The 55,905-nt window shown below is 56.5% G+C and overlaps 1 protein-coding gene across 1 annotated transcript; it reads left to right on the forward strand.

Annotated features, from left to right (window-relative positions):
• The first annotated feature begins 25,622 nt into the window (after positions 1–25,622).
• On the forward strand, positions 25,623–53,904 carry CYTH4 (cytohesin 4). Its single transcript, XM_043562501.1, has 13 exons — positions 25,623–25,767; positions 33,162–33,244; positions 35,566–35,630; positions 36,730–36,796; positions 38,326–38,444; positions 39,354–39,434; positions 40,883–40,995; positions 42,600–42,748; positions 48,493–48,604; positions 49,773–49,849; positions 50,253–50,324; positions 50,880–51,034; positions 52,256–53,904. The coding sequence occupies exons 1-13, from the start codon at positions 25,749–25,751 to the stop codon at positions 52,326–52,328; spliced, it is 1,185 nt and encodes a 394-aa protein (XP_043418436.1). The 5' UTR covers positions 25,623–25,748; the 3' UTR covers positions 52,329–53,904.
• Positions 53,905–55,905: the final 2,001 nt, after the last annotated feature.

A 55,905-nucleotide genomic window follows, 5' to 3' on the forward strand; every position in this document is an offset into this window, starting at 1 on the left:
ATGAGCTGAAAGTGTGTGCCCTGCACGGTATTCAGGTGCCGGTGAGTCCAGGGTGCAAAAGGTATAGCCCGTCCCTGGGGAAGATAAGACCTCGCACGTGTGTCTATAAAACAAGGCAGGAAGTGATGGGGCCAAGAGGGATCTCCAGGGAGGGGACCTCGGGGCTACACGAAGGGAGAACCGGGGCCGGGGAGGTGACATGTGAGCCAGCACTTGAAAGGCGGTGCCGGAGGGAGGACACTCCAGGCCGGGGGATTGCATGGGCGATACACAAGGCTCCCCCAAGCACGGGGATCCCAGACCAGACTGCGGAAGGAGGGGAGGGGCGCGGGGGGTGGGCAGGAAGGGAGGTGGGGGGCCGCTGATGGAGAAGGAGAAATAAAAAGGAAGTTACGGGCAGTGCTCCACACGAGCCAGTCCTGTGCTCGAGGCCACCCTGGGGGACCAGGCACCCTGAAACAAGGATCCGTGACCCGTTGTAACGAGGGGGAAAGGGAGGGTCTGAGAAGGCAGCGGACTCGCTAGGACCGCCCAGCCTGAAATCATACCCAGCGCCAGGCAACTCCAAGTTCACCTGGCTCTAACTGTTCATGGCCACTGCCCCCCCCCCCCCACACACCCGGGGGAAGAAAGAGGCAGAGCCGGCAGTCACCCACCCTGGACTGTCACTTAGGACGAACGAGGAGACCCCGGGACAGTGGCCTGCTCCAAAACTTGGCCCGTCGGGGATTCAAACCAGCCAACAAACTTTGATCCTTTCCTCTGTCCTTGGCATTAGCTGAGCTGAGACGGTGGAAAATACTTCGCGGGGCTCAGACGGGAGTCAGGAAGGCCCCCCGTGACCCACCCTGGGCTTCCTGCCTCACAAACCACCTAAGGCCTTTATTCTACATGCTCCCCCTGGACCCAGGTTCTTTTCCCATCCACCGCTAGCCCCTAGGGCAACCTCTGTGAATCTAAACAACAGACAAAAACCTAAATGCACTGCGGGGTCCTGGATTGGATCCTAGAACCGAAAACATAACGTTAGTGGGAAACGTAGTAAAATCCAAATCAAGTCTGAAACTGAGCGGACGGTATTGTGCCGACGTTAGTTTCTTAGTTTTGACAAGCGTGCCCTGGTTATGATGTTCACGTAAGGCGAAACCGGGTGACGGGTATAGGTGAATTCTCTGACTATGTTTGGAACTTTTCTGTAAAGCTAAACTCGTTCCAGAATAAAAATGTTTATTTAAAAAAAAAAAAAAAAGAAAAGGAAAAGGAAGAATGTACTTCTTTGGGAAGACACAGCCAATGAGTGAGGCCACATGACTTGGAAAGGGTTATATGTACTGGATTTTATCTCCCATTTGCCCCTCTAGGGAGGAGCTTCCTTACACAGTGAACAGCCTGCCCAACCATACATGGCCCGCACGGCCCTCAGATGGCCCCTGCCCTCCATCCTGAGAAAGCCACTTCTCCAAGACAATCCAAGCAAAAGTCACCCTGACTTAGGGCCACCCAACTCCCTCCTTCGTGCTGCATGCATTCGATTACACACCCCCTGAATACCCAGCACTGGGCTCAGCTCTGCAAGGAATACAAAACACAGATTAGAACATTGGCCGCAAGGGGCACCTGGGTGGCTCAGTCAGTTAAGCGTCCGACTCTTGACTTCGGCTCAGGTCACGATCTCACAGTTGGTGAGTTCGAGCCCCGCGTCCGGCTCCCACGCTGACCGTGCAGAGCCTGCTTTGGGATTCTCTCTCTCTCCCTCTATCTCTGCCCCTCCCGCTCTCCCTCCCTCTCTCTCAAAACAAATAAATAAACTTCTAAAAAAAGAAAGAGAGGAAGCTGGCCCTGAATGACTTGTGATCTGTACTGAGAGGGACCCGGGGATCCTGAAACCCCTCTCTTGGGTTGTCCTGATCTGCAGGTGGCCCTGAGGCTATGCGGGCAGGCCAGGGTTGGGAGAGAAACAAGATGGGAGGGGAGCAGCCCGGTGGACGCAGGGCTGGGAGGACAGTGGGAAGGGCTGTGTGCTTCCAGCGTGAGTTCACTGCTCTGACGCACGACTAGTGGGGCCTCTCCTGCTCCCCCACTTTACAGATGAGAAAACCAAGGCACAGAGAGGCTCGCTGGCTTGCCAGAGATAATACACGTGTAGCCGCTACACTGGAAGCGAATTTAGGTTCTCCTTATAGGTTCTCCCTCCTTCCCTCTGTGAAGACACAGAGTCCGAAGCCGGCTCCAGGCTCCCAGCTGTCAGCACAGAGCCCGACGCGGGGCTCGAACTCACAGACCGCGAGATCATGACCTGAGCTGAAGTCGGACGCTTGACGGACTGAGCCACCCGGGCGCCCCTAAGAGGATCCACTTAAAGTGCGCCGTTCCGTTCATTTTGACAGATATATACAAGCAAAAGTCATGAGACCTTCCCCCAGATCAAGATATGGAACATTCCAGAACGCTCCCATCACTGCGGGACGTTCCTGCCTTCCCCCCACCACACGCAGAAGCTCCGATCTGCTTTCCGTCTTCCTAGATTACTTTGCCTTTCCTAGAATTCCACATAAATGGAATCACACAGTACGTGACCTTTTGCAAAAGGCTTCTCTCACTCGGCGTGTTTCGGAGAGACATCCGGGTCGCTGCGTGTGCTGTGGTCCGTCCCCCCTCATTAGCAAGCAGGTCCCTCACGGGGATGTGTCACCGTCTGGTTACTCATTCAGTCCTGTACTCTTTTAACCACACTTCGCAGACTCACTGAATCACAGATACGCGGGGCCTCTGGGCATGCGTAGAGGGATCGCCCCTGCTCACATACCTCCGATGACGGGGAACTCAGCCCCTGCTCACATACCTCCAATGACGGGGAACTCATTTCATTAGGGGACCGTCTCTTCCACCCTCGGGCAACTGGGCCTGTTACAAAAGCCTTCCTCATTTCAGCCCAATCCACCTCCCTAGATTGTCCCCACAGAGGTCCTAACTCTTATTCTGAGGCCACTCAGATCAGTTCCCAGCCTCCTTCTCACCACAAGCCTGAGGATTTGGGAATCGCAGCCTCCACCCAGCAATGTACTGGTAAATGGTTGACTTCTTCCTCTAGTTCAGTTATTTTTGCTGGTATGCAATCTTCCATGATATGAATGTCTCAAAATGTATTTCTCCAATCTCCTGTTAGTGGATATATATGAGTTTGCAAAGCCTGCTTTACAAACAGCTCTGCTATGATCATGTGCGGACTCCTGGAGCTGGCGTGTGAGATTTCTCTAGAAGTGGGGCCGCAGAACTGGAGGCCATGCCCATATTTTCCCTCAATCGAAAGAGAAGTCATGCTTCGGGGGCACCCATGGTCCACACCCTCGCCTACACTTGCCCTTGTGGCCTTTATACTTTGGTCAACCTTGTGGATGTGAACTGACATCTCATTGCGGTTTTAATTTATATTAACTTACTTCTGGTGCCGTTGAGCATCTTTGCAAGCATTGATCGGGCATTCGTGTTTTGTGTTCCCTAAATTGCCTCTTCATATTTTTTTTGTCCATTCCTCTATTCTTCTGTATTTATTTGGAGAAGTTCTTTGTATAATCTGATTTCCAAACTTAAATTGCCTATCTTTTTTCAGACCTTTGGGTTTGGGTTGTCTTTTAATCGGTTGTGACTTTGAATGACCAGGTTTTATCTGAATGTAGTCTCCTGCAAACTTCTTCCCTGATGGCGTTGCTTTTGGAGTGAGTTTTAAGAAATCCTTCCCAAAGGAAGAAAGAAGGAAAGAAAGAAAAGCAAGAAAGCAAGAAAGCAAGAAAGAAAGAAAGAAAGAGAAAGAAAGGGAGAAAGAAAGAAAGAAAGAAAGAAAGAAAGAAAGAAAGAAAGAAAGAAAAAAAGAAGGAAGGAAGGAAGGAAGGAAGGAAGAGAAAGAAAGAAAAGAAAGAGAAGGAGGGAAGGGAAGGGAAGGGAAGGGAAGGGAAGGGAAGGAAGACACTCAGGGGCACCCAGGTGGCTCAGTCGGTTGAATGTCCCACCCTTGATTTTGACTCCGGTTATGATCCCACAGTCATGGGATCCACGCTGAACGTAGAGCCGGCTTGGGATTCTCTCTCCTTCTGCCCCTTCCCCCCACTCCCTCTCTTTTTCTCTAAAGTAATTTTTTTTAAAAAAAAGAAGAAAAAGAAAAAAGAAATCCTTTCCTATGCCCCATTTCATAAACGATGTTCTCCTACGTTTTCTTCTAAAGCTTTTAAGGTGTTGCTTTTATATTCAGGCCTTTATACAGCTGGGACGGGTTTTAGGGCATGATGACATATGGGTTTAATTTCATCGTTTCCATGACCAACTTCTCCGGCACAATTTGCTGAGGCGCCCTGCCTGCCTTTACCCCAGTGAGCTGCAGCCCAGCGTCTCCCGGCAGGTGTCTGTACTGCGCGAGTCTTCCCAGCCCCTCTGGCTGTTGGTCTGTCTGTCACCCCCCCACCCGAAACCAGCACAGCGCTGCCTTAATTGCCAAAACCCCATGCCAGCTTTTTATAGCCGGCAGGACGAATTCCCCCCTCTTGAATTTTTTCAAAATGGTTAGCACTGACCTCGTATCAATTTGAGAATAAGCTTGTCAAGTTCCGAGAAAAACTATGTCAGGATTCTAATTAGAATTCGGTTCAATTTATGGAAGAATTTGGGGGAGAATGGACATCTTGGTAATATTCAGTCTTCTTACCCATTAACCTGTTATATTTCTCCTTTATAGCTTTCAATAAAGTTTTATAATTTCCCCCCAGAAAGGTCATGCATGTTTTTCCATCAGATTTGTTCCTTGATACGTTATTACTTTTAGTGCCCTCGGAACTAACACCTTTTAAAATTGCATTTTCTGTTTGTCGCCTATATGCAGGGAAAATGTCAGATTTTGCATATTGGACATATATACATATTATACTTATATATATGGCCATATGGATGGAAATTCTTATTATAATTTATCGAGAGATTTTGCTACTAACAAGCCTAAGACTGTCTTTGTAGACAGCCTTCATTGGTGGCAAATGACAATTTTACTTCCCCTTTCCCAATTTTTATAATATTAATTTCTTGGATAGTCTGGAGCGCTTCCTGCCGTATCAAACAGAATCGGTGATGGTGGGCACCTTTGTTTTATCTCCGATTTTATTTTTTTGAATGTCTATTTATTTTTGAGAGGGAGAAAGACAGAGCACAAGCAGAGAGGCAGACACGGAATCCGAAGCAGGCTCCAGGCCCCAAGCTGTCAGCACGGAGCCCGACGCGGGGCTCGAACTCACAAACAGCGAGATCACGACCTGAGCCCAAGTCAGACGCTTAATGGACTGAGCCATCTGGGTGCCCCTTACTTCTGAATTTTAAAAGGGTTCTTCTAGGGTTTCACCATTAAAGATGATGCAGGCTCTTGGCAGATACTCTTATCAGTTAAAGAAGTTTCCCTGTTATTGTTAGTAACGGCCCGTCTTGTTCTGTTTTTATCATGTTTAATTTAATTGAATGCTTTTTTTCCCCCTGTGGCTGTGGAGACGTGAATAACACTAATATAGTTCCTAGTGCTCAGTCACCCATGCATTCCTGCATTAACCTAACCTAGTCACTCTGGGGAACGCAGCTGACGGTCCCTCAGTGGCCACTGTCCCCTTCTTCTTTTTGGTAACAAGCCTCCAGGACTTACAGCCAGCCACATGCTCGCCCCCGCTCAAGATCAAACTTCTCAGTGTCCCCTGCAGCGAGGTGTGGCCTTGTGATTAAGTGGAGGGATAGGTTGGGGGTTGGGGAGGAAGGGGGTGCGTGGAATTCATGTGTGCAACTTATGAGTCATCATCTCCTTGAAGGCTTAAACCATTTGTCCTGTCCATCATTTTTTGCTCCTCTCCCCACCGCCTAGAAAATGGAAATGCTGGCACAATCCTGGACATGCAGGGGTTGGTAAATCAGGATGAGTCACCCCGGAGGGACGTGAGAGAGAAATACACTGTGTCTTCTTTAAGGCACTGTGCTTTGTGGGGTTTCTGTTGTCACAACTTAAACTATACCCTATGGAATGTGGTCGCAATGATTGTCTTGTGTATATAGCGGGCGTCAAATGTCAATATCAGGGGGGCGGTCCCTCGTTCACCAGTGCAATTGGCCAGTCGTGTTCCTTTCTCATGTTGCCTTTTGGGGGGGGGCAGGGTGGGTAACCAAGGTTATGCTAATTTCACTAGCTGAGTGAGTGACATTATCTCTTTTTCTATTTTTAGAGACGTTTGGATTATAGGAAATTCTCTCTACCTTGAATACTCTGTAACATTTACAAAGCCATCTGGGCCTGGTTTTGGAATTCATGTGAGAGAAAAAAGTGATAGCTCTTCAATGACTAATTCAGTTTATTTAGTGGATGGATATGGGACTCCTTGGAATTTCTACTACTCCTGGAACCACCTTTTCTATATGTTTCTAGAAACAGTTTAGATAGTTTTCTATTTTGTTTGGGTTCTCAAAGTTATTGATAGAAAGCTATTCATAACATCATTTTATAAACGTTCAATGTCTGCTTTTCAATCTGCTACATCCCTTCTTCTCATTCTATATTATTTCGCTTCCATCCGTTCTGAATTGCTCCCCAAATTAGTTTTATTATGCTTTCCAAAGAACCAACTTTTGGCCTTTTTAATCCTTTCTATTATGCCATTTTTTTTTTCCACCTAACTAATATCTGGTCTTTCCTTTATTTTTTCCTTTATTTTTTCTTTGGGTTTATTGCATTATTCTTTTTTTACTTCTCAGTTTTGAATGCTTCGTTCATGAATTTTCAGCCTTGTTTTGTTCAGAAGAGAAGCTTTAAGGGCTATAAATTTTCCTCAAATACTACATTAGCTGCAACCTACAATTCTTTCTTAATCGCGGTAAAATACACATAAAACTTGTCACAACCTATGACTTTGGTATATAATAAACTTTCTTATGTTTTAGTTCTACATATCTGAAGATTTTCATTATGATTTTCTTTTTTGATCAATGAGATATCTGACACTGTTAATTTTCAGATGCTAGGGGAAAGGATCGTTCTTTTGGCTACTGTGTTCTTAGTGGTCTTGTGGTCAAAGAACATGGACTGCATCACACTGGTTCTTTTAAATTAGTTGAGGCTTGCTTTATGTATGAGCTAATATGAGGCTCATTTTTCCAGAAATGTGCAGATAGTCAGCGTTCTATATGTGTCTAATAAAACACATATTTATTTTATTTTTTTTTATTTTTTTTTAACGTTTATTTATTTTTGAGACAGAGAGAGACAGAGCATGAACGGGGAGGGTCAGAGAGAGAGGGAGACACAGAATGGGAAGCAGGCTCCAGGCTCCGAGCCATCAGCCCAGAGCCCGACCGTGGGGCTCGAACTCACGGACCGTGAGATCGTGACCTGAGCCGAAGTCGGACGCTTAACCGACGGAGCCACCCAGGCGCCCCAACACATATTTATATTATTTATATTATTTATATTATTTATATTATTTATATTATTACATTATTTAATTATTGTTACATTACATAATTATTTATATTACTTACAAATGATTATAGAAATAAAAGCCTCGGGGCGCCTGGGTGGCGCAGTCGGTTGAGCGTCCGACTTCAGCCAGGTCACGATCTCGCGGTCCGGGAGTTCGAGCCCCGCGTCGGGCTCTGGGATGATGGCTCGGAGCCTGGAGCCTGTTTCCGATTCTGTGTCTCCCTCTCTCTCTGCCCCTCCCCCGTTCATGCTCTGTCTCTCTCTGTCCCAAAAATAAATAAACGTTGAAAAAAATTTTTTTTTAAAAAAGAAATAAAAGCCTCATTTGGGGCACCTGCGTGGCTCAGTCTGTTGGGCATCCAGCTACGGCTCAGGTCACGGTCTCGCGGTCCGTGGGTTCAAGCCCCGCGTGGGGCTCTGTGCTGACAGCTCGGAGCCTGTTGCCCGCTTCAGATTCTGTGTCTCCCTCTCTCTCTCTCTGCCCCTCCCCTGCTCGTTCTCTCTGTCTCTCTCTCTCAAAAATAAGTAACACATTCAAACAACACATAAATAAATAAATAAATAAATAAATAAATAAATAAATAAAAGCTTTAAAAAAACGAGGAAATTCCTGAGGGGTGGGGGTGCCCTGAGTGTCCCTGGCACGCCCCCTGGAGGGGTGCTGGGAGCCCATTTGGATGGAGGTCTGCTCTGCCTTGGATCAGCTGCATGTTCAGTGTCACAACCAAAAGAGGTGGCAGAAGAGGGGGGGCCAGTTCTAACAGCCCCCAGTGGCTGGAGTCTGGTCCCCAGCCTGGCAGGGTCCTCCCAGAGTCCCTGCGCTCTGGGATCAAATTACTAGAAGGTGGATTCAGACAGAAGCAGATGATCGTTTCCCACCCCCTCTTTCCCTCCATGCCCACCCCCAACCCAGCTTCCCGGACTGACCACCTCGGGCCACTCCCCATTTCCGGTCATCTCTCTCCTCCCTGGTAGAGGAGCCATATTTGGGCCCAAGGGCTCCGTGGGACAAATTTGGGGTCTGAGAAGGGGATTTTCTCCTCGGAGATCCTCACCAAGCCCTAGATGCAGGGTGCAGACCCCTCTCTTCCTCAGGGGCTTTCCTTCTGCCCCCAGTTCAGGTTCTGTGCCCCGGACACACCCAGAGACAGCCAGGCTCCCACGGCCCCCTGCCCCAGACCTCAGGGAGCACCCCTAGGCCACCCTCCTGCAACTTCTAGGTAGACAGTGCAGCTCCTTCTGGTGCCTTGCAGGTCCCTTCTGGTCTACTTCGTACACCTGCGCCTAGGACGCTGTCTTGGCCTTTCTCTTCACACCTTCGGGGGCATCCCAGACCCTCCATGGCTCCCATCGCCATCCCGGAGACCTGCTGGAGACGCCCTCACCCGACCTCGGAAGCCCACTGACCCCTCCAACTCCACGTCTCCCCCCAGTCCCCCTCCCAGGACAACACAACCATCCCACTCTCCTAACCTGGGACCTGGACACAAACATTTGTTTAAGTTGGTTTTTTTTGTTGTGGTGGTGGTTGTTGTCACGTTTTAGTGTTTTCACATTACCTTTGAATGAGTAATACATTCACACGGCCCCAAATTCAAAAGATATGAAAGATCGGACTATGAGAAGTCAGCCTTCTGGCCCACCACCCGGCCACCCCGTCCCTCCTAGGGAGCCACCTCCGTTGCCAGTTTCTTGCGTGTCCTTCCGGGGATCTTCCAGGGGAAACAAGCATCTTCCCCCCCCAAAAAGGACCCCACGATTGCTGGCGGGTTGCCCCTTGCTGGTTTGCATTCATATTTCCCTTGAAGCTTGTTCTGTATTCGTGGAGAAAGGGCTGCCTCCTTCATTTTTGCAGATGAACAGAATTCCGTTGTGCAGGCGTCCCAGAACTCATCTGATCAGTTCTCATTAAAGGACCGTTCGGTCCCCCCCCCCCCCCCCCCCCCCCGCCCCGGCCACGTACAACAGTGCGCATGCGCAGCTACGCCAGGGGCCAGTATCCGAAGGACCCTCTGGGGGGGGGGGGGGGGGTGGTCGCTGTAGGATCAGCGGGTTGTTTGTGTCAAATCCCGTCCCCGGGGGCTGTGCCCAGTCACCCTCCCAACAGCAGTGCACGGGGGGGGGGGGGGGGGGGAGCTCATCCCCCACAGTCTCCCCCCCAGCAGACTTGCAGACTCTCTTATCTCTGACCCTCCAGGAGGCAAAAAATGATACTGCTGGGGAACGTTCATTTGCATTTCTTTTCCATTTGCATTTCTCTCCGCGTGAATGAGCCATGAGCCTCGGAGGGTTAAAAGCCTTCCCACTTCCCTTTTCTGCGAACTGTGTTTCCAGAACCCTTTGCCCAGGTTCTTAGCCGGTGCTGGTGTCTTTCATCGATTTCCATAGTAGGGAAATGAGCTGTTGGTCACACAAGGGACCACGTTTTCCCAGTTTGTCGCCGGCTTTCCCAACGGTGGCTTGATCCCCGAAGTGTTTTTGTTTTTTTGTTTTTGTTTTTGTTTTTTTTCAGATTTATCCCGTTCGGCCCATCAGCCTTTCCTCTTACGGCTCCCCCGTTCTTTGTGAGTCTTAGAAAGGCCCCGGCCACTCTGAAATCACATTTTTTTTCATTGTTTAATTTTTTTTTTTAAGTTGTTTTAATGGTTATTTATTTTGAGAGAGAGAGAGAGCACGAGCAGGGGAGGGGCAGAGAGAGGGAGAGAGAGACTCTGAAGCAGGCTCCCCAGCTGTCGGCGCAGAGCCCGATGTGGGGCCCGATGAGCCGGACCCACCCAGGCACCTCCGAAACCCCATTTTTCGAACATTCTTCTATGGCTTCTGCTTGGAGTGTTATGGTTTAGCTTCTTACATGTGGTTTTTGGCTGCATCTCACATGGCGGATGCTACTTTATTTTTTTTTTTCCACGTTCCCGGTGCCTTCCCTCCGCTGGGTCCCAGCACGGGCCCCTTCAGGGCACTGGGCTTCCTGCCTTGGATTCTTTTTCCACTTGGGCTCCGTCTCTCACTTTCCGCCTGGCAGCTTTAGTCAAGAACGCAGATAGGTGAGGAGCGCCTGGGTGGCTCCGTCGGTTAACCCTCCAACTCTCTTATTTTAATTTTTTTTTTTTTTTTTTTGAGAGAGAGAGAGAGAGAGTGGGGGGAGGGGCAGAAGGAGTGGGAGACCCAGAATCTGAAGCAGGCTCCAGGCTCTGAGCTGTCAGCACAGAGCCCAACGTGAGGCTTGAACTCACGAACCGGGAGATCATGACCTGAGCCAAAGTCGGACCCTTCACCGACCGAGCCACCCAGGCGCCCCAAGCCTCCAACTCTTGATTTCGGCTCGGGTCATGATCTCCTGGCTTGTGGGTTCGAGCCCCGCATCGTGCTCTTCATTGACGGTGCGGAGCCTGCTTGGGGTTGATTTCGGCTCGGGTCATGATGGCACCATTCATGAGTTCGAGTCCCCCATGGGGCTCTGTGCTGGCGGCACAGGGCTGCTGGGGATTCTCTCTCTCCCTCTTGCTCCCTGTCTCTGCCCCGCCCCTGCTCACATTTTCTCTCTCTCTCTCAAAATAAAGTTAAAAAAAATGCAGATAGGTGAGTGTAGGCGCTGCGGGCCAGGAGACCTCCCAACTGTTAATGGGATCCTGTTTGCCCTCAGTGAGGCTCGCTGTCATTCAGGGAGGGAGGGTCCCATGCTTGTCCCCACCCCCACTCTTGTCCCTCTCCCACGCCCAAGCCTGACCCCTGGGAGGTCTCCATAGCCACACTCAGGGTGGCCCTGCCCCCGCCATCCCCCCCTTCCCACCCCAAATCCCCGCCCTCCCTCTTCTGCCCGGCCAGGTCCCATCTCTTCTCCAAGACTGGGTCCCCTAGCGCCCTCTGCTCCCCTCCCCACTCCTTAGCCTTCTCAGGGAAGGGAAGTAGCAGGGACCCCACCTCCACCCCGCCTGGCAGCCTTCAGGCAAGCACAAGCCGAGGTCTGTCCACACCTCTGCTCTGACCAGACAGAGACAAGGGGTCTTGGGGCAACCTCACTCCATGCGATGCCTCCTCTGCATCTTGTCCAATGGGCGCGTCTTGGGTTTTGACCCTCAAAGTCCCCTTCCTCCTCCATGGACCCCCAGGCCGTTTAACCCCTTCACCCCTGCCTTTCTCCTTGTGTCCTGGCCTTGGGACGCCAGCCCTCTGGGTCCACTGGCTCCACTGTTGGGGGGGAGGGGGGAGAACCAGGGGATTCTGATGCTGAGCAGGGAGGGGAGACACCTTCAACCCCAGGGTGGGTGGGAAGGACAGCCACCTGCCTGCACGTCCCCTGGGGCCAGTGTTAGGTTGACTCACATCATGCTCATCATGCAACACCTATTTAACAAGCTCATCCTGGGCAGTGGGCAAAGCAAACGTCCCTGCCCCCCCCCCCCCGGGGGTTCACATGCTAGTAGGGACATAGTGTAATGATAATAAAGGTGGCAAAAAGTGTCACAAAGAGAAGAGAAAGACAGAGAGGGGAAGAAGACAGCTTCATTAGAAGCCAGACTGAGCTGGGCAAAGATGGTGGGGAGGGCCCTGCGGGCAGGAGGGCCAGCCAAGGGCAAAAGTGGGAAGAAGCGCGGAACATTCCAGAAGGCCAGAAGGCCGGTGGGGCTCAGTGACGCCTACGAGCACAGTGAGCACAGCGGGGCGGGAGGCCAGGCCCTCCAGACCGCTTTGCCTTCCGTCCACGAGCAGGGAAACCCCATCTGCATCGAGAAGACGCCCCCTGGCGGCCGTGTGAGGAAGAGACCCAAGGGGGACCAAGTTCAGAGGCTGGGACACCCCGCCCTCACTGAAGTGTCCAGGCCAGACGACAGACGCTGGGACCAGGGAGATGATGGTGGAGGACGGGAGAAGGGGCTGGACCCAGGACCTATGCTGCGGGGTCCACAGGATTTGCTGACGCAGTCAAGGATGGGACCAGCTTCGTTCTTAGCGATCTTGCAGACCGAAGTGCCATTTAACCAGGAGGGGGTGACCTGGAGGGGAGGGTTTGCCGGGTCAGGAATCCAGGCTTCCTTTCTGAACCTTTCGGTCGAGAAGCCTGTCGGACAGGGGCATGCCAAGTGTGCGGTTGCACGATGAGTCTGGAACGAGGGGAAAGATCCAGGGCAGACGCAGTGAGCAGGCCCTGTTCTCCCTGTATCTCTGGCCTGGTGGCTCCTGGTCCCCTTTTAAGTACTTTTCAAACCCTCAGCCTTCATTGCCTTGGGTTCCTTTTCCTGGCTCTGCGTCTCAGGGGACCCTCTCCATTGCGGGCGACGGCAAGATGTCAGGAAGAGGCAGCCCAGGCCTGGAGCCGCACCCCTGCGGCCTCCGGGCTCCGGGCAGTGGCGGATCCAGAAGCTCAAAGCGTATCATCCAGACTTCACCTCTTGAAGCGGGTTTCGTTCTCCCGGTTGTCCCGGCAAAAATCCCAGGGCTGAACCCCGTTGGCCCTACTTTGGTCACAGGCTCACTCTTGAACCTGTCACCGCGGCCAGGAGACGGAATGTCGTGAGCCGGTCGTCGGTCTTGCCTTCTCCACGCCCTTCCCGGAACTGGGGGTGACGTCGGCCTCGTAAATCACACGGTGGGTGTATCCCCAGAAGCTGGAAGAGCCGTTTTCCACGGCCGCCCCACCATTTTCACCTTCCCCCCAACAGTGCCCGTGGGTTCCGATCGCTCCACGTCCTCGCCAACGTTTATTTTTTGGTTCTGTGTGTGTGTGAGAAAAGTTATCCTGACGGGTGGGAGGTGCTATCTCACTGCAGTTCGGACTGGCCTCTCCCCAGTGGCGAGGGAGGCTGAGCGTCCCCGCGTGTGCCCATCGGCCTTTAGTACGTCTTCCCTGGAGAGGTGTCTGTTCAAGTCCTTTGCCCGTTTTTGAATCAGGTTGTTTGCTTTTTTTTTTTTTTTTTGATGTCTGTTTATTTATTTGTCTGTTTATTTATTTATTTAGAGAACACGAGCAGGGGAGGGGCAGAGAGAGGGAGAGACAGAATCCCAAGCGGCTCTGGGCTGTCAGCGCAGACCTTGAACTCACGAACCGTGAGCTCATGACCTGAGCCGAAATCAAGAGTCAGACCCTCAGCCGGCTGAGCCATGCGGGCCCCCCTGCTTTTTTATTGAGGCCGTTCGGGGAGTTCTCTGTAGGTTCTGGGCGTTCATTCCTTATCAGATATAAAGACTTAAAATAAATATTTCCTCCCATTCTGTGGGGTTTTTACTGTGTTGATGGTGGGGTTTGACTCACAACATTTTTAATTGTCATGGTTCACCCAGGATGGGCGGCGAGGAGGCGAACTCGGACCATCTAAACGCAAATGCTGGTTCTTAGCTACAGACAGCCGGACAGATGGACAGGTGATGAAGGGATGGACGGAAAGTGGATGGCGGGAGGTGGAGGGAGGCCGAGCGGGGGGACAAATGAACAGTCGGGGGGGGGCGGATTCCGTGGGAGGGCAGCCCAGCCCCTCCCCACCTGTCCCCCCAACAGGGCCGGGCTAGGGGGAGGCACGTAGGGCATCACCTCGGGCACAGAATCTGACGGAACCCAAAAATTCACCAATCAGCGTAAATACTACTTTGTGCTCTCTTCATAAATCAAAATCCGGGCAATAAATCATGGTGAACAAAACATCAACAACTCACATAAAGATAGGACCTGGGCCAGCCCTTGTACGACCCCAGCCCCCTCACCTTGGTCCAGGCCCTACCCACCTGTCCTCCTGGCACCTCCTGGCACCTCCCTGTCCCCCTCCGCCACCTGAGGCCAGCAATGGAGGGTCAGGAGCGACAGAGCCGAGAGGGAACGGGAGGACAGAGTTTCCAAGTTTCCAGGCCCGGCTCAGCCTGCAGTCAATGCCCAAGACCCCTGGGAAGCCCCAGGCTGTGGCTTCTCTGAGTGGCATCCCTGCGGCCACCACAGGGCGGAGCCCGCGGGCCGGCTTTGGTCTCCGGGGAAACCCAGGAAGAGGGAACCAAGGGGCCAGACCCTCCGGTGCCCCCCTGTCTGGTTCCTCCTCGCAACCCAGGCTCCCAGGAGCTGATGACCCCGGCCGGGCCCTCTCACTGCCCCAAGGCCGCAGTGCCCAGCGCTAGCTGCCTTTTGTGGCCCCTTCCAGGCAAACCCCCACACCTTCCTTCATGGGAGGTGCTGTCATTATCCCTGCTTTTATGGAAAAGGAAACCGAGGCCCAGAGAGGGAGAATATATGCCTTCTGGGCATGTCTAAGGGTGAAGTGAGCACACAGTCCCATCTTGTGGAGTTGGAGACCAAGGCTGAGCACGGCTGAGTGACTCAGCTCCCGTCGCACGGCCAGGAGGGACAGAGCCAGCAGGCGAAGCCCGGGTTGGCCTCGGTGCGGGCCCCGTGCTGTTTCTGTGCCCTTCTGTACCCTCGTGCCACCCCGTGTGACCCCCACCTGTCAGGGGTCCCGGCCTGCAGACTCGGGTCCAGATAGAAAGTTCTAGAAGGTGGGAGTCAGGAGCCCTTTGTCCCTCCCACCCTGGTGCTGACTTTGGCCAAGACGCATCCCCCGTCTGTGCCAGGGTTGTCTCAGGACCCCGTGGATCCAAGGCCACGTGGAGAATCCAGACGCGGCCTCCTCCCCGGCACACTCCCCGGTGTGGGCTGAGCCACAGAGCCTGGGCGGCAGCTGAGGGAACAGAAAAGACAGTAGGAAAAGAGAATGGAAACGAGACCCAGGGCGCTTGGGCCCCCGCCTCCCGCCCCTGCCACGGCCGTTCTCTTCCTTAAGGGGAGAGACCCCAGACAGCCCCGAGGATCCTTCCAGCAGAAGCTTCAGGGATCGCACGTTCACTGCAGTCACGGGCCGGTCACCTGGGGCAGGCGAGAACACGGACCGCTCAAGACAAAGAAGGATCGCCCTTCGTGCTGTAGCCTAGGGCAGAGGCAAGAGTGACAGGCGGTGGCCAGCTTCCAGAGGGTCTCCTGGGTCATGCTATGGAGTCTCCAAGCCACCTGGAGGGCCAGCCCCTGATGGTTTTTAAGGGAAGAATGATGTGACCAATTGGCTTTCAAAGCAGGAGGTCATGGCCGTGGGGTGGGGGTGATTCTGTCAACCCACAAGGAGCAGCTGGGTAGCCCCGGCCTTCCCCCCCTCCGGCCACCCCTGCCGCTGCGCCCAGGAACCCGAGAGCTGAAGAGAAGAGACCAAAACGGCAGAAAGGAGACCCGTGAGGCCATGTGTACACAGATCATTCCGTTAAAGTCTATAAATTACACTTTGGCGCAAAAACGAAAACAAAAAGGCAGAGACCCCAGGACAGACTGCACCTGATACAAGTTTAAGGCCTCCGGTATCAGGTTTCAAGCTTTTGAAGAACCGACAAAAACTCTAGAGGAGTGGCCTCCAACATAACTACAACTGATGTCCCAGAAATATGACTCAGTCTCAACCACAAGATCACAAAAGTCAGAACCAAACTCTGGGCCGGAAGCCCTGCATATTGGCAACGGCACGCGCTGAGCCTCTGGTTCCTGGTCTGTAAAGCCGCGGGGGCAGACGGGACGCGCCTGGGCCAGGGGAATCCTCTGGCCTTTCCCCCTCCAGCTGCCTTCCCCTCTGGGCCCTCCTCCCCTCCCGGCGTGTGGTGGTGGGGGGGGGGGTTTGGGGGGGGTATGGGTCCCTTCCTGCCACAAATGCCCGTGTCTCTGGTGGCCTGACTCAGGTAGAGTCGCTCCTTCTTAAAAACACCCTGCCCACCCCCACCCCAGCCCCGGGGGGGGGACCCCACCTCTTGATCTGTTCTGGGCACCCCACCTCACTGCCTCCACTTCCTCGGCTCCCCCTGCCTGAGGCCCCCCTGACCCCGCCTCACCACCTCCCACCCCGAGCCGCTAACCCACTGGGCGCTCAGAGACCTTCACTTCCCCAACACCCACCAGAGACACAGCTGAGCACTTCTTCAAAGGCCCTCATCTCAGGGTCTCTGACTATGCCTGGATTTCCTCCTGGTCTCACCTGCTCCCTCCTCCCCACCCCCATCGCTGTAGTAGCATCCTCCCCCCCCCCCACCCCTGCAGAGCCCCCCCAGGCTAACACCTTGGCTCCCACCTGCAGCCCCCTCCCACCCCCATCCCACCCGCAAGCTGCAAATGCCTGGTGCTCTTTCCCAGGATCCAGTGTGAGCACGGGCCCCGCCTGGGCCAAAAGGGGTGAGCAGAGCCCTGGCGCGTGTGGTCATACAGGTACAGGCACCTGAGACGGCCGAGGCCGTCTAGCGACCACCGCAGGGAGACACGGCCTCTGGCTTCCGCCAGACCTCAGCCCCAGCCCACCCCACAACACAGCCACCCAGGCTCCCTGGAGGCTTCTGCTCCTTCCAGGCCCCACTCGGGTGAGCTTTCCAGAAGGGACAGAGCCCCCTGCGTGCACACGACCTGCCTGCATATGCTTGATGGGCAAATGTGTGTTCCTGTCCCCAGCAGAAGCTGCTGTCCCCAAACTCCTACCACCTGTGTCAGAAAACAGAAGTGGAAGTCCGGGAGCAGCTGAGTGGAGGGTGGAGGCCTGGGAGGAGGCGTGGGGGGAGGGAGAGACCTGAGACAGAACTAACCCCACCCTCCGCCCCATCACAGCCTCTGAGCTTTCGTTCGCGCTGTTCCGCGAACCTGGAACAGCTCCACCACCACCTTCTCTGAAGCACAAACTCCTGCCTGACCTTCCGTAGCGTTCTCTCCTTTCTCGTACAAACAGCCAAGGCTCTGGCCGGGCGTCCCTGCCCTGGGAAGCCCCCACTGAGTGGGCTAAGAGCCCCCCCAGCCCCAGGCTTATCACTGAGCATTGGTGGTGGCTTTCGGGTTTGCACTCAGGAGCTCCCGGCCACCCACTCGGTGTGGAATGACAACCCTCACCTCGCGTCTCCCCTCCCCTCGACATTCCACCTTGCGAGTCCTAGGCTCAGATCAAAACACTTGGGGACCCTGGAAACACACACATCTCCAGCACCGAAGGGCCACGTTCTCGGACGTCTGAGCCGGGCGGCACCCTTAGGTACCGGCTGCATGCACCATATACACCTGTGTCCTCAATACTGAACGACGACCGGGGCGCCTGGGTGGCTCAGTCGGGCAAGTGGCCGACTTCAGCTCAGGTCATGATCTCGTGTTTGTGAGTTTGAGCCCCGCGTCAGGCTCTGTGCTGGCAGCTCAGAGCCTGGAGCCTGCTTCCGACTCTGTATCTCCCTCTGTCTCTGCCCCTTCCCTGCTTGCTCTCTGGCTCTCGCTCTCTCAAAAATAATAAACGTTAAAAAAATTCTTTTTTTTTTTTTAAATACTGAACCACGACCTTTGCGTGTTTTGCTTTGGCGATCTCCTCCTCCCCCCAGGAGCGAAGGAGGCTTTCTTATCTGCCCTTTGGCAACAAGGAAACCGACTCACAGGGTCGAGTCACGCGCCCCAGGCCACATGGGTAGAGATGGGATATGAGCCCAAGGCTCAGACTAACATAGAAAATGCAAAGGAGGCTGCCTGGGTGGCTCAGTCGGGTAAGCATCCAACTCTCGGTTTCGGCTCAGGTCATGATCTTGTGAGACTGAGTCCCACATCGGGCTCCGTGCTGACGGCGTGGAGCCTGCTTGGGATTCTCTCTCTCCCTCTCTCTCTCTGCCCCTCCCCTGCTCGTGCTCGCTTGTTGTCTCTCTCTCTTTCTCTCTCTCTCTCTCTCAAAATAAACATTTTAAAAAATGCAGAGAGGGGCACCTGGGTGGCTCTGTCATTAAGCCTCTGACTTTGGCTCAGGTCACGATCTCACAGTTCGTGAGTTCGAGTCCCACATCGGGTGAGCATGAGCCCTGCTTCGAGTAAAACACAAGCTCTGGGTGAGCCCCGTTTCTCTCTCTCTCTCTCTCCCTCTCCCACTCTCTCTGCCCCTCACTCACTTGTGCCTCCCCCCGCTTCAAATAAATAAATAAATAAATAAATATTTTAAAAAATAAAAATAAAAATAAATTTGGGGCACCTGGGTGGCTCAGTCGGTTAAGTGTCCAACTTTTGGCTCAGGTTTGTGGGTTCGAGTCCCGCGTCAGGCTCTGTGCGGACAGCTCAGAGCCCGGAACCTGCTTCAGATTCTGTGTCTCCCTCTCTCTCCGCCCCTCCCCTACTCCCGCTCTGTCTCTCCCTCTCTCTCAAAGATAAACAAACTTTAAAAAAACTTTTTTAACAAAAATAAATTTTAAAATACAAAGAACGTTCAAATGACCTTAAATCCCACAAGCCAGAGACAATATCTGTTAACATTTTGCCGAACATCCTTCCAACGTGTGTTTCCCTCCGAGGCTTCAAATGGATGAGCCGTGAGCCGGATCCACCCGTTTCTGTTGGCTTTCGTGTTGTTCTCCAGCCCACCATTTTGCAGGTTTTGAAAAAGCGAATTGCTCGTTAATATCACACACAAATTTATAAATCCAGCAATCCCTGAAAAACAGAGATCTGGCCTTCCTGGGCTCTTGTCATTTCGAGGCAATCGTCGGCTGGAGCTGAGGACCGCCTCGCACGGGACAGACCCCTCTATTTTGCCACAGTCCCCACCTTTCCCTATCGTGCCCCCAAGCAGGTCCACTGGCCTCACTCACTTACCTCCCTGACCCCCGTCAGGCTGACAACCTCTGCTCTAGGCATCTACGAGAGCCAACATCTGTCGAAAAGCTACAGCACACAACCACCACTCAAACGTGCTGGACGTGGGTTAACTTCTTTCATTCTCAAAGTAGTGATGTGGAATAAGCACTATTGTTAGGCCCATTTTACAGATGGGGAAACTGGGGCTCACGGAGGCTATATCAGCTGCCCAAGACCACAGTCAGAAAGCGACAGAGTCGGCCTTGGAACCCCGGGCAGTCTGGCTCCAGAGTCTGTCTCCTTCCTGTATGCAAAGATGCACCCCACACTCAGCTCCGGATTGAGGGTAATGTTCCGTACCAATCAATATAGTCTAGGATCATCTAAATAATAAAAATAAAAACAAGAGAAACTAAAACAAAACAAAACAAAACAAAACACAAAGAGTAGACATTTGTTGCTTTTATCCACCCAGTGTTCCTTCCTTTAAGGAACAGCCCTTCTCCTGGCCGTTCTGGTGTGGCTGTCCCCCAGCCCCTCTCCCCACCTCCTCCTTGACCAGGAGGCTGGACATGTGACCCGGTCCTGACCAATCATGGCATTCCTCCCGCGATGTTGCAGGGGATTGGTCCAGAGGTGGGCACATGACCCAGGCCTGGCCAATCAGAGTCTTTCCCTGAGAATTTTTTTTGGTAGGCTGTCTTTCCAAGGTCAAAGGTGATCTGATGTGAGCCTGTCCCTGTCTGTGTGGCCAGGCTGGCTGTGCTATGGAGAAACCCAACTAAGCCAGAGAAAGAAACAGCTCAGACAGACTGAGAAAATGAGAAAGAGAGAGAGGGAGGGAGACTTTGAGCCTCTGATATCCATGTCCCCAAGGCCAACCACATCTCTGACTCTCCAGGAACTGAGCCAGTAAATTCCAGCTTGAGCTAGACTGAGTTATATTTACTTAAAACCAAAAGATGCTTGAATTCAACACCCTCATTATTCTTTTTAATGACTCACACTGGCCCATCGCATGGGCTCAGCATAATTTATTAACCATTCAGTCCCCGATGAGCATTCGACTGCCACCAAGTTCCCAAATTCCCCCGCCACCAACGACGTGGAGAAGATCCTTTGTGTACCCATCCTTTTCCACATGTGTGCAATTATCTCATTAGGGGCAATTTCTAGACATGAACTTTAACGTCAAAGGGTGCTCTGCTGCCCTTGACCCCCATCCCTGCCTTTGGCTTACTAAGTCATGGACCATCCCCCAGGCCCAGCTTCCTCCTGTCCCTCTGTGCTATAGGCTCCCAGTAAGTGGCCAAACCTGGACAAGGAATGACAGGTGTGAGGGATACTGGGCACATTGGGAAGACTCACTTGCAGCAGGGGTCTCACAGGCCAGAGCCTCAGCAGTCCCAAGATTCAGGGGTGGCCCATCTGCCAGACAGAGCCTGCCTCCAGTTCCAAGCCATGAGAAATCAGAGAAAATTATGAAAGGGAGGGGCCTCAGAGAGGACTAATCCCAGACACACACCCTACCCACCACCTGCCATGTCCCACTTGGCCCAGTGGACTCAACCACGTGCCCTGCATGGACCAGGATTTTTGTCTGCCTTGTGCCAATGCCAAGAAGAGTGCGTGGCACATAGTAGGCCTTCAGTAAACATCTACTGAATGGATGCGAATGGATGGATGGATGGATGGATGGGTGGATGGACGGATGGATGGATGGACGGACAGATGGATGGATGGGTGAATGGACAGACAGATGGACAGATGGATGGACGGACATGTGGATGGATGGATGGATGGATGGATGGATGGATGGACATATGGATGGGTGGATGGATGGATGGATGGATGGACAGACAGACATACAGGCGGATGGATGGATGGACGGACAGATGTACAGGAGGATGGATGGATGGATGGATGGATGGATGGATGTACAGGCAGATGGATGGATGGATGGATAGATGGGTGGATGGATGAATAGATGGATGGATGGATGGACAGACAGATGTACAGACAGATGGATGAATGGATAGATGGGTGGATGGATGAGTGGATAGATGGATGGATGGATGGATGGATGGATGGATGGATGGGCAGATGTACAGACAGATGGATGGATGGATAGATGGATGGATGGATGGATGAGTGGATGGATGGATGGATGGACGGACAGACAGACAGACGGATGGATGGATGGATGGATGGATGGACAGATGGATGGATGGGTGAATGGACAGATGGACAGGCGGATGGATGGATGGATGGATGGATGGATGGACAGACATACAGACAGATGGATGGATGGATAGATGGGTGGATGGATGAGTAGATGGATGGATGGATGGATGGACATATGGATGGGTGGATGGATGGATGGATGGATGGATGGATGGACAGACATACAGGCAGATGGATGGATGGATGGATGGACATATGGATGGGTGGATGGATGGATGGATGGATGGATGGATGGACAGGCGGATGGATGGATGGATGGATGGACATATGGATGGGTGGATGGATGGGTGGATGGATGAATAGATGGATGGATGGATGGATGGATGGACAGACAGACGTACAGACAGATGGATGGATGGATAGATGGGTGGATGGGTGAATGGACAGACAGATGGACAGACAGACGGATGGATGGATGGATGGATGGACATATGGATGGATGGATGGATGGATGGATGGATGGATGTACAGGTGGATGGATGGTTGGATGGATGGATGGATGGATGGACAGACATACAGACAGATGGATGGATGGATAGATGGGTGGATGGATGGATGGATGGATGGATGGATGGATGGAGGGACAGACATACAGACAGATGGATGGATGGATGGATAGATGGGTGGATGGATGAGTGGATGGATGGATGGATGGATGGACATATGGATGGGTGGATGGATGGATGGACGGACGGACAGATATACAGGCAGATGGATGGATGGATGGATGGATGGATGGATGGATTACTCTAACTGTGCAGCCCAAATGGGCTCAAGGGCAAGTTCTGCCCCTTACTCACTCATTAGCCCTGCCTCCTCCAGGTCTCAGTGACCCCACATGTAAATGAGGTCATTGAATTAAACCATCTCTAGGCTCCTTCCAGCTCTCTCACCTTCAAACCAGCTGTGCCCAACAGGTGAGGAATTCTGAGCTTTGGGGCCACAGAAAGCGTCACCTACATGGTTTTGCTACAATTGGATTCAAGGGCTGGACCTTTCCTATCTCTCCCCCGAGGGGAGGACAGACCACTAAACTTCTTTCTAAATGTTCGAAGGGACGCTTGGGTAAGTTCAGAGTGGGAATGAGGTCAGCACAGGGCTTGAATCCGAGCTTGCCTCTTCCTGGCTGTGTGACCTTGAGCAAGTAACTTAACTCAGTTTTCACCCCTATAAAACAGGGATAGTAATACGCTTTGTTGGGTTGTGGAAAAGCTTAAATGGGAGGATATACAAGCACTTGGCACAGTTCCTGGCTTGAGGTGAGCACTCCATAAATGGTAGTGGTGGCCATCTGAAGACTTCCCAAACTCCGTGTTTGGAGACTGCTGTGAGGTGTCCCATCACCAACTAGGGACCAGGTATGGATGGCCACATCGTTCACATGGAGGAAGCAGAACCCCGTTTTGGGAAAAAGCGCTGACCTCAGGCCACACAGAACCTCAGGAACAGGCCTCTAAGGGGAGCCCTTCCCATCGGCGTTCTTCTCCCTACCTGAAATTCAGGCACAATGGCTGGAGATCAGGCAGCCATTTGGGGCCATGAGACCTTCGGGGTAGAAGCAAGTTACCAGGCTTCTCTGAGAACAGTCCTACATTACCTCCTTCAGGCTTCTTTCTCATAAGGGAGGAATATGGCTCTAATTTCTTTAAACCATTGTTATTTGGGTTTTCTGTTTCATATAAACAGACCCAATTTTATCTGTCCCCATTTTGCAGATGACAAAAAGCAAAGCTTGGTTAGGAGAAGGTGACACAGCTGGCAAGTGTTGAGTCGGACTGACTCGAGGTCTCTACGGTTTACCTACTATGGATTGTACCAAACGCGTTGCCGCCCACAATGAGAGGGTCCCTCCCTCCCAGGCCACCTGCCTCTATGCGATTAGACGTGACCAGGGCTGTCGGGACGGAGGGAAGGAAGGCGTAATCACGAGAAGGCTTCACAGAGAAAGTGGTGTTTGAGCTGAATCTTCAGAGAATGAGAGAGTATCAATCACGCGAGGTGCTGTTAACCAGGAATGCGCAGGAAAAGACTCTGCTCAGGGCTTTTACTGGGGGCTGGTCACGTAGGCAGCCCCTGCCCAGCATACATCAAACTTCTAGACCCCCGGAAGGAAAGCAGGTGGTCAGCATAACCCACGTTGTTTGCACGGTTTAGGCTCGGCGAGCCACTCTTATCAGGGAACGGCAGGAACCCACCGGAAGCCCAAGTTGGCAGAAGCCAGCCCAAAGCCAGACTTGCAAGCATGCTTTGTAAAGGATGGCAGTCCCGGACCTGCCGTGTTCATTTCTCTACGCAGGGTATGATGCCTTCCTCCGCATTTCTGGTTTTGAGGTGACCCAGGAAATGGTGTTTTGTGCCTCAGACCAAGATTTGCAGAGAAAAAAAGGCTAGTTTACTACGCAGATCACTTCGACGAGTCTTCCCAGAGAATCACGTTGCGTCGCCGAAGAGCCAGAGGCTGGAAGGGGGCCGCTTCCAGGAGTCCTGAGAGCACAAGGCTGGCAGGGGGTGGGCCTGGCCCCCGGCCCTGAGCTGGCCACTGACTCGAGTTCCAACTCCGTCAAGCATGTCCCAGAGATGAGCCTCATGCAAGTGTTCACTTCCATGAAATGAAGGCGTTGGATTGCACCTGTATCAGTGAGCTTTCACTGCATAACAAGCCCCCCACACACACACACACCGAAACACACAGACATTTGTCACATCTCACAGTGCCGTGGGACAGCCATGTGGGTTGGGCTCCGCTTAGGGGTCCCTCTTCCGGTGTCGCCCGGGCTCACTCAGGAGGCTGCAACCGGGTGGCGGTCAGGACAGCCGGGCCTTTCTCCGCATGGACTCCCGTCCTCCAGCAGGCGAGCCCGCAGGCTGGTTCTCATGGCAGGTGGCCAGATTCGAGGGGAAGTGACAGACTCTCCCTCCAGATGGGAAGAGAGGCAGCGTAGCCGTGCAGAGGGGTGTGCACACGGGGAAGGGTGGAAGGTGCAGCCAACTTTGGCAGCAACCAAGATATCCCCCCCATGTTCTTTTCATTCATTCACTCATTCATTCATTCATTCATTCATTGCTTTTATCAGACACAGAGACACAGAGGTGACCCTGTCCTCATGGAGCCTCCAGACTAGTGAGGAAACAGATGAATAAATCGAGGTGGGCTGCAAAGTTTCACCGAGGAAGCATTTCTATTTATTTTTATAGATTTTTTTTAACTTTCTTTATTTATTTTGAGAGAGAGAGCGCAAGCGGAGGAGGGGCAGAGAGAGAGGCAGAGAGAGAATTCTGAACAGGCTTCACGCTGTCAGCACAGAGCCCGACGCGGGGCTCGAACTCACAAACCATGAGATCATAAGCTGAGCCTAAATCAAGCATGGGGCGCTTAACCCACGGAGCCACCCGGGCGGCCCTAGAAATTTCTTCACACGATACTTTTTTCCCCACGAAGACGTTGGCTCGATCGGCCAGAAAAGGCAGAAGCAATGAAATTGGGAATTTTAACCAGGAAGAAAATTAAAAACAAAAGGGGAAAGACGGTAGGGTTTATTGAGTACCCACTATGTCCCAAGCATCTTACGGACACTCTCCCCCCTCGTCTTTTCTATAACCGGAGGTGAGTAGTATTATCCCCCTTTTATAGGTAAGCACACTGAGGCTCCTTGCAGAGAAGCGGCTTCTCCAACCTCTCACGGGTCCCGAGTGGCAGAGCTGAGCGTGCCACGGCCGCATCTGGCCCCCAAGTCGATATGCGACAATAGAACAGCTGCAAAGGAGCTTCACATTTGACTAGGAGCTTCCTAGCAGCCTGAGGGAAAAGGGACACTAAACATATGGCCGAGTGGTCACTAGACAGGAAACAGCCAGACATGTCACGGAGGGGAAGCAAAGCCTTTCCTGGCACTGAATGCATTTTCCTTTTCCCCAAGTAGATGAAAAGATAGCTTGTGGGTAGGGTGGACTCTTTGGGGCCCCGCTGACCAAAGGTTTTATCTGGGGAGGTTGCTAAGTAAATGGCCCATCATCCCACATTATCCCCTAGGGAAGACCGTACCCTCCAGCAGCCATCATCCTCTGTGTGTGCACGGGTGCGGGTGTGTGTGTGTGTGCACGCGCACGTACATGTTTCTCGCTCTCACTTTCTCTTTTTACCCCCAACCCCTCCCTCTGTTTGTCTCTTTTGCCTCTAAATCTCCCCAGCCCACACCCAAAAATGCAAAGAGCCCCCGCCACACGAAACTCTGCTGGTTTTAGGAAGTGTTGCTGCTTCAAGAGCCTGCACACCGGGTCCCGGCAGACAGGACTTCCTCCCCACGCGGGGCTGGGAGGGGCCACCCGGAAGGGGCCTGGTGTAGCCTCGGTGACACATCTCTGCCTGGTCAGCTTGAGCAGCAGCTGGGTCAGCAGGCGACGGGAGCGGAGGCCACCCTTCCCCGGGGCTTCAGGATGGACTTGTGCCACCCAGGTAAGCACCCGGGGCCGACCTCTCTGGGCCTCAGTTTCCTCCTCTATAAAATGGGGACAATAGTGCCTACCTCCCAGGATCCTGGACGGAAGCCATATGTAAATAGATGTAAGACAGGGTGGAAATGCAGAAGCATGCAACAAATGTTTACGAGCTCAGGCTAAGTGCCAAGCTGTGCCCCAGGTGCTGGGAGAACAGGGAACAAAGCACGCCCTGTCCCTGCCCTCCTGAGCTCACGCTCTACAGGGGGAGACAGACATAAAGGTATTAATGTGATGTGTCAGGGGGTGACAGGCAGGACGAAGGACAGTCAAGTAGGATAAGGGACATGGGAGGGGGTGGTCGAGGAGACCTCAGAAAGAGACACCATTTGGGCAGAGACCTGAAGGAAGGAGGGAGGGATCCCTGTCGGCTTCTGGGGAAGGAATATTCGGGGGCGGTGGGGGGGGGTGCAGGGGAAGGAATGACCAGTGCAAGGAAGGTTGCTTGAGTTGAAGATGATGATGTTGGTGATAATGGCCGTCTGGGTGGCACAGGGGCCCTGAAGCTCCTGTTTGGACTCTAAGGGTGGGGGGATGAGGGTGGCCTTTGGGGAGGCTGAGGACACCCCCTAGAGTGCCAGTGGAGGGGGCCAGAGAGGAGCAGCAGAGAACCGTGGCTGAGCCCCTCCCCAGTGAGCAGGACCGCGTGTCTGGGGGAAAGAGGAGAGACATGTGTACGGTTGGTAGGGAAGAGAACTGCATTTCTGCAAGGCAGAGGGAAGAAGAGGGACAAAGTCTCTGTGCCCTGCAATCGGAATGTCCCAGCATCAGGGCGCCTGGGTGGCTTAGTCGGTTAAGCGTCCAACTTCTGCTCAGGTCCTGAGCTCACAGTTTGTGGGTTCGAGCTCCGCATCGGGCTCTGTGCGGACAGCTCGGAGCCCTGGAGCCTGCTTCGGATTCTGTGTCTCCCCCACCGCCCCCTCTCTGCCCCTCCTACACTCGCACTCTGTCTCTCTCTAACAAACAAATAAACATTAAAAAAAAAAAAAAAAAAAGAATGTCCCAGCATTGCCTGGAAATCCAGAAGACGAGGGCTTCCAGGAGCTGTCCAGTTCCCCAAGCTCAGATGACGTCAAGCCCGTTGGCAACAGAACCCTTTCTTCAAACGAAACCTAACACCGAGCAGTCTGACCCCGCCCACCGCGCCTCCCCTGACCCCACGGGGCTCGGGGGGAACATGGTTAGAGAACCACCCTTCCCTTTCAACAGCTTCTGGGCTTTGGACGGCAGGTGGCTCCCAGACCATACAGGCTCCGGGAATAGGTCTTAGGTGGGGACTAGATGACAAGGCGGGGACCCAGCGGGGAACAGCACCCGGCTTAAGATTACCCGGCAGATACGAAGTGATGGGTCCTTAAGAAGAGGGATGGTTGTCCCCATCACGAGGACACTGAGGCTCACGGAGGTGAACTGAGGGAGAGGACTGACTTACTTGAAGTCAGGGGGCCAGTAAGTGGCAGGGCAGGGTCTGTCTGTGCTGGGCAGTGCTGGGTACAGCAGGCCCAGCCCTGGGGGAGGCTGCTGGTCCAGGACATGGGGGAGTGGGAGACAGACCCTCAGATCCTGCAGGACGATGACCCAGAGCAAACGAGGAAGCGACTCTTTCCACGTGGGAGAGGGGGAGATCTCGGAAAACTTCCTGGAGGAGTCGGGTCCCCCAGGGCGGCCTCCCCACCTGCCTCCCGTGTGTTCAGGCCTCCTCCCCCCAGGGCCTGCCGGGAAGGTGAGCGGTCCAGGCAACAAAACCTCTGTGTGACCAAAGACAGCACCTTTGGGCTGGTGCAGGGAGGCCGGGGAATAGTTAAAAATAGAGGCAGCTTGGCTCTGGGGGTGGGGAGGAAGCCACACATCGCCCACAGAGCCTCGGGGGCCGGGGCGAGGAACAGCTCCGCCAGACACCCCCTCCTGCCCCAGCCCCCCCCCCACCAGACTCTGAGGAGCCTCTGCCCTCGGGCCCCCAGGATAGCGCCCTCCTCCTGCCCTGGAAAGGGGAAGCTGGGCCAGCTGTCCTGGAAACGGGCCTGTGAGCAGAAAGACTTCTAAAAATATGATGGGAAAGAGGAAGGACAAAGGGGAAGTAAGGAGGAGCTGGGGAGGTAGATGGCCGGGGTGGGCACCAGGGCACTGACAGCTGGCCTGGGCACCGTGCAGGGGGCAGCCGCAGCCTACAGCGTGGCGGGGGGGGGGGGGCGTCCAAAAGCAGCCTTCGTGAGGCGGGAAAATCACCGAGCCCAGGGCGGAGTCAACAGAGTTCACGGTGGCGGCTGTTATCATTATCGTGTTGTTATTTTGCGTGTTTCATGAGCACTGTTACTAAAACCCGACTCCACGGGGCGGGCGCCTGGGTGGCTCGGTCGGTGGAGCCCCTGACCAGCTCAGGTCATGATCTCGCGGTTTGTGAGTTCGGGCCCCATGTCGGGCTCGCGGCTATCAGGACAGAGCCTGCTTCGGGTCCTCTGTCCCCCTCTCTCTGCCCCACTTGCGCTCTCTCTCTCTCTTTCTCAAAAGTAAACAAACTTTAAAAAAAAATTTGTTAATTAAATGCAACTCCCACGAGCTGCTTCGGTGCTTGAAACCCCAGCGTCACCAGGCTCAGACTCAGAAGTGGACACTCTGACCCTGCGTCCTTGTCGCCCTCCCTGAACCTCAGTGTCCTCAGCTCTGAAATGGGGAGAAATCCCCGCTTTGAAACAGACAGGTGAAGGGGCGCCTGGGTGGCTCAGTCGGTTAAGCGTCTGACTTCAGCCAGGTCACGATCTCGCCGTCCGTGAGTTCGAGCCCCACGTCGGGCTCTGGGCTGATGTCTCAGAGCCTGGAGCCTGTTTCAGATTCTGTGTCTCCCTCTCTCTGACCCTCCCCTGTTCATGCTCTGTCTCTCTCTGTCTCAAAAATAAATAAACGTTAAAACAACAAAAAAAAAAGAAACAGACAGGTGAAGGGGTGGAAAGCCCTGGGCTTCACGTGACAGGGGCCACCTGCTGGGGGGGGGGTCAGAATCCCTCCAGAAGGGGACAGGGGATCCAGGGGGCCCATGAACATGCCTGCCAAACCACAAAAGAAGCTCTGTGAAGAAAAACTGCAGACAGCCCCCTCCCCACGCCCTCCCACTGTCCTGAGAAAACTCGCCACGCACGCCTATGCCTCAGTTTCCCCAGCTCTGGAGAGTTGGCTTTGTTTTCTCTCTTCCCCCCACCTCCCGCCAAAAAAACAAGGCATCATTCTGCATCTGGCCTTCATTCTCAAACAGGAGCCACGGTCAGCACTTCCGGTCAGAACAACCAGGGACTAGTACCTGGTGGGGTTTGGATGATTTGCGCGAAGATATCTGCCGTCGGAAGACCAACATCAGGGCTGTGGCCTCGGGAGTCCTGGATGGGCCTGGGTGTGACCCCCGCTCCAGCACCTTCCAGCCGTGTCACCTCGGACACAGGACAGGAGGGCACCTGAGAGGGGAGACGCTGAGCGGGGGTGACGAGGCAGAGGGCGGAAGGAAAGGCATTCGAGACACGGGGAGCAGCCTGTGCGTGCGGAAGCCTGTGGAGAGGGCGCACGTGGGAGCAAGTGGAGGACGTCCAGGAGGCCTCAAGCAGGGGGCGGGGGTGGCGCAACGTCAGTGGAAGATGGGGCCCTGCCTGCCCAACTGGGGGGCCCGGAAGACTTGGGGTGTCATCCCCAGGGCAACGGGACGCCGCGGGAGACTGGATGGGAGGTGCCGAGTGGAGGCCAGGAGACACGGGGTCCAGGGACACGCCAAGGTCGGGGTGGGGTGGGGGTGGGGCCGTGGAAACAGAAAGGAGATGGACGGGGCGTGGCGCGGGGGAGACACGAGGGTGAGAGAGGGGTGCATGTCAGTGTGCCTCAAAGAGCTGTGAGATCGAATGACATAATTTACACCGAGCCGCTGGCACAAAGCAGGTGTTTTTGAGCCGAAGGTCAACGGGAGACTCTTCCTTCGCCACCCCCCACCTCCTCCCTGGAAACGGGGCTCTCTGGGCCTGCGGAGCCCAGTGTTGCAGGGACAGAAAGCAAGACTCCCAAGAGGGCCACCAGGAGGAGGGCACATGGCGCCACTCCTCGTCCCTCCTGGGTCCGTGTCAGTGACCTGCGGGGGCCAGAACACCACCTGATGGCTGCTGGCTTAGGTTGCATCCTACATCCTGGAGGACGGTCCCCCATCCAAGCAGGACATCAGCTCCAAGCTGACGCTTTGTTCCACCAGGCTGGCAGCTTCCGGGGGGCGAAGTGGTCCCAGAGGACCAGCGGATCCCCTGGCCGGATGCTCCTCCCACGCCTGCCTTCCTGTGAAGAGAGCCCCTTGGTCCAACGTGACGCTGTGCAGTACTCGACATCTGACGACCCCTGGACAGTGGCGCTGGCCGAGGCTCTGTGAGAAGGAAGCCCCCCCCCCCCCCCGCACGTCCGGACCACGTGAGGCTTCCGGTCAAGATGGATCGCTGGCCTTTAGGAGTAGAAGGGATCCTTTGCAATCCCATTGCCTCCCGAGTTGGCTGCTGGGTCTTCGAGGGGAAACAGTGGGTCTCTGTTGCCGGCAGCTCAGAGATTCAGAGGTGGCGATAGCTCGGGAAGCTCAGGTGGGGGGCTTCTCATGTAGCCTCCACCAGGGCCACGTGGCTACTGCACTCGTGGACAGTTGTACCAGCACTGGGCTGCCGGTCAGAGCCTGGCTGAGGTCACCGGCCGACTAGTTCCGTCTGCCTGGCGGTGCAGTTTCTCTCCTGTGCCGGATGGTTGCTGCGCAGCACCGGTGAGCGTCACAAAAATCTTCATCCCCCGGGTCCACTCCTAGGGGACCACCCACTTGCCTCCTCCCCAGACCCCCCCTACTCCCGATCTTCCGATCTTCCTCCTTCCCAGCCTCCGAGAAGTCAAGCCACCCTCTCCTGTTCACTGTTAACCTTAAAAAAAAAAACAAAACTGCCAGCTGTTTTCCCGGCCAAGGAGGGGTTTATTCCAGAAGAGTATTAGAACCGCCATCCAGGACAAGCAAGCTGTGGCAAAACCCTCGGCAAGTCCGAAGGACAGGGAGAGGAGTCGCTGTTAGGAAAGGGGAGTCGGAAAGGCTGCGCCATAAACAACAAGTCCATCGGAGTTAACTGGGGGCTCCAGGCGTAGTGGCTTTTCACGGGCTGAGTTGTGACTTTCTCATTGGCTGCGCTGTTGCGGAGGGAGGAGGAAAGCTTCCTTCCGGCTGCAGAGAGAGCAACTTAGTAGCTACAGTCTTTGCCACTTGCAAGGTGTGTCTGCTCCTGTAGGGTCTGCAATTGAGGAGTGGTCCGGTGTGAGAGCCCCCCCCTGCTTAAAGGAGATTTCCTTTCATCAATTTGCACACCGGACATGCAGGCGTGTTCTTGCTGGGGGCCGCAGCTCTTTGCACATGAAATGGGTGGCCAGGCACCCTCCCCAGAGTCCTGCTCACTGGGAGCCTTTCTCAGCCCTGTCTCTCCAGGACACCTTTGGGCAGGGGTCAACAGCTACCCAGCGTTCACGTGTCCCCAAACACGAAGCCACCCATTCTGGCACCAGGTTGGGGCGCTTTGCTCCTTTGCCAGAGAGATCACAAGGGACCTACCCACGCAGACATAGTGGGAGCCAAGGGACCGGGTGCGACAGCCGTGGATGGCATAGGGGCCTGGGTGATGTGTTCATGGAGCTTACTGGAACCTTCTGGTTTTATTCGCACGTGTTCCTCCTCAGGGAGCCACTTGTGAAGGACTGTCGTTGTGCTCACTTGACTTTATGACCTGGTGGCTCACCCAGATCCACCTTGACTGCTTGACCAAGGGAATCATCGTATACAGTTGTCATCGCATTTCAGGACCCTTCTTTCTGGGCACCCAGCTTCTCCTTCAGTCAGTAGAGCCTGGGTGTGAGGACTGGCTCAGGTCCAGAAACTGGGCGAAGGGTCTTGGCTTTTGATGCAGTGGCTGTCCTTGGGGAGGGCCATATCCTCGGGTGAGGCAGTTCCATTCGGCTGAGTTAAGTTCCTGGGGAGGAGGAAATTCAGCTGTGCCATCAGCAGGCTACCCCCAACCCTACCCCCAGCCACTGAAAGAAATGGGTGCCTTGATCCTGAAGGGGAGAGCTGATGGCACAACGCAGCATCCATTATACGTGCGTTGGACCCTTCCCACGTGTCGAATACTTGCTTGGTGCCTCGCCGTCTCAACACCCAGTTTCCATCTCCAATCCAAGATGGCAGCTCGGTCAGTGGGAGGGAAAGGTAGGGACAGGGAGCCTTTAATCTCCTCTCTGCTTTCATTTGGGAGAGATAAGGGCTGTCCTTGCAAAACCTTAAAGAAAGGTGACCGGGTATTCCCCAAAGCTAGGACTTAAAGAGTTGGGGAGAGTATGGACAGACAGACGGGAGAAGGCATCCCAGGGTCGAGGAACAGCATGGGCAAAAGTGGGAAAGTGAGACAGAGACAGTGTGGGGGGAGTGAGGAGCCGGCAGGCTAGACTGCCAGGCTCTTACTGAGAATCGTGGAAGAGAAGGCTGGCTAGAGAGGCCGGGACTGTGGAGGACCAGGAGGAGAACTCTTCCCCTCTAAGCAACAGGGAGCCCGTGGAGATTTTGGCCAAGCGATTGTTGTGGATGCAACAGGAAGCGTGAAGGGTTAGAGGTGAGCCAGCCGACCCCAGTGCGGGAATTGTCACAGCACCTTGCACAGAATGCCAGCACACACGCGTCTCCTTTCATTCCGGGTAGCGAGAAAAGAGCCCGGGCTTCGTAGCCAGCCCAATCCAAGCCCCACCCGGGCTGAGTAGCTTGTCCCTGTGGAGCCCTGGCCGGGCCACCTCATCTCTCTGAGCCTCAGTGTCTGGAGCAGGAGCTGCGAAGTGTCCCCCCACCCCCAAAGCCAGTCTCCCCATCTTATACGGTCGCAATGGTATCAGGACCGCCATGCTAAAGGCTCACTTCCCGGCCTCCCTTGCAGCTAGGTGTGGTCATGTGACTCTGTCTGACCAATGGCCTGGGAGGCAAAATGATACCCCACTCCCTGGTTGTGCAAATAAATACGCGGCCAAGTGAGCTAACCAGGCGATCTGGGGAAAGAGCAGATGAAAACGCCCAGGAAGGATGAATACCTGCTACGTGTCAGCTCTTTCTAGGGGGCGGGGGATGCAGCGGTGAGCAAAATTCTTGAAGTTTCTGCTGTCACGGTGCTGAGAGTGTAAAGAGTAGAGCAGGAAAGGCGCAAATCAACAAGATGGTGGGGGTGGGGGGGAGGGGCATGTCCCCAGAGGGTACAAAGCTGGGCGGGGAGGGGAGGGGAGAGGAAGGGAGCAAGCCAGGGACCGCCCCCCCCCCCATCCCGGTTCTTCTCTCTCCAGACCCAGCGGAGCTGAGCAGTGGGGAGACAGAGGAACTACAGCAGATCAAATGGCACCGGAGGCAGCTTCTGGAAGACATCCAGGTGCGTGCACACTCACAAACGCACAGGCTCCTGTCCACACGCGGGTTCGAGCCGACACGCCCTCCCACGAGCAAACCCCCATAGGCGCTCACGCAGCCCCGCACTCACTCCTGCCCCCCCCCCCCGGGGGCCTGGTCAGAGGGCAGGGCCAGACTCCATCCAGCGCCCCCCCCCGCCCCCGGAGTGGGGAGAATGGAATTCCGGGGGGGCTAGAGAGAGCTAGGAGGGTGGGGGGAGATCGGTTAAGCACCTACTGTGTGCCAAGCCCTGCCTGGTGCTGTCTGCACTGGATGGCATCGCGGGTTCTAGTCCCGCCTGTGTGGCCCCGATCCGGTCGCATCTCCACCCCAAGCCCCAGTTTCAGCCCCTCAAAAATGTCACCCATTTCGTCAAGATAACACCAACGTGTGCCTGGCCCTTGCCAACACAGTTTCTCAGACGTTCACCCATTTGACTCTCAGCAGCCTCCGAAGGCGGGCCCTGTTTCTGTTCCTGGAGCGTGCGGAGCTCAGTCCTGCCCCCGGGCCTTTGCACTCACCGTTCCCGTGGTCCCCGGGACTCTCCGCAGCTCTCCTCGGGGCACCTCCTTCTCACTATTTCGTTCTTGGCTCGAATGTTGCCCTGACCGCTCTGGCTGTGGTTGCTGGGGCCCGACCCCACGCCAACACACGTGTACCTAAGAAAGTTGAAGATACAAAATCACTCACTCACCAAGTGCTTTGTTGAGACCTACTAGGTGACCAGGCTCTTCCTGTACCATGACACGACATTAATGATGAGAGATCGTTCTCTTTTTATTGGAGTACGGGTGACACCCCACGTTCCATTGGCTTCAGGTGCCCCCCCGTGGTGCCTGGACAAGGCTATCCCTTACGCTGCGCCCACGACAGGATAGCTACTCTCATCATTTCATTTGCCCATGACCACCGTGATCCCACCCCCACTGGGCTGTGAGCCCCGTGAAAGCGTGGGTCTGTCTTGCCCATCACCATAGCCCCAGCTCCAGAGTCAAAGCATACAGGAGGCGCTCCATTAATATTTGCAAGTGGATCCCCATTTTATGTGGGGGGAAGCCACTCAGTGACTTGGCCAAGATCAGGTACAGGTACGGTCTCCAGGTCCCTGCGACCCCCCGGGTTCCTGGAACCCAGGTTCCTTTGGGACCGCTCTCATCCCTCAGATTCCAGGGGAAGGCCAGGAGGCGCTAGGGTGCATGTTAGGGGCTCTTGCCAGGTCCCCATGCTGCTGCCCTGCAAGGGTCTGCTGGACCAGCTGCCACTCTCCTGTCCGCCCAGCGGTCGTGGCTGGCATAATTAGGGGGTCCTCTGCCCCTGGGCGCCTCCTGCAAGGGTCAAGACAAAAATAAAAATAAAAAAGGCTTGAGGGGAGTGACGAAAGCACAGACTTGGAATCGGGCCTCGGACACGTCCCCTTACCTCTCTGCACTTCAGCGACCTCTTCTGTACATTCCACTGGGGTGGCAAGGTCCCTGAAAAGATAGCCTGCGCCATCTTGTACCGGGGGGGTCCCCATAATACTGGGCACATAGTAGGCCCTGAGTGAAGGGTGAGCGACAGAGTAAATGGATGGGGGAGGGAAGCCAGAGAGGAGTTGGGGCCTGGTCCTAGGGTGGGAACTCATTCCTCGTGGCTGGGGAGGCAGTAGGGAGCCACGGAAGGAGCTGGGGAAGGGCAGGCACCAAGCTGTGCTTCAGGAACCTGGCAGCTGGGCGCAGGAGGGCTTGGCGGGTAGGCTTGGCTAAAGGGCAGGAGACTCCACAGCTGCAGAGGGGAGGTGGGAGGGCTGGAAGTAGAGTGGGGCGAAGGGTGGGGACTTGAGGACCGCGTCCCCCGAGACAGGAGCCCATGGAGAATTGCATATCAATAGGCAATAGGCAATAGGCTGGTTTAGGATTTTGAGGATAAGAAATATCTGGGAAAGGGAGGGGGGCGCCGGGGGGGTGGGGGCAGGCGGGTTAAGCGGCTGACTCTCAGCTCAGGTCATGATCTCGCGGTTTGTGAGTTCGAGCCCCGCGTCGGGGTCTGCGCTGATGGTGCGGAGCCTGCTCGGGATTCTTCTGTCTCTCCTTCTCTTGACCCCTCCCCGACTTGTGCCCGCTAAATAACATGAAAAAATTAAAATAAAAAAAGAGAGAGAGGGAGGGAGGGAGAAACATCCGGGAAAGGGATCTCTCAAAGGTAGGCGGGCAGTGACAGCTCACTGGAGGTCTGGGGTCACGCCCAGGGGTGGAAGTGGTTGTTGAAGTCTGTCCCTGACTCTCCCTCCCTGTCGCACCCCTCCCCCCCCCCACCGCCCCGCAGAAGCTGAAGGATGAGATCGCAGATGTGTTTGCCCAGATTGATTGCTTCGAGATCGCGGAGGAGAGGTGAGGAGGGGCCAGGCCAGGGGCCCCTGGGAAGCTGCCATGGTGGCTTCCGAGGATGTCCCACACCAGGAATGAGCAGGAGGGAGCAGGGGCCCTGCCTGGGATCAGGTGAAATCAGGGATCGGCCTGGAAGAAGAGGCAGCAGGGAGGGCCTGAGAGCCCATCTCGTGGTCTGGTCTGGTCCTTACTGCCAACAGCCCCCTCTTTTGAGAGACACTCCCCATCCCCACCCCCTCCACCCAAAGTCTCTCCTAACCCGCACTGACCCAGGCCCTGATCAATCGCCGCCCAGGAGCATCACGGGATGGGCTAGGAAAAAGAGCGCTCAGCTCTGTGACCTGGGGCTTGTCCCCGCCCCTCCCTGGGCCTCAGTTTCCCCCCTTGTGGGGAATAAGAAGGTTGGTCCCTACATAATCCCCTGAGGCCCCAGGTACCGACGGCTACACATTCGTCTCAGGAAGTCGCCACCCGGCCCCTGCCGTCCCTTGATCTCCGATCACCTTTCTAGCCCCACCACAAACCCCCACACGTGGTTGCCCCGTGTCTCCAGGTGTCCTGTTCCAGCCCCGACACCAGCATAACATTTACAGAGCGCCTACCACCAAGCTGCTTTAAACTCTTTAGCCTCTCAACCATGCTGGGGAAACTGAGTCCCAGAGAGGTGAAGTGATTCCCCTCGTGTGGCTCAGCCAGCAAAGTAGCAGAGCGGGATTTGCACCAGGAGTCGGGCCCCGGGGGCCGTGCCCTCACCCCCCGGCCTCCCTGTCATCCTGCCCCCACTTCGAGCACAGGGCCCCCCCTAAATGCTCTCCCTAGAGCGACTCTGGGCTTCCAGGGCCACGGCTGCAGAACCGGCTAGAATGCTGGAGCTGGGCCCACTGGAACAGTCCCATCTGGGAGTCTGGGAGGGGCCCAGACCCTGCATTTCTAGGGTCTCTCCGAGGCGATTCCAATGCAGGATGTGAGGACCCCACTTGGAGGCCCTTGGGGGCCCTTGGGGAATATTGGCTGTAGCTGTGGAAAAAGCATCCTTGGGGATTGGGGGGGGGAGGGTCCTGGGGTTCTGGGGCGGTCCAGGCTGACATCTCCTTGTCTGCAGCCGGATGGCCCAGAAAGAGAAGGAGCTATGCATTGGGCGTAAGAAGTTCAACATGGACCCCGTGAAGGTAGGGCAGTCGTGGGGGGCTCGGGTGGTCGTGGGGTCGGGGGTTCCGCATGCTGGACACCTTCACGATGTCCTCTCGTTCCCCTCGACTGACGATGGCCCACCTTGGAGGTGAGAAAACTGAGGCCCAGCGGAGCTCGGGACCTTGTCCGGTGGCCCACAGCCTGCCATGGCTTCAGTGCCCTGTCACCCCATAGCAGAGCCCGAGGTAGGAGCCGGGAGGAGGTGGTGACATTTTATGAAGTCCACAGACTTGGAGTCTGCTGGCCGAGTCTCTGCTTCCTCCTTTTTAGTAGGTCTTTGGACACTGGGGCCCTTAGATTCTGGGGCTCAGTCTCCAGAAGTTTCTCCCAGCCTCTCTGCCGGGGGAGGGCCAGTCTGGGGGTGCTGGCATGGAGCGCTGGGGGCTCAGGCTGCTAAGACTCTTGTCCCTCCCCCCACCCACACACACCACCTCCCCACCCCCCACCTCCACCCCACCCTCCCCTCCCCTGGCCTCAGAGCAACCTCTCACCTAGCTAGGTGGCAGCCGGGTCCCTTCCTGCTTGAACAAAGACAGGAGGAAGCCACAAGCTGACATACGGGGGTAGGGTCAGGGCAGTCAAAGGGTCCCTGGAAATTTACTGCTCTGGCTGAGAGAGTTGCCTCTTCCCCATCACAGTGACACAGGCTCACCCATTTGTCACACACCCATTTGCCTTGCCACGGGAATCGGACCCCTGCCCCAACCGCACAGAACACACACACAGACACGCACACACTCGGGCATACAGACGCGTGCTCACACACAGGTGCACATACACACAGAGCACCTGGGAGGGGCCACTGAGGGGCCCCCAGGACCCTCTGCCTGTCACTGAGAGCCCCTCACAACCGCCCCTCCCCCACCACCTTCCAGCAACCTCTTCCCCGAACTCCCAAAGTTAGAAGGACAGATTCTGAGCGCCTGGGTCGTGAGGTGTGCGTGATATTGTCACATCGGAAGCAGGTTTCATGTAGAAAGGGAAGGAAAGTCGCCCCGATGGAAACTCTCTCCCTCTGAATGCTGGGACGTGGCCATCTCCTCTCCTTTTGATTTAGCCGGATTTTTTTCTAATTTTTTACACAATGGACATAGATTGCTTGTGAGGAAAAAAACATGAAACGCTATTTTTAAATGTATGAATATGAAGGGGACAAAAGAAAGGGCTGAATCGTTGAATCTTAAAATTATAAATTCATAGACTCACTGAAGCATGTAATCAGTGTGAGCCTGAAGGGGACCCGGGGAGCCCCTGGCATGAGCCTGGCCCGCTGCAGGATGCTCTCTCTCTTCGCATGCCTCCATTGATGGGGACCTCACCACCTTCCAATGGCAGCTTCTGTTAAGGAGGGACACAACTTCCCAGAAAAGTCTGTGCCAGTGTCAGAATGCCAGGTCCCCCCACAGCCTGCCCCACAGTCTGGCCACGGGGGAGCCCCTCCCTTCCTCCACTGAGGCCAGCTGCTGGGGGGGGGGTGCTGATCATGGGCTCCGTGTACCCCCTCCAGGGCGTCCAGTATCTCATTGAGCACAAACTGCTGACCCCCGACGTCCAGGACATCGCGCAGTTCCTGTACAAGGGCGAGGGCCTCAACAAGACGGCCATCGGCACGTACTTGGGGGAGAGGTAAGGCGGTGCGTGGCCTCAGGGAGATAGGGAACGAGGGTTGCGCAGGTGTGTGTGTGTGTGCGTGTGCATGTGCGTGCGTGTGCAGGTAAGTGAGTGAGCGAATTATGTTAGGGAAGTCCTAACTCTTGGGGCTTGAGACAGCTAACTGATCACTCCCCTCCACCTTCTGAACCAATGCCTGCCTTCCTGCCTGCCTTCATTCACTTATTTGGTCAACAGATAGATATTTTTTAGTCTCCACTGTGTGCCAAGCAGTGTCAAATCCCCGGACTTATACTAGTGACCAAGATAAACAAAACAAAACCCCTGCCCTCGGAGAGGTACGTTCTAGTGGGAAAGACAGATCCCCAAATATGCAAAACACATTAGAAAATGTTAAGTTCTTTGGACTGCAAAGAAAGCAGGGAAGGGAGATGAGAAGCGTTGGGAATCATGGGTCAAGGGCCGTGACTTTAAATACCGTGAGTAGGAAGGGTCTCGTCGAGAAAGTGATGTTTGACACGTAAAGGGGGTGAGCAGTGAGGACATCTGGGGGAAGAGCATGCCAACGGGAACAGCCTGTGCAAAGGCCCTGGGGCAGAAGCATGCTCAAGGAATGGCAGGCTGGTGAGATCAGAAGAGACCAAGGGAGGGAAGGAGTGGCAGGGGATGAGGTGGGGCTCCATGGGAGGGTCTGGGCACGGGAGGGGTGAGAAAGGACCCCTCTGGGCTGTTGGGAGAGGCAGGCGGGCTGTAAGGGACGAGGCAGCAGCCAGACCAGCAGCCCTTCTCCCGGGCTCCCCCGGAAGGAGGACACGCGGCTCCCCTCCTCTCCCTCCCGCACCTCAACCCCTCCCCCTCCCCCACCCAGGAGGCAGGTGCCAGCAAGTTCCCAAGCGCATGTGCCCTCCTCCCTGTCCCCTGCAGGGATTCCTTCAACCTGCAGGTCCTCCAGGCCTTCGTGGACTGCCATGAGTTTGCCAACCTCAACCTCGTGCAGGCCCTCAGGTGAGGAGGGTGGGGGGGGACAGCCCTCGGGGGTGGCAGAGCCCGGGCGGGGACCGGGAGCCACATAGCTCACGGCACAGACACAGCAAGGGGAGCGACGAGGAGGACGGGAGGACCTAAGGAGCCGAAATGAATTACTGACGGTTACCACCTCCTGGAGCAGAGGTCTGGTGGGGTCATCAGCTCGGCCCCCCTCCGGGGACAGCGGGGACAAGCGTCTGGCTTATCACAGCGAGCGCTCCTGGTGTTCACTCCACGATTAGAGCGATAGTTAATCACGGCACCCATGGTCGCTGTTACCCCTGCCATTGCCACTACTTTTGAGATCAGGGTTTTATTCATTTGATTAGTGCAGCGTGGTGGGCAGTCCCTTTGTTATGACATATTGAACTGTGGAGCCAAGCTGCCCAGGTCATAGCCCAGCTCTGCTACTCACACACACACACACACACACACACTCAAAACTCCCCGTGCCTCAGTTTCTTCATCTGTAAAAGGGAACAAGAACAGTACCAACGTCATAAGGTTGTGACGAGTAAAGGAGGAGGTACTTAGAATCGGCTTAGTAAGTCTCGCTGCCTGAACAGTCGGCTCCCCATGAGGGTATTTGATCCGGGCCCTGGAGGATGATCGGGAGTTTGTATGTAAGGCAGAGAAGGAAGCAGCCAGCACCCTCCAAGCAGTGTGGCCTTCCCTCCAGTTCCCCTGTTCTTTAAGGGAGAAGGGTCGGTGGTCGGGAGGCTCCCATATTCATTCATTTGTTCATTCATTCACTCTTTCACTCCTTACGGGGCAGTCCTGGGGTTCCCTGAGCCTGCGTGAGGCCCAGCAGGAGAGGTGAGGGGACCAGCCGCAGACGGTCCTCGCCCTGGAGGAAGGCAGTTTTTTTTTTTTTAATTTTCTTTTCATGTTTATTTATTTTTGAGAGCGAGAGAGAGAGTACAAGCAGGGGGGGAGCAGAGGGAGGGAGACCCAGAATCGGAAGCAGGCTCCAGGCTCTGAGCTGTCAGCACGGAGCCCCACGGGGGGCTCCAACTCGTGGACCATGACCTGAGCCAAAGTCGGACGCTTAACCCACTGAGCCACCCAGGCGCCCCTCGAGGAACTAAGTCCCAAGAGCAGGAAGCCCAGCCAGGGGAAGCCACTTGCGGAGGGGTCCCCAGCCAGACCCCAGGCAGACAGAGCCCCTTCCCCTCCCTGGGCTGAGGCGGAGGGGCCACAGATGGTTCTGGACCCCAGACGGGCCGAGGGGAGCGCCCACCGAGCTCTGATACTTTGAAAGAAAAGGCACCTTCCCGTGACCCTACGTGATGGGGACAGACGCTCCCACCGACAGGATGAAGACTCTAAGGCTTAGACAGACAGAGCAGCTTTGTCCGGGGTACCCCCGACACCTGCCCCCGAGATCCCCGCCCACTCCATCGCCCACAGCCCCATTCCTCCCCCAGACAGTTCCTGTGGAGCTTCCGGCTGCCCGGCGAGGCCCAGAAGATCGACCGGATGATGGAGACTTTTGCCACCCGCTACTGCCTCTGCAACCCAGGCGTCTTCCAGTCCACAGGTGCCGGTGTGGGATGGGACCCGGGGCTCCAGGACCCCTTCGGAGCTGCAGGCCCAGATCCTCCTCCGGAGGCGCCAGGGTCGCCCCACCCCTTCCGGTTTCCCACGGTGTCCGAACAGGGCTTTAAAGGATGAAGAGGAGTTCTGCCCAAGGTCAAGGGGAGAGAGGACCTTTTGGGGCAGGAGTTTTCATCTGAGTAAAGGCCAGAAGCATGAAACACCCTGTGCGGGACGTAGGGAGCACAGGTGTATGGAAAGATCTCCACGGAGATCAGAACTCCGTACCCCCACGGCCACCCTTCCCCCCCACCAAGGGCTGGGCAAGAAATCATCAGGGCAAGCTTGTTCTGCCCTCCGTCTCTGTTCCTGAACTTACCATAACAACAAGGACCAATTCCGTTAGTTGAGGACCACCCGTGCAAAGTCATCTGGTCCTTGCATCCACTGTCTGAGGCCAGGAACGTCCCCCCTCTCTGCATATAACAGAGACTCCGAGAAGTGATGTGACTTGTCCACGGACACAACGCTTCTTGGCCGTGTGACCATAGTCAGGTCCTACCAGTCACTTGTCCTACCTTGTAGTTATACAGAACGGGGGGGGAGGGGTTGCTGGTTTATCTGTCCCCCCCCCCACCACACTAGTCTAAACATCCCGCAGGGCGGGAACCGTATTGAATGTATTCGCCGATAAATTCCCCAGTCCGCAGCACTCTGTGGGTACGCAGTAAAGATTTCTGGAAAGGAAGGGATTTTACAGCACCAGATCGGAGTCCCAGTCTAAGTATGCAATTTTGTGACCTTGGGGCTGTAACTTAACTCCCTTGGGCCTCAGTGTCTTGCTCTGTAAAATGGGGTTATAGGGATGTCGAGCTTAGCACAGGGCAAGCACCGGCAACTAACAGGTTGTTCTATTAGGTGCCGCTGTTTTCAGAGGTAGAGTCGCCGGTGTTCTAGAACATGAGGATACTTCAGGTTAGACCTCCTCACGTCACCAGCGGGGGGAGCTGAGGCTCCAGGAGGTCAGGTGCCTTCCCAAGGTCCACCAGACCAGCCGGGGACGCACAGCCGGACTTCCCTGACTCTGGAACCCGGGGCCCAAAAACGCCCCAGAGGAGCATCACCTCCCTCCCCAGTGCCCAGCCCAGCCTCTCCCCCAAGCCCATGAAAGTCTGAATAACAGAACAGGAACTCGGGCCGCCAGGAGCCCCGCAATGCCAACAAGATCGCCGAGCAGAACGTGACTAAGCCCTGAACAGTGCGGCCAACAATAGGTGTTCCGCGGAGGCAGGGAACAGAGTGGGCCGGGAGGCTGGAAGGGGTGCGGGAGAGGCTGGAGCTGGAGCTAAGAGATGAGGATTGAAGTACGCAGCAAAGGGAAGGGGAAAGGCAGGGGGCCCAGCGGGAGCAGAAGTGCAGAGGTGGGAAGGCAGCTAAAGGGAGCGGGGAGGCCAGAAGAGTGGGGAGGGGGCGGGGCCTCGAATGCCAAGCCAGGACAGCTGGACCTTCGGGGACTGAGACGGGTGATGATGGGCCCCTCGAAGGGGTCGGGGTAGAGGAGGCGAGAGTGACCAGCGCCAGGCCTGTGACCCCTGTCCCATCTCGCAGATACCTGCTACGTCCTGTCCTTCTCCATCATCATGCTCAACACCAGCCTCCACAACCCCAATGTCCGGGACAGGCCACCCTTCGAGCGCTTTGTGTCCATGAACCGTGGCATCAATGGCGGCGGTGACCTGCCTGAGGAGCAGCTGCGGGTAAGAGGGGCACGGCCCGACCCACCTGGTCCCCAGGCATCTGGGAGGGGTTCTTCCTTAGGTGGACAGCCCCAGGGGGGGCCCCTCTGAGACAGACCTCTGCAGGGGGATTCTCTGCTGGGAGGGACCCCCCCCAGGTTGGTGGCTGTCGTGAGATGGGCATTCCTGAGTGATCCCCATCTTAAGGGCGATGTCTGAGAGAGACCACCCAGGAGATCCCCCCCAGACTTCATCGTTTGGAGGATTCTGGGCACCCATCATTCGCACCTTCCAGCAAGGGTGCCTCGCGCAACTCAGGCGTATTGCCTGGAATCCCAGATTCTTAGACTCTCAGCGTGTCAGAGCTGAAAATCCTCAGACTCCGCTAAGACCCTTCCCTCCTTCAGAGAGGAGGAAACCGAGGTCTTCCGCAAGGCAACTTGAGAGCCAAGCAGAACCCAGGCCTCCCGTCTCTCCATCAAGCAGCCCCCCATTCCTGCCGTATGGCAGCGGGCCCTGTGCTCAGCATGGGGCACCCACGGATGCGTCAACCACAGGCCCTGCCAGGCCAAGTTCAGGGTCTGGTGGGAAGACGATACATAAGTGAATTGTAGCCCTGTGTGATTCGTGCCGTCCTAACTGTGGGAACATAGCCACAGAAACACAGAGGACACTCCTGTCAGTCTCCTGGGGGCAGGGGAAGGAAGGGTGCCATCTTGGAAGACTTCACAGGGGAGATGACTTTTGAACTGGGCCTTGACGGTTGAATAGGAGTTTTCGCGGAGGGGAGCAGAGAAAGGACATTGCACAAAGGGGAAGCAGCCACAACCCAAGCCCGGCCTAGCTGGGAAAGGCAGAAATGTCCAGAGTGGCTGGGTGGGGTCAGAGCATCCAAGGCTTTGCACGACAACCTGTTTGCTGTGGGTAACACGGAGCTAGGAACAGTTTTGTAAACACGGGAGTGGGATTCAGAGCCTGGTGCAGCAAAAATGAATTGGCAGTTCATTTCCAGGACTCAAGATGCCCCAGAGCTCAATAAAGCCTCAGTCACCTCCCTGTGAGAGGCTGGCAGGAGGGGAGGAAAGGGTGTGAACCCCACCCTCCCAGCTCAGCACCCTGCAGACCTCCAGCCGCAGAAGTCTGGAGGGAAGCCTGGGTCTGGAAGGACCCTGGTGCCCCTCCGTGTTCGAGAACTGCTACGCCCTTAGCCCACCACCCTCCTTGGTCCCCAGAGGAGAAAGTTTATCGCGAGGAAGGGGACAGCCGCGACACAGAATGAGGGCTCCGCGAGCTGGTTGGAGCTCGAGTCAATTCCCATCTCCCGTTTGCCTGCCGGTGACCTTGGGGAATGACTCACCCTCTCCAAGCCACCATTCTCTCAACCAGGAGAACAGGGATAATGACGCCTGCGTCACAGAGCTGCTGTGAGTAGCAATTTATAAAAACGTAAAGGGCATAGCCCATGCCAGGTATGCAGCACAGGCTCTAAATGGTGGTTTATGTCACTATTAAGAATAATTAACCATAATTTAAAAAAAAAAAAAACCCACCACTTAGTAGAATGCCCGGAATGTGAAATGCGGTTGGAAATCGGTAACTCATCTCATTGCGGCAGGAAGCTGAGCACGCCTTGTCTGGCAGGTGATGAGTTAATGACACGCAGGCACCCGCTCCCCGATCTCCCAGGCAGCCCCCCGCTACTGCGGAGCCCCCAGTGAGCCCAGCGCAGCACCTCGCTCCTTAAGTATTTCCACCCCCAACTCAAGCCTTTTGTTAATAACAATGCGCTACATTTGCATAAAGCTTGTAACTTTCTTCTCTTAGGGCTTTAGGGGTCTATTACGCCAATTTAGCTTACACTCTGCCTGGGAGGTTGGGGAAGGGTTTATTATCCTCCTTGGCAGCCAAGAGAGGCAGGCACAGAGGAGGGGTGGAGGTGAGGGGGGCTGGGGGGGGGGGGGAAACAGAGCGTTAGAGTCACAGCCACATCCAAGTCCTGACTCCCCCACTCTCTGGTTGTGTGACGTTTGAGAAGCCGCTTGACCTCTCTGAGCAACCAGCTCATAGGATTAGTGTAGACATGTAAGGTATTTAGCAAAGTGCCTGTGTAGAGTGGCTGACTAATCCAGAAGCTTCCCAGGGCGAGAGCCAGGAGGGCCTTGGTCCTTGCTCTTCGGGGCTTTTAGGGCAGAAGTTGAGGGTGCTGTGTGGATTGGGGGGGGGGTGCATTTGCCTTCTCTCTGGGCCTCCTCTTCCCCGTATGTAAAGCAAGAGCTCAGCTTTAAGCACCTTTCAGATATTCAAAGTTTACCACTTTGAGGAAGGATCCCCCACGACGGTACTGGAGCTTGGGCCCTGCTGAGGACACCGTCACGTCACGCTTTTAAGTGACCCAGTCTGTGAAATTAAATTAACACAGACCTGAAGCGAGGGCACACAGACCACGAGGGTGCGCAGCCGGACAAGGCTTTGGAGAGGTGCACCGCGGGAGGCCGGGGACGGGCGGGTTGAGCCCGTCTTGTCCTGGCCATCCTGATAGGAATGGGGGACAATGCCCGAGAGACTCAGAGCAAAGGTACAGGGTGTGGACTCGGGATAGGAGATCAAATCCCAGCTCTGCCCTATGGCTGTGTGACCTGGCCGGTGAGCCTCAGTTTCTTCATCTGCGAAGTGGGCAGATGCTGCTGCCGACCCAGGTTGTTCTCCCGAGAAACAGAGTTAATGCACTCCAAGCTCCTGGCACTTGGCAGGCATCCAAGAAATGCCGAGAAGGGAACCACTCACCTCCAGAGAAAGCTGCCCCGAGCGGGAGTTCAGGTGGAGGAGGGGAAGGAGAGAGGCCAAGAAGGGGTGCTCGCTAGCCTCCAGCCCTCCAGGGTTACAAGTGGAGAAACTGAGGCTCAGGCAGGGGAATAGTCTCCCAGTTCAGGGTATCTTCTGCTGTGGGTAGGCCTGGACCTCGTGGGTCCTTGTCCAAACATCTCCATCAGAACTGACCATCTCCCGGGCCCAATCCTCGCCACTCTATGTGTTCTCAGTAAGGTCTCCTGACGGCCTTAAGCAGTGGGTGCCATTCCCACTTTGTAGCAAAGGAATCTGACACCCAAGAGAGGTAGCCGGCCAAGGGTCTCCTAGTTTGTGAGGAGACCGGATTTGAACCCATGTCTGTCTGGCTCCAGGGTCCTTCCTTCTGCAGAGACCAGAAAGCCGGATTTGGGGACGGACCAGTTGCTTCCCGGCTAAAGGAATCTCTCAACTCATGTGATAGAAAAGATCCGGGATTGATTTGGCTTCAGATATGTCGGCTTCAGGTTCAGCTAGATCCAGGTGCTTAGTGAGGTCAGGACTGGTCTGTCCATCTCTCACCAACCTTCTCCCCCCCGTCAGCTACCCTCTTAAAAAGACTCTCTTCAAATTGCAGCAGAGATGGCCCAGGCGGCTTCGGCGGGGCTCATTCTCACTCAGCAGTTAAAACTAAAGTCCCAGAGCGAAGTCTTATTGGCTGGCATGGGTCACGTGTCCTCCCTGACCCAGTCACTGTGGCCAGCAGGAGGAAGTGTTCTGATTGGCCAGAGGGGAGTCGCTTCCTCCCTCCTGGAGCCTGGGGCGGTGGGGGCAGTGGGCGTCAACCCCTCCCGACAGCCTGGACAGAAAGTGTATGGGCACGTGGGTCCCCAGAGGAAAACAGGGGTGGAGAGGGACGGACGCAAGACCAGCAAAACCACTGGAAGGTGGCCGTTGTCCTTCTAATCACGTCCACCCAGCCAGGTTCGGTGGTCACCAGCTCGGGCGCAGGGGTGTCTACTTAAGGGGGAGGGCTGGTTGTTTACAAGGTACAGGAAATGTGGGCGAGCTGAGCGGTTTCCTTTATGGGGGCAGCATGTGCAAGCTGATATGCCACCCACAGAAGCTTCCAGGGGCCCCCTTGTGGGCATCACGGAGGGGGGCGGGGGTGGGGGCCACCCGCCTCCCTGCCTGCCTCCTGGACGTCCCAAATGCTTGTGTGTGCTGACAGCTTTGCTGACAGGGTCTTTCTGCCACTGGCCTTTGTTCAATCAGTCAACACCCCTTGGGAATTCTCAGGGGGCCCCGCTGAGCCCGGGCAGGAGGGACAACAGGGCTTCCCAGCTGTGCTAGGGGTGGAGGGGCTCCAAAAAAGAGAAAGTGGGTCCCTGCTCCTTCCCACACCCACCTGGCCACAGCCAGGCCGAGCCAGGGACCCTGGAGTCAGTCAGAAGACATCTCCCCCAAACCCAGGAAAACCTGCTGCCCGTGGGGTTGTAACGCCCCACGCCCCGCCCCTTGAGCTGTCAGGTCAGAAAAGACCTTTAAAACCCAGCAGACACAATTCTAGATTCTAAAACTTCGGGGGAAGCCAAGAGGACTGGGGAAACGTTTCATTTGAAAAGCTCAAGGAAGCCTTCTGGACGGCAGTGTCTAGAAATGTGACAGAAGGAAATGACTTCATCATCTTTGAGATGGAGATCCAGCATTGGGTCTGGTTTTAATCAGCAGAAACGGTTTAGAATGTTTTCCCCAACACTTGGGAATATGGGATGGCTGATCCTGGAACACAGTGGCCCACGGCAGGGGTTTCAGCACATGCAGGGACGACCCACTGTGGGCCTCCACGGCTCAGCCACAGCGAGGTCGCAGCCCTGGCTTGCATACCTCCAGTGACGGGGGACTCATTACCACACAAGGCCGTTCCATCCGTATTTCAGCAGCTCTAACTGCTAGAAGGTCCTGCATGGAGATGATTGTAATCTGTGTTCTGAGAACCCTCACCCCCGTGGTCACCGCCCACCCAGAACAGGTCTCTGCCCGTGAGAGCCGAGTTCGGCATCCCGCCTTGAGTCTCTCCTTGGGCCAGGCCTCTCGACATTGACGGTCAATCCCTAACTCCCTGGTAGCTCCTCTGTGTCCCCCTACCCAGGGTACACCTGGAAGTCTCTGTCACTGCAACTAAGCAAAAGGGGAGCCCCTCCCCTCGTGGATGTTGCCCAAGACGGCCCTGACCCTGGCCGCTGTGCCCTAGCGGGTATCTGTATATATCTGGGTGCGTGTGTGTGTGTGTGTGTGTGTGTTCACACAGGTGAACATGTGTGCGGGCGTACAGGTCCCAGCTGAGGGTCCTTGTATCCCCCACCTTCAGGATGGAGTCCCTGACTCCCTCATCTGACCCATAAGAGCAGCTCTGGGTGGCTAGGTGAAGGCAGGGGCTATACTCCCCCTTCCCCTTCCCCTTCCCCTGGACTTAGGGGGGGGGGGGTGGGGGGAGCTCTGAGCCCTGCGCAGTCCATTTACTGGGAGTTAGCATCTCTCTCGCCATTTTTGCGGATGAGGCCCGGCAGCTCAGAGAGGTTAAGGAACATGCCCAGGGTCACACAGCCATCAATCCAAGCTGAGATTTTAACCCAGACAGCCTTCCACCAAAGCCAGTGCTCTTACTGAAATGCTGCTGGCTAGAATTCCAGCAAAGGTGGGGGGGGTCGGGGTGGGGCGTGAGGACCATCACCCACGCCACCTGGTCAGTAAGGGGTTGCCAACCTACCTTAGGCAAGGGCCGTGGGCGGGGCCGCCACACGGTCCTCGCCGGCTCTGTTCCACCTACAGAGGGGAGGCCTGACGTGCGGGTGGGGTTCGCACCAGCGGCCTGGGGGAAGCGGGGAGGGTCTCGAGGCCACACGGGCCAGGCAGGGGCCCAAGCCCTGGAGCAGGATGGACCTCACAGCCGGGTCTCTCCCTCCCTTCTCCGGGGACAGAACCTCTTCGACAGCATCAAGAGCGAGCCCTTCTCCATCCCCGAGGATGATGGCAATGACCTCACTCATACCTTCTTCAACCCCGACCGCGAGGGCTGGCTGCTCAAACTGGGTGAGGCGCGCACCCGGGCACCCAGGGCACACGCGTGACACCCGCACGTTGACATACGGCCTCGGGGGTGGAGTCGGGCAACCCCAGGTCCCGTGACCCCCAGGGCGGTGGGCTGCCTGCCCCAGCCCTCCCTCCGTGTGTCCTGGGAGTGAAGGGGACAGTGGGGGAGGGGAAGGACCAGCAGGAAGGGGGGATGAGAGGCCGACAGGTCCATAGACCCTTCAGCGGCAGGTCTGTCTGTCTTCCTGGAGGGCTTCTGAGGAAGCCCAGCCCAGAGAGGTGAGGGTACCCGTCTGAGGCCACACAGCCAACAAAGTGGCAGCTTTGGGTGGGCAGAGGGTTGGGTGTCCCTGAAGGATGTGGGAGGGAGTGGGCAGGATGTGGCTCAGGGGAGCTTCCCTTCGACATGACTAGGGGCAGGGAGGCCCTTCCGCCTGCAGAGAGGAGCCGTGGGTGGGTGCACCACTTGGTCCTTTCTCGTCCCGCTGGCTGTCCTCAGCCCCAAGGAGGCTCTAAGTTACAAATCCCAGCTCCTCCACGCGTGTGCCGGCGGTCAGGTTCCCTCAGCCTCAGCTTCCACAGCCGTGAAATGGGGATCACAGTCACTGGGCGGGTTCACCGCGCAGCAGAATGGCCAAGCCCTTGGGGTCGGGAGCGAGGACACCGGGTTCGAATCTCAGCTCGGCTGCAGGACCTTGAGCTGACAGCTTCGCCTTGGTCTCCTCATCTGTAAAATGGGGTTAATGATGGGCCTCCCCTCATAGGTCGTTCTAGGGGTGGATTAGCAAATATGTTCTCAACACATCTAGAACGTTGCCTGGCAAATGAAAGATGAAATGCTTAGCACGGTGCCAGGCGGGGAGCAGGCCAAGGGATGAACTGAGGCGGGGAAGGGTGGCCAAAAAGCACGGGGAACGTCCAGCCACTGTTCCCGGGATCGTGTCACCGGCGAGCGGCTCAGGGCAAGCTGGGGGGGGGGGGGGGGGTAACTGGAGCCACTATGGTTTGGGGGTGAGAAAGCGACAGGTCTGGGGGAAAGTGTGGTGGGCGAGGGGCTGGGAGGCTGGAGGGGAGGGGACAGAGGAATGCACTCAAGGCCCTGCTCTTCCAGGGAAGGAAGTGTCTGTGGCCCAGGGAGAAGTCTGACCTGGCTCTTGGCCTTTTGCAGGGGGCCGCGTGAAGACGTGGAAACGGCGCTGGTTCATCCTGACGGACAACTGTCTCTACTATTTCGAGTTCACCACTGTGAGCAGGGGGCTCCCGAGCCTGCCTCTGCCCCAGCCCCTCCCCACCCCCTCCCAGAGTCCAGCTATCAGAGCTGGGGGCCCCTTTGAGATCATCCAGCCCCCCCCGGAACCTGTTTCACGGGGGTGGGGGGGTAGGGGGCAGGCACTGAGTTGCAAAGGGGAGGAGGGGCCGGGCCAAGGTCTAAGGCAGGGCCCAGGTTATAGTCTGGCTGCCGAACTCCCAGCCCCCCCCCTCCCCCCCCCCCACCTGTCACTCCCTCCCTCTCCCAGACTGGACAGACTCTGGGAAGATGGGTGCACGCCTCTTTGGGTTTAGGGAGCCCCACGAGTTCACTCCCTGGCCTGGGGCTCAAGGCTCCATTTGCCGAACCCATGGCCTTTCCCTCCTGTTCAACTTGCAGGACAAGGAGCCACGAGGAATCATCCCCCTTGAGAACCTCTCAGTGCAGGAGGTGGACGATCCCAAGAAGCCAGTAGGTGTCCTGGGGTGGCGGGGGGGGGGGAGAGGGGGCGCCCGAGACCTGAGCGGCTGGGGGAATTTCTAAAATGGGGTGCAGGGAGAGGGCGGCTGGGCTGGTCCCTCCAGGGCGCCCTCTGCGGGGCTCAGGGTTGCCTCGGTCTCCCTCCTGAGACTGTGGATCCTGGGGGCAGGTCCGTAACATCCAAAAGGGCACGGTCTCATCGTCTCTCAGAGCCTGCCTCTGACGCTGGCTGGTGACCTTGAGTAAGTCTGTGCCTTTTCTGAGCCTCAGTTTCCCCAGCTGCCAACTGGGGGTTTTCGGGGAAATGGTGGGTTTATTGGGTCAGTCCTGGCCCATGGTCAGTTCTCGATGTGAGGAAGAACCGCTCCTGCCCGTCCTCCCGGCACAGGAGGCGGGCCCGGGGCGGGTGCGGCCTGCTGCTGGTCCGAACCCCACATGCCGAGTCCTGGAAGGACCCCCAGGAAAGCCCAGCCCAACCGCCCTCTCCTCCCACCCCTGCCCGGCCCCCCCCCCCCGCCCGGCCCTCACCCGGCCACCTCCCTACAGTTCTGCCTGGAGCTTTACAACCCCAGCTGCCGCGGCCAGAAGATCAAGGCCTGCAAGACCGATGGCGAGGGCAAGGTGGTGGAGGGCAAGCATGACTCTTATCGAATCTCCGCCTCCAGCGCCGAGGAGCGCGACCAATGGATCAAGGCCATACGGTAAGGGGGGGGGGGGGGGGGCGCCGTTCCTGTCGCTTCCGGAAGCCCCTGCTCCTCTCCGAGCCTTGTCTGTACGAGGGGCTAAATCCAGAATCTCCCTCTCGTTTCCGGCTGGCAAATCCCTTCCGCCCCTATTCTGTGAACACCCCCTCCGTCGCGGGCACAGTGCCAGGCCCCGGGACTCAGGGAAGGGAGGCCCCAACCTCACGGGCTGGTGGGAGGATCCCGTGCGTTGTTGCACGAAAAGATCTTGGCCCGGCACCCGGCACGTGGCAAGTGCCCTTGAACGGCGCTCTCGTTAGCATCAGGATCCAAAAGGGGCCCTGGAAAGAGCCGGTAGAGACGGAGGGCAGGCCTTTCCAGGCAGAAGGACCAGTCCCGGCAGGGACCGGGGGGGGGGCCAGTCAGGGTGTGGCCCGCCTGGACAAGCACCCCGGAGTCCCGGGGTGGCCGGTGCCGGGCAGTGCAGGGGCCTGGCCCTGCAGGGACCCACCAGGAGGTGACCAGGCCGCACAGGATAGCAAGGCCTTGGTCCCCCTGGTGACTAGCTTCTCCTGGGGGCACTGGGGAGCCGCAGACCGGTAAACAGAGTAGGGGGGTGGCCAGATAAGAAAACCCATGGTATAGGAGCTGACTTTGAGGTGGGCGGTGGAGGGACAGGTGGAAGGCAGGCAGGGGAGGGGCGGCAGCCGATGGGGCGACACGGGTGAGGCTGGGTGGCGTTAGCCAGAGGAAGACACAGGAGTGGTCACTCGGCCAGGGGCTGTGTCCCAGGCACTGGCGGGGTCTTTCCCCTCAAGCCTTGGTAGCGGTCCTGTGAAGCTGCCAGGCCAGACCGGCTCTTAGCCCCATTTCACAGATGAGGACCTGAGGCCCTGACGGGGGAGGGGCTCACTCGGCCACACAGCCAGCGAGGGGCAGACCCAGACCGGCAAGCAGGTCCGAAGAGGGGTGCAGAGCCCTTTGGGGGCAGAATTCCCAAGGCTGGTCAGCTCTCAGACTCACCCTCTCCCGCCCTGCCCCCGGGGGGGACTCCGGGGCAGGCCAGCACGGCTGACCCACCGTAGCTTGGCCCTTGTTGGGGTCATCTGGCCTCTGTCCCGCAGCACGGCTGGCCGTCCCCTCCTTGGGAGACCCACAGCCCTGTTCCAAGCCCCGGGAGCCGAGGCCCCCGGGGGAGCCGGCCCAGCCCTGACATCTTGTCACCTGCTCTCGTTTCAGAGCCAGCATCACCCGTGTCCCCTTCTACGACCTGGTGTCTGCTCGGAAGAAGAAGATTGCCAACAGGCACTGAGCTTCCTGGGAGGCGGTGCCGGGGGACCCCACGACCTGTGGTACCTAGAGACGTACCTCCCCCCCAGGACATGCTTTCCTGGCCCACGGACATCCCCCCGGCCCCCATTACTTTGGGCGAACAGGAGTGGGGGCGGCCGGGCTCGGGGGGGTGGCTGGAAAAGTCCGAGGGCTCAGAGGTGGCACTGAGGCACCCCAGCCCCGGCCACGAAAGGCCCCCGCCCTCCGCCCCAGGTCACTGCAGCAGGGAACGAGGAAAGCAGCCAAAGAGAAAAACCAGCCCCAGCACCCGTCACCCTGTCCTCCCCGTGGGCCTCAGTTTCCGCTTCTGGTAAACATCTCCTGTCCTTGAAATGCCGTCGGCCCTCGAAGGAGGAGGAACGGTATGATTCCTGAGTGCCCCCTGCCCTTGGCCATGGCAGCGCCTCTTCCTCCTCAGGGGCTTCTCAGCCAGCCCCTCCCCTGTCTCCGGCTGTGGCTTGGCCGTCCCTGCCAGAGGGACACACACCGCTCAGATCCACAGACAGGAGATGCCAGGAGCATAGAAACACGTCGCCCCCTTCTGTCTCTGTGCTGACCGCCCCCCCCCAGCAATGACAACAGCCCCGGGGGGCCGACCGTAGCCGTGCACAAGCTCCCACCTTCCTCCTCACGGACTCCTCGGCAGAAGGGCCAGATTGTACTGGATCCGCCTAAGGAGCTTCTGGCCCGAGATGTCTGCGCCTGCGTGCGGACTGAGCGGGAGGGGCTCGGACCGAAGGCTACCAGGAAGCCGAGAGCCGCATGCGCTCCGATCTCGAGGATGTCCGTTTTGGAGGCGGGGCAGGTGGGACTCCCCAAGAAAGCGGCAGAGAGCATCCCAGGCGGGTGTATCCAAGCAGGGCCGGTGGTACAGTCACAAGAAGCCAAGAAGAGAGAGCTTTGTGAACCGTGGTGACCAGGAGGGCTGCCTGGAGGAGGAGTCCTCAAACCGGCTCCTTCTCAGAAGCTCTTCTCACCCCCTCGCACGGGCCCCGGGGGAGCCCCCGGAGGGAAGGTCCCTGGCAGGAAAGCAGGAGATAAGAGGGACTCTCTCTGCCCTACCGCCCGCCTGAGCGGGCGAGCCCGAGCAAGGTGGAGTCCGCAGGGGAGGGGAGGCAACCTCTCCTGCCCCCGCCCCCACTGACGCGCGCCCACCTTTCATGGAGTCGGGATAGACGAGCTGCCTTGTGAGTGGTGAGATGCTCGTCTCTGGAGGTGTGTAAGTGCCTGCTAATGACATGCTCCTGAAGTGGGTGTGGATCGGGCCCCTGCGGGGGCGGGGTGGGGGGGGTATCTTGGAGGACATTCGAGGACTTCCGCAGACCCCGGGTCAGGCCGGGAGCTGAATGCCACCTCGGCCGCCCCATGCGGGGGGCCAGGGGTCCTGGGCTCCAAGGTCCCCTCCCGCCACCGGCATTCGCTGGCTGTGTGACCCTGGCCCCCTAGTTCCCTCTCTGGTCCTCAGCCCCCCTCTCTCATCGTTGATTTTCCGGGCGTGAGTGGCTGTTCTGGGAATCACGCAGAAGACAGAATAAAGCTCACGACGCACTCCGTGAGTGGGGCCTGTCCTCTCGGTGGTCACGTCTGCCGCCTCTGACCCCAGCCAGGCCCTTCCCTCTCATCCCTTCCCCGGCCGAAGGCAGGAGGGCCAGACAGAGAAGAGTGGGCCCTCAGAGGACCTCAGACCCTCATCCTCAGGGTGCGAGGACTGCCGCCCTGGACAGATGTCCCCAGAGGCGGGATTTGTGACACAGGTCCCTCAGAGCAGGGGCAGAACTGAGGTGCCACTGCCAGGGCCAGGAAAGGGCAAAAGAACTCCCCCAAAGGCAGGGCTGTCTGAAGACCCAATGAGTGGCGGCCCCGGGAGGTAGATAGCAAGCCTGTGTCTGGAAGGAGGCAAGTACAGGCTGATAACCAGTAGTCACTTGGGGTGTTCCTGAGCTTGAACGTGGGAACCTTCATTTATTCCCACAATATTTGCTCAGTAGCCGCACTTGGGGGGGACGAGCCCACGGGGGGGCTTACAATCTGGCAATCCTGAATTCTAGGATGCGGGGCAGCCCCCTCTGGAGGTGTAGGGCCCCGAAGCGCCCCCCGACACCCGAACCCAGCCCCCGGCCTGAAAGTCCACCATTGAGTTGCCCCTTGAAAACCTTAAGGTGCGGAACCGATCAGTGTCTCCATACGTTCCTTCCTGCGGCCCGCGCCCCTCCCAGGTACCAGGCTCCTCACTCAGGACCGGGCATCCAAAGATGATGGTGATAAGGCTGTGGCCTTCAAAAAGAGCTCGGTTCTGGTGGGGGAAAGGACAGCGACAGCCTAGGCACAGGCTAGGCTGTGTAGATGGCGGGGGGCGCGGCATAGGGGCCGGTGGAGGGCTGGGCTGGGCAGAGAGGCTTCTCAGAGGAGCTGGGCATGAGTCTCTGTAGGCAGCCTGGTCGGGGAAAAGGACACACACCTGATATTGCAGTGAGGTCACCTCATGCCTGCTGCCCCCTCGTCCACCCCCCTCCCACACACACACGCTGGCTGTGAACTCCTCCCAGGCCTGACGGTCACTGCTCAGTGCCTGGCCCACAGGAAGCGCACAATAATCCTTGGTTGGACTCAAATCGATTGCAAAGGCCCTCTGGGCCTCAGCCTCAGCGGGCGCAGATGCGTGGGGGCTTGGGGACTGGGAAAGGGCTGGTGCTGCTCTGGGTGGGGGCAGGCAGGGCCACATCACAATCCGGGAAGGACTCGGTGACTTGCTGGCCCAGGCTCCTCCCCGGTTGGCCTCTGCCCACCTCCCCACCATTCTGCTACTACTCGCTATGGGCAGCAGGGGGCTCCCACCACACACAAATGAGAGCTTCCGGGACCTAGCCAGACTGGAGGTGCCCCCGACGGCTGTCCCTTGCAGGCAGGGGAACTCTGCCTGGAGACGAGCCTTGACCTGGGCATCCCGGAAGGGGAAGCAGCTGGTCAACTAGGACCTGCGGGCTCCAGCAGCCCGAGAGACACCCACAAGCACAGATGAGCTCAGGTCTGTGCTCTCCGCATGCTGGGCACAGCGGCCCCTGCTCAGCCCAGGAGTCAGATACCCTGGCTCTCTCACTCTCTGGCTGTGGGACCCCCGAACTAGTGGCCTAGCCCCTCCAGATGTGATCTTCCGCCCCGACGGGCTGAGCCAAGTGCGTTCCAAGACACAAACCTTTAACGAGGCCTTCCCTGTGTAAGGAGGTCCCAGACATTGGGTATAAAAGAGGCCCTCACCCTAGAATGGGTTGAAACAGTTGGGGAGGGGAGGGGGGAGAAGAGAGGGTGCCAGAAAAGCCACTCACTGGGAAGGGTCACAGGGTGGCAATAGTGAGAGCTACCCAGAGGGGCTCGGTTCAAGGCTTCATTCTACCCTGGGTCTTAAGTGAGTTTCCTAAGCTCTCTGAGCCTCAGCTTTCCCATCTATAAAATGGGAATGATTTAATATATGCAAAACACTTAGAACCGTGTTGGGTACCTACTCGGTTATGTTAAGTGCTATCATTGTTATTTATTATTATTATTATTATTGCAAAGCA

Source organism: Prionailurus bengalensis, chromosome B4 (assembly GCF_016509475.1).
Source record: "Prionailurus bengalensis isolate Pbe53 chromosome B4, Fcat_Pben_1.1_paternal_pri, whole genome shotgun sequence".
NCBI classification, from domain to species: Eukaryota; Metazoa; Chordata; class Mammalia; order Carnivora; family Felidae; genus Prionailurus; species Prionailurus bengalensis.

Bases quoted from the DNA above. Each gene is read 5' to 3' on its own strand.
- CYTH4 (XM_043562501.1), top strand. The intron at 48,605-49,772 runs GTGAGGCGCGCA...GGCCTTTTGCAG, and splicing joins GGGCTGGCTGCTCAAACTGG to GGGGCCGCGTGAAGACGTGG. The intron at 50,325-50,879 runs GTAGGTGTCCTG...ACCTCCCTACAG, and splicing joins TGGACGATCCCAAGAAGCCA to TTCTGCCTGGAGCTTTACAA.